Here is a 72089-nt window from a genome sequence, read left to right on the forward strand (position 1 = left end):
AATTAACACCAACTTTTCAATCCAATCACCAATAAATAATAGTAAACTTATATTGATAGGCCTGACTTCAGCAAGAAAGGTATAGCATGGAAAGGTGAGTAAGACCTGGACTACTATGTTTTGTTTACATTTTGGTGGCTACAAATTTTTAGCAGAAGAGACTTTTCTCCTTCCACCAAACTACCGTTTGCAACATAACATGGGAAATAGTTGTGTAGTTCTATATAAATAGGTTTAACGTATAAGCTGGAAGTGGTTGGGATCCCTGTGATGCATGAATGGTGCTTGCTTAATGCAAGGTCGGTGTGAATTTGAAGATAAAGATAGAGATGAATAACGTAGAAAGAGGTGAATTTGAAGGATAGGAATTACGAAAGACAAGGTCCCTGAATTTTAGGCTTTCCTTATTTTGATGCAATCACGCTCAATTGTGACCTACCAACGATGAGGACAAAATAGAGACGGAGGAAGAGGATTTGGTCCTCTCTTAAGGCTCCAAGACACTATAGAAAGAAATTAATGGTAGGTTCAGTAGAAAAGAAAGAATATGAATTCAGATGAAAATTTTAAATTAAAGTATAAAAATATAGGTCACACATCATTTTATTATTTCTTTTTTCTTTTTTCACTCAAACCAACATGCACTAAGGGAAAAAGAAGGAAATTAAACAACCACCCTTGACATGATGATTGGACGGTTCTAACTCTAATCCATCCTCGGAGGTCCACTACCACCAACTCCAACACCGTACGTAAATCCCCTCACTCACCTCTTCTTATTTTATCATATCAGCTATATGCCTATATTGTCAAAGTTCATGTCAAACCCATATGCAGATGATATCGTTCACTTTACGATCCAACGATGAGAAATGTAGATCAAACACCTTTTGAGGATAATGATGTTTGTACTCTGTGAGTATTAGCAATTATGGTTTGAAATTTGTCAAGCTGAGAAGCATTAAAACGGTAGAATAGAATCACAAACCAAAGAGATTAAAAATTTAAAGATTGAGCGAAGAAAATGGATGATAAATCATTCTTATGGTTTTTACTTTATTTTTGAACCATAACATGAAATGAGAAGATGACGAGTCAAGGAAAGGTTTAGTAAATGGAAAAAAATTCCAACTAGTAATATTTAATTTATGTAAAATGATTCATTTTCGTACGTTAGCTTCGCTCAAGTGAGAAAAGAAAAAACAAAGTAAAGGTCACTATATATATGATCCTTTCAAATATTTATATAAAACCGCTACCGGTGGTTTTATGCTTAGCATGTATGTTTTGTTCATTAATAGTTATACTATTTGTTTTTTCTTTTTATTAATGAAGATCATGACAGTGGTTACAGCTTAACAGTACAATGAGGATCATGGCTATCGTACTCTTTAATTAACAAGATAAATTAAACTAATCCTTTTCGTTTTTTTTTCAAAGCAAACGCTATCTCTAGTGCAAATTCACAAACAAAATTGTCCTCTTTTGGAATAATTTAAATTAAACATCTTTATTATAATTGCAAAGGTTAACATCAGTTTCGTCACTAGCATTCGGAAGCCAAAGATGTAATTAATTTAACCTTATAACACATTTAAATCCGAGTGGGTTCCACATGCTTTCATTTTTTTATCATAAGAAAAATGATACTCCAATTCAAGATAAAGAAAACTTTTAAAATTCATAAAGTGAGAATTTACATTTGTCTCATGCTCCTAAAAAAAATGAATACGAACTTAATTATGCAACTTATCAATAATGCAAAATTCTCTCATTTCAATCAACTACTTAAAGTTCCCCCATCTCTCTCACGTTCAAATTAACTTCTTCTTTTAATCAGGAAAAGTAACATGTTTTATTAATGTTAATCTACACCTTGATTATACAAGTCTTAAACAATATATTGCAATCAAGCAACGCGACTTAACCTGTAACTTCGTGAACTTGAAATTATATATATATATTTTAAGTGTATCGTAAAATATATAACTTCAATTGTCAGCTTATTAGCGTCCATGACTCGTCCAATAAGGTAAACTTTTTTAAAATAAATAAATATTTTTTCGCATTTCACCTTAATTAACTACCTTCGATATAAAAATATACTAATTATATTTTTTTATCTAAAAGTATTAGTATGCCATATACTCGTCCAATAATTCCTTCAGAGAAAACTTTCTATATAAGAAGACATAAAATAATAACCAGTTGCTTTTTTTATTATATGTCTTTCCGGTCTTGATCTTAAAAGATTGATGATAGAAATGCCATGCCTACCTAGGATATTTTCCTCTTTCGGATCAATCATTATCAAATGAGCATGTCTTGATCAAATTGCCCAACATAAGTATCCAATATTGTATTATAAAATAGAGAGAAAAAAAGAAAGCCGTGACCTGACTACTTGGATCTTTCTATTGCAATAGTACTAACATATAAAATCCATTTTGACTTCTGTAAAAAACTTTTATTTATCAATATAACCAGTAATTTGGTTAAGCAATTTAGTTGCTTGTAGATAAATTGCATTAACATAAATTAAATAATTGTTTTTAATTCTTTTTTCTGCTTTTAGCTGATGCAAAATAAGCGCTAAAATATATATATATATATTTTTTGTTTTTTTTAATATTTACAAATTATATTCGAATTTTAAATTAAAAACATTTTTCTTAAAAAAAACACAAATAGATAGCTCCTTAATAATTGTTCTGTTAGTCATATAAATTTCGTAAACCTGAGATTGTTTATATTTATGCCAGCCTTCGATTCATGCCAAAGAATTGCTTATGTTATTACTTTAGATAAAGTGTAACGACTCCATTCTCCAATTGATGATTAAACTTCAACCTTTGATTAAGAGTCAAGAGACACAAATATTGAACAATTTGTGTTTATGACTTTCTATATATATATAACAGACATAATACTTAATTGGTTAAAAGACAAGTGAGATATTCTTTTTTTTATTTATTTATTTTTATTTGGATTTCCCCACGATTCCGGAACGTATGTCCTTAATCCGCCTTTATGTTATAATTAAACCTTCAAATTTAATTTTGGTACTAATAACTATTTATTTATTTGATTAAAAAATACAAATAGTTACTAAATTTTGTAATTTTATGTTCAAATTTTGTTTTCTTTGTGTGAATTTCCTTTCCTAAAAGTGCTTCCACTATGAAGATGGTTGGTTTTCGGAGATAAAAATAGGCATGAATTTTGTTTTCCCTATATGACCTTCCAAAACCATCAGGATTACTACTTGGTAATTTAAATCCCTCTTTCTTTCAATCCTTGATTAAATTTCGTATTTCTTAATTCCAACGTTGATTATGGTGGAAAACATGTACGCACAAACATATGGGTAACCAAAGAATGATATTATAGTCGAAATTAAAACATGTAGATGCATGTCGGCATTAATGCAGACAAGATACTCATTATTTGTGGTTAATTTGCTTAATTCTTTGATATAGTCTATATTCTATAGAATTAACTTGCATAAGAGGGGTTAATCATCTTCAAACTCTGAAGAGGTGGCCTTTTGAAAATGTCAAAGAGATTCATACTTCATAGTTGAAACTTGAGAGCCAAAACAAGATTAATCCTAAAGCGAAAGGGCAATAATTCTGCAACATATGATTGTGAGGGCATGGAAAACCATTCCACATATATACATATAGCTGTGCGAACTTGAATAAAAAATCCAAATAACCACCTATTAAATTGTCAAACACAGCCCAGTCTAGGCCATCATTTCGAAGAAAAGCCTGTTTCATTGAAACACCTATTAATTAGTGGCCAACTTGTTAACAACATGAAATTAATAATATAATGTTCCTTGTTCTTTCCGAGAAAGGGGCCTTACTTAAAATTGATTTGTCTTAGTACCTTGGTCCGTTACAACTTATAAGCTAGCATAGGTTCCCCGTGGTTTACTAAAAAATTGTTTAGCCCTATTAAAAAAGGTTAAAGGAAAACCATGACTAAATTAATAGTGGACCAAGTGGTGATAATGACGCCACATTGTCGTTTTATTATCATAATTCATATAGGTAGCCTGGGTGGTTTTAATTTATCTTCTCAACTTGCTGGTTCTTTACTTTGTTTTTCTGTTGGCACGTGCAACATATTTTTAAATTTAATTAAATGGAAATACTTAATTAATTAGGCTCAAGAAATGAAGAAAACGAAGTCATTATGCGGTTTATGTTTTATGACAGAAACATAAGTATGTTAGGTACTTGGGTGAAAACACATAAAAATGAAATATCTTCCAACAAGCATCTTAAGAAATAAAAAGTTACTACTACTTAATAAAGTATGAATGAGTATATAATACGTGCACTAATATTCATTTTCAATTCATAATCTCTCCAGTATAATAAATTTGTTAATTTTGATTTCTAATTAGTTGTTGGTGTAAAAAAAAATTAAACTCATGTCTATTAAACTCAAAAAATATTATTATATCAAAGTTCAAACATATAAATGTTGATTTGTAAAAACAAAAAAAGCATATAAATGTTTATTAACATACGTTTAAACGTCATTTATTATGATTGAGGACAAGACGGATCCACTTGTTGCATTGTGGGGGCAATTGCGCCCACCAATTTTATTTTTTTACTTATATATATGTAATAAAAAATAAGTATTATTTCTATAAGAAAATATTTTTAAAATATATAAATAAAATATAAGAAATAAAAAAAGAGAGAAGAAATTGATGCTAATTTTACTATTTCATTCTTTTTAATTTTTAAATTTAATTATTATTTTGGTTCTCTAATTTATTTTTAAGTTCAATTTTATACTTTAGTTTTAAAAAGTTCATTTAGGTTATTTATTTTTTAAAATGAATACAATTTGATCTTATTTTTTTTTCATCATCTTTAAATATTTTCAAAAAATTAAACCAAATTGAATCCATTTTAAAAAATAAATATCTAATTATAAAATTTAAAAATAAAAGAACTAAATTGAATCTAATATATTTAAATTAAAGGATCAAATTGAGCCTTTTAACAATAAAAGGACTCAATTGAACTAAAAAATTAGAGGCCAAAATAATAACTTAATTTTTAATACTCCAATTTCTCTAATAATACATTCAATAGAGCAAACCGTTTTATTTAATGTCTTGTTAATACTACATGTTTTCATTTGAGTAATTTCATCCCAATTTACAAATAAAACAAAAAATGAATTAAGAGAATTTTTTTATTTAAAATATTTCTCTGTAATTAATTTTGGGAAGAATAGAATGTGTAATTATATGAAAGAAAATAAATGGTTGAATAATTATTTTGTTATATATATAAAGATTTTTTTTAAAAATATTAACAATGAAATAATCACGTAGGATTTTCAATGAAAATGCATATAAAAATAATTGTAATTTATAGAAATTAAAATATTTTGTAAAAATTTACGATATATTTTTTATAAAAATATTATAAAGTATTTCTTGTCAGAAATTTTTTTGGATGCGTAGCTGATCGAGGAGGTTGATATATTATTAATAAGTAGATTTCGGGTATGAGATGCAACCTGAATACTTATGCTTAGACTAGAGATTGTTTCTGAGGAACACAGTATATATCGAGTTGTAAGAGAAGGGAGGCCCTAACTAAGAGACACAGTAAATGAGGTGCAGTGCTTTTGGAATTTAGGAACCGTTTCTTTCTTCTTAGCCTTTACAGTTCTCATGGTCTTGGTTCTGGTAATTTCAAATTCATGTAGAAAATGTTAATGAGTAATGGATAGAACTTTGTGTGTCCAGTGACATAGTTGAATCCTTATTAACTCGTTCTCCAACCAAATTTGGTCGCGAATTGGATCTATAAGATTCAAATAACAGTGCTATGCAGAGTCTTTTTCAAGGTCTGCCTGTTTCTGCTAATAAGTAGTTTTGTTTTATTTTTATTTTTGGTTCCATGACGAGAAGAGTTTTGAAATGTTCATTCTTTGGTATTAATCATAGTCCTTTTGGGCCAAAAATTACTAGAATCAAGAGTTCCAAAGGCCCAAAAGTTTAATTTACCTCTGTCGGGTTTTGACACTTTTAAACGTTGGACGTTCAACAAATGAACGTGGGCCTGCCCAAATTACTTCTGTTCATTTAGCTCACACGTTCAGTTTCAAAATAGTGAAAATACCTTTGTAGCCAACATATATTTTTCTAAGCCTAACGTGTTTATATATACATATATGTGTTAGCAATAATAAAGTTTATACTTAATTTAATTACCTAAAATTTTCAACTCTAGACTAATCCTAATGAGTTTGCCTTAGAAGTTAAGTCAGACCTGACTAAAATTTAGGATGTAAATGAAAGTGAACTTTATAAAAGAGAGGGGTAATTTTTATACTTTATTAAAAAATATATAATAATTATAAAAATAAACAGAAGTTAAGATATTAATTAAATTTACGTAAAATATAGAAATATAAGTATTTAAATTAAACAATATTCATAATTATTTTTAAAAAAATGAAAATTATAAAAACAAGAATGACGAATTTCATTATTTAATACATTATACACCAAGATACTTAATCACTCTTAGGAGAATAAAATAAATTTGAAATGACAATGTTTGAAATGTACTTTTTAATATTCTTTTGACGACACAATTCTTTTTTATTGAATAAAATCCATGTGTGTCTTGTCAGGTATATGGGCCTCGTTCTCTATTTGATAGGTTTTATTTCTAAACTGGTGAGATGACTTACATAAGTTTTAATCAACAAAATAGAGTACGCTTAAAAAAATAGAATTTGTGTAATTTTATGAAACTTTAGAGATGGTTAGCGTAATTTAGTTTTTTCAAATAGTAACTTTTATTTATTTGTCTATTTAAGAATTCAAGATAATATTAATTATTTTATTTTCAATTATGTCCTTATGTCTACCTATTTTTAAAATATTTTTCATCTTCATCATAAATAATGAGTGAAAAATATTACATAATTGTAATTGAAAAGGAACAGAGGTATATAGGAACAACATAAAAGTATGGATTAAGATAAATTGGAGGAAAAAACAGTTTAAAGATGAAATCGTATGTTAACTGAATGTTTCAGAACATGAGTTGTTTAGTTTCAAAGTATTCTTTACGAAAGATTAGTTTAGTAAATTTGACAAAGACATATGCAAGATTTGTTGTCATGCAACTTTCGAAGAATTGTTCCCTTTTCTTCTCCTTTTGTCTTCTTTCTGAGGGACCTTTATCATTGTCTTTATTTGATCAAGCAATATGATATGACATATATAATCATCGAAGTGCAAAACAATCGAGAGCTGGGAATTAATGACACCAGTCACGAGGAATATACTTCGAAATAAGATTAATAAATCCGATAAAGACAGTGACATAGTTTAACTTGATAGATTTTATTGCCATTCAATTTCAAAATCCAAACCATTCGTTACTCACTAGACTTTGAGACAATGAAAGAAATTGAACCTTGGCTTGAAGTTAAATATTGGTGCATTATAAAAGTAGGGTTATACTTCTTCAATAAGTAGGATATATATGAAATTATTTATTTAATTAATGAACGTAACATATACTATAATTAAGAGGTGAATTTGATGTCTGGGCATTTGGTGGCATGGACTAGCTAGTGGGGCGACACAAGAACGTAAGGAGGGTGTTCGTAGGTGAAGAAAGCTATGTCTCCAGGAAATGTTTCTTCACGAGCTATCTTTCATTAATTAATCAATTGTCCTATATAACGCATTGAAGTGAGGCGAAGTTGTAATTTTATTATTTTTGAATCCTTAAACGCGCATAATTAAAGGTTTTTCTCCTGGGGGCGGTTGCGTGTTGACAAGAAGAAACCTACAAAAAGAGAGCATTATAGAGCTACCCGGTGTTTTTTCGGGATTCAACTCTGTTGCTCTTTATTTATTTTATTCCTACAATTAAATAATGACATGAAGACAATAAATAAATCACTGCCTTTTTTTAATATCAATATTTTTTTAATTGGCAGTTCTTTTTTTGTCTTAAATAAGAAAAGTGTACAGGTAATTTTTTATTCTTATCCTTAATTCTCCGATCATCATAATCATAATCATAATAATAAAATATTTCTAATGTACACTTGATAATTGTATTTTAAAGGCCGTCAAGTATGATTACTGCGTTTTAATTTTTGACTCACCCAACAGGCTTAGCGGCATATAGCATATAGTTTCTTGAGCAAAACTAGCTAAAACAGAATTCAAATTAATAGTAATAAAATCTACAGAAAAATTTATGCTAAAATTATTTTAATACTATTTTAAACTTCTGATTAGATTTGTTTCCAAACGTTGTGTTTATGAAAGAATTACTCTCGATCTTGAGCTAGCTAGCTTAATGGAATTAATTAGAATTTTCAAAATGCATTGTAATTATAGAACAAGAATTTTAAAATTTTATTTTAATTATGTGCCATTTTTTCAATACAGATTTTATATATAAACAAATTATTTGCTCACAAATTTAGGCAAATCGGGTGAAAAAATCAGCTATAAAGATCGTTACTTCGTTAGTGATGGTGAAGAGAGACTATAGCTTTTGGCATGATTCGCAGATTGTTGGAAATGTCTTTAACATTCAGACTTTAATCATAGATACTACTATCAATTAAGGGATGGTGATGGTTGTTGATTTGAGTGGAGGGACCGACTGTGACATTGGAAGTGGGAAAAGAGAAAGAATTTTCTTTTCATTGAAAATTGAATTTGCTACAACAATTTTATACGGTTTCTTACTTTGTTTCCATTGAGGGAAAATGGATTGAACAGGTAGTCGTGGAATACGGATCCTTCAGGCAAATACACAGTGATTGATATAAGCATATATATATATATATAGCAAAGAGGGCAATATCTCTCGGAGACAGTAAACAAGACAGAAGCAGCATCTTCAATTTGTTTTGGGAAAAGTTGATACCTTTGAAGGTTAACGTTTTCATTTGGAAGGTATTATTGGACCATATATCCCCTCAAATATATATGTCGACCTGGAAAGGAGAGAAGTGCATCAGCAAAATCTTATGCATATGTCACAGTTGCGGCATGGCTCGCGGAGAAAAAGTTCAATTCATATCTCTTTTGAATGCAGGATATATATTTTGTAAGATCTCCATGGAATGTCTTAGGTAGTCGGGATTTGATTCTGGGCCATCCAATAACAGCACAACTTTTAACAAGGAAAAGTGACTCTTGACAAATTATGTAATGCTCTGTGTTTGTAGTATTATTAATTTATTCTGTCTGGCTAGCTAGTAAAAAAAAAAACAAGTATGCTTAATTCTAACTCGTGGGATTTATTAGAAGTTTGGGATTTAATCAAATTAAGTTAATTCTTCCAAGTAATTGAAAGCAAAGTTACCAAGTTTTATTTATATTGTAAATGCGAGGTGAGAGTTTTATTAGTACAATGTGTTCTCGTGTGGCTAAGGGAAAAAGCTATTTGCATCACTTTGATGTTGGACGCGTTCTCGAAATTGTATATTGTTAACACCAATGTAAAGAATGTGACAGATCACGTATTATATAAAAGCGTCTTATAAAAAATGATTTTGAGTAACTATATGATGAATTAAAATTTAATTATTTAAATTAGTTTCCTATAATGTAATGAACTAATGTTCAAATTTGAATAAGTAATTATTCTTAGTCACCAACAATATCTTCAACAATATTACCTCTAAAGAAAGATATCTACATACGGAGAACAAAAAAAAATCGTGTGGTTCAGCTTACAAATTTATTTATTTTTATATAAATAAATAATGTAGTAATATATTTTTCATTTGGTTGGAATTTTTTTATTGAAATCTTTCACAATTTTAATGTCTTATTAAAGTAAATTTTGAATTGATGTGAAATTATACTAATTTACTATATAATCCTTTAAAGTATATTTATGGGTATAAAATTAATTTATATTTTTTTAATTGAAAACTCGTTTTTGCCCACTAAAATAAAATTCTAAAAATATTATATGATTGGATAACTATGTTAATTTTTGAAAGATGAAAGTAGCGGTTTTCAAACTGAAAAATAAAAATGTCGATCAATTTAATCATTTTTATATATTGAATTAATTAAATGGAAGTTTGAATTGACAAGTTTTTCGTTTTTCAAATATAAAAATGGAAATTTTTATATTTCAGGACTAATATGACAAATCTATGTTTAACAGTAAAATGGTTCCGTAAAAAAAATTACAATTGTCCCTTGGTAAAAAAACAAAACAGAGACAGAGAAATTTGCTTATATATTAATTAATAATGTATAAAAAAAGTTTTTACAATGTCATGTTATAAGAAATTGAGATGTATAATATATTCATTGAATTTTATAAAAATTATATATATCGTGACTTATTAATTGACATGATTAGTTGACCCCAAAAACACTTTACACTGTTAATTAGTACAAAGAATTAAATTAAACTAAAACGAAAACAGTCTGTTTTACTTCTATGCTGGTTTCCGTGGAGGTTTTAATTTATATATTTGTAATATTCTTTTCACTTCAGTATTTTAAGGATTTCAAGTTTTTGAAGCTAAGAAATTCATAAACAGTGGGAGGGAAGAGGGTTAAAGATTAAAAACAAAGTACATAGTACTGCCTGAGATATTTCGGTGGCGTAGAAGCCAAAGGAAAGAAATTGTCCATAGCAAACAAGGTAAACCAGTTGTGTGGACTAATAATTAACTAATCCCATCACTACTATAATGTGAATCTCACTATGTTCCAACTGCTTACTTCAAGCATTGGTGATACATTCGATTTGATGTTCTAAAGCTTGATTTTGTCCTTGCTTAATTAACCCCATCCCCTTATTAAACCAATTTAAATTTTTTAAATATTGCTTCAATTTCATCCCCATCCATCTCCCTATCCATCCATCTCTCTATCTATCTTAAATGTCAGTGACAGTACCATGGCTGCAGAGATTGGCCTAGTCTCCATGACCCAGATCCAAAACCTATCGCAACCCCAACACCCCAAAACCCAACAACAACAACAACCTCAACCAAAAAACCCTAACAGCACCACCACCACCTCCTCTTCTACTTGGATGTGGAACCCTAGGAAGCAACAACATCAGCAGCAGCAGGTAGAAGATGATGATGACTCTTGGGAGGTCAGAGCTTTTGCAGAAGACACAAGGAACATCATGGGCACCACATGGCCTCCTAGGTCCTACACCTGCACCTTCTGCAGAAGGGAGTTTCGCTCCGCCCAAGCCCTCGGCGGCCACATGAACGTCCACCGCCGCGACCGCGCTCGCCTCCACCAAGCTCCAGTACCCTCCTCCTCCTCCAACCCCATGACCTCTTCTCTTCCCACTTCACCCTTCATCAATATCCCTCCTCAAGACCTTGTTGCAAATGCTGGCTTGTGCCTCCTCTACCACTTGCCCAAAAGCCCTAGTAGTACTGCACCACCCTTCCCACCTTCCCCCACTACTCCTTCTCCTTCCACTCTTCTCTCTATCTCTTCTTATCCTACAACCAACTTTCTGATGCAAACTTCCTTTAATTTTCCCGGTGCACCCGCAACTGGGATCAATACTACTACTACTACTACTGTTTCCTCTTTGTGCTATAACTCTAGCAAAGTGGAACAATCCGCAACTTCCTCCTCTATTGATCATAATGGCCACCTCGAAGAGCTTGATCTAGAGCTCCGCCTAGGCCACAAACCAACACCAACCTCATAAAGCTTGCCTGAGAAGCTCATCAGAAATATATCAAATATATATTATATAGTGTGAACCATATATATATATATATATATATATATATATATAGTACTGCTGGTAGTAGCTTCTGAGAAAAATTAAAGTCCGACAATATTATTGTTTTGCTCTCTTTTTAACTGCAGCGATGTGTGGAAGACAGGAAGAGATATGGAGAGTGTTGTTATTTGTAGATGTTTGTTATACCATTACCATGTCCACCTTTTGGTATAGCTGATAGGCTTGTGGGTTTTGTTTTGGGTTTAATTTTGTTATTTTTCTTGGTGGATTGATTTTTATCTGTGTGAATGTTTTGTGACTGAAGGTGCACATGGAGATGGAGGGAGGAGCAAGCAGGGGGTGGGGATAGGAAAGAAGGAGAGAGGTACCACATGTAAATTTTTCAAACAAAAAGAAAAATCAATTGTAAGTTGGTATTAATTTTTGGAGAAATATATTATCAGTAATTATGGGGGGAGATTAGGGTTTGGATTTAGACACTGAAAAAGGTTGCAGTGAAGTGTCATTTTCTATTTTAGAGTTGTCTAAGTACATACATGTCTGTCTGGGCATACATTTCCGTGGGGATTATTTTCCTCCCTTCACTAAGTAAACCTAGTAATATATTATTATCTTCACCGTTCACACCTTTCTGTTCCCAGAAAACTGCAAATATGCCATTTTCATTTTATTCAATATTTCTTTTGGTTTATTATCATATATTTATTTGAGTCTGCAGCCTGTATATATTAATTTATGAAATACATGGGAAAAGTCATTAGATTTTAATCCTTGTAAAAACTCATATCATAGAGATAAACACGCTAGTACATAATCTTTAGTAACTAAACTGTATAATAATTAAGCTTGGTATGAATAGAAAAATTAAACTTCCAAATGCTTATATTTCTAAGAGATGAAATGCAGCAAACTAATTATTTATGATTATGGAATATGGAGGCTAAAGTTTAGCAAGAGGTACAAGTATACATGATTGCCTTGGACATATATATATATCGTGTTAGGGTTATTATTATCATGCAAACGTTTTTTTTCTTCCATCTCATTTTTATCCCCATTTTTTTATTTATCTCTTCAATTCTTATCGCATTCATGTCTCTTTTCTTCTTCTTTTTTTTATTATTTATATTTCTCTCATCCATCCACCCATACACATAAAAAACGATATAACTTCTCTATTTTCAGTTATATATAAGAGCATTGCTAATTTTACATTTTCTCACGAAAAATGTAACGTTCATGTACACACTAAAAAAAATAGTTTAATTTATATGCATTGTGAATGTAAAATAAATTATAACATCAACCAATTAAAAATCATAATTAGTATAATTTTCAAGATAATTATTATAAAAGTCAACAAATTTATTATATAATAGTTTATGATTAAATAATAATATTAAATATTTATAATATCAATGCACGCACTATTTACTCATTTAAAAATCAAAAGAAAAATCTTAATTACACCATTTCAGACATGATAACACTATTCTATGAAATAATTCGTAGTACACATTTTGTGTATATGAATAATTCTAATTTTTCTTACATGCTATTCTTATTAATCCTATGACTTATTAAGTGAACAAAATATTTTTTTTAATATGTTTTTAAGACTTCAAGTGCGTTTACTTTTGTATTTAATACTTTCTTCCTAAAATATTAAGGAAGATTAGTAAGAGTATATTATAAAAAGATATAACATTATTTTGTATTACAATAGAGTAAAGTTATATCTCCTTGAAAATCTAATAAACCTTTATATGTTTTTATCAAAAAATTAAATAAAAAATAAATTCATTTAGTACTTAAAAAAATTATAATTATTCAATAATTTTTATCTATCTTAAAAAAAATTGTAGGAAGTCTTAGAATTATTGTATATAATAGTAATAGCACAGGTTAATTAATTTATGATTATGATAGATGGATAGTAATTAAGACTCGATCTTCCACTCCAATTCCATCTTATTGTCGTTATATTACTACATTTATTTATTTTCACAGGATTACTACATTTATATATTCGTTCAACCATAAACTGATAAACAATAGTTTTTTTTAATCAGTGATTGAAGAATATAGTCTAAAGATTATAATTAAGAAGTACTAGTTAGCAACATATTAAAAATATTCTTTATTTTTAACTAAAATTTATTACAAATTATAAATTTTACTGAATTCTATTTCTACCTTACATTTAACGAGTTTTTCTTCTAATTATGTTGTTTTGATAACTTTTTATCAATAATATAGTGTTTGTTAGTGCTTCTTACTAAAATTATAAAATTACAATATAAAAGCTATAAAAGTACCAGCATATAATTTAAAATTTTCTAAAACGATAGTCCAATTTAGATCGAATCAGATAAGGTTTTGTGTACTCAAGTTCCATACCCAAATTAATATTATCTAGTTTACAGTTTCTTTTCTTACAAAATCATCAAGTTTACAGTTAAAATCTGAAACAAACTAATAATTCGAAGCAGTCAAATTTTCTCCTCGGTTCTTGTTCGCATTAATTAATTTTTGACAGAGTTTTGTTCGCGTTAATAGAATCTATGGGATCAGGCCCATTTCACATCCGCCCCTAGAATAAAGTATTTGATGGTATTAGTAAAAAATAAAGACCGACGTTTGTCGCAGGCATGCAGCAGTTGGAACTGTGTAGTTAGTTAACTTATGAAAGAGTTTGAGAAAAAAAAATTGAAATTTCTTTAACAGTAGTTTTGATTATTAAGTGAAATTCAATTATTCTTTTAATTAAGAAAAAAATGAAGTATGATTCAATTTATTGTGATTGCCTGGAGAATTTTGTTTTCGATTGCAGATAAAAGAAAAACCTTTAAAAATATCTAATATCTCTCCACAAAACAATAATTTTTAAACGTGTGACATGTTCGTGCGGCATCTCAATTGGCAAGTGAAAGAATATTTTAGCCAGTATCAACCCCGACAAATACTGTGAGGCGGTGAGGCACAATCAGTAAAACAATATATTTGTAGTTGTTGATATGGGTAAATTAATTAGTTTTAGTATTTTAAAATAAAATTATTTAAATTTTAAAATAATTTGTGTGAGTTTAATTATTGTACACTCGGTGGAAAGTTTAAAACTAATCTTTAAAATTAATTTTATGTAAGAGAGAAACAAGAAAAATAGAGACTTTAGATAAAAGTGATTTTCCATTTAGCAACATTCAAATCTCGTTCATAAAAAAAACACATCTTATTTATCACTATAATAAATCAACTATTAATTTTTTATTAAAAATAATTATGCTCAAGTCCGATTGATTATTATTAGCAATAAAAATTTTACTTTAAGATAAACATAATGCATGTTTAATTTTATAGTTGAAATTTTTAGAGTGTATGCTTCAATATAATTCACCTGATAAAAGAAAAATAAAATAAAAAAAGCAATAATTCTGATTCTTTTACAAAAATATTTTTGTCTTAAAATTATTTTTTCAGATGACTTTCAACCATACACAGTTACATATAAAAAATTCAAACTTAAAATAATTGGTTAAGTTGGAATAATATTGTACTAATTTATCTGCACACTCGCTGCTAAATCAATCATTAATAATGGTTACATGAACATTTTTTTCGATGAAAAAGGTTATATGAATTTTTTTTAGATAACAAAAGGTTATATGTACATTGATACAATACTATTTTTCCCTTTAATAAAATCTCATTTTAAAAGTTTTATCCTTAGGTAAGAATGTAAGATTACAGAATCCAAAATGCTGTGATCCCAACGGCTCTTGGAGGCCAAAAATTGAATGAACATATAAAAATGTGATCAAATTTAAAAGGGAGGAAAGCTGCAAAAGTGGAGGCAATGTACTTTCTGTCCCCGTCTGTGGAAAAATTAAGACAACAGTTGCGTAACTCATTAGTGATTGTAAAATGTCTAAGTGGCCTCTTTAGCTGCAGCTAGAAATGCTCTATTCTATAGATTTGCACCTATCTAGTATCTAGTAGCCCCTAAAATGCATGATATGATTTTCGTCGAAAAAGAAAAGAAAAGAAGCATAATATGGATAAAAAATATTAACCTCATTTCTTATTTCTCTTTCACATCATTTATTCTCATTATTTTCTTTTCTTTTTATTTCTATTTTTTAGGTAAAATTATAAAATTGGTTCCTCATTTTATCTTCAATTACGGATTTGGTCCCCTTATAATTTAATTTACAAATTTGGTCCTTCAATTTTATAAATTCTTGCAAAATTGGTCATGCAAGCCCGATTTGAGAGTTGATCGTTAATCTCAGACATTGACTGCCATGTGTCAAAGTCTGAGTGGTTCACTTTAAAGACTTCATTTTTTGTAGATAAAATTGCACTTTTGCTCCCCCAGTTTTACTCTAATTTTGATTTTGGTCTCCCTATAATTTAATTCACACATTTAGTTCCTCGATTTTATAAATTTCTTTATAAATTGTTCCTACAAAATTGATCTTTTGAATGATTTAACCATTGGTGCTAAAAACATGGTAGGTCTTGATAAATCTCGTACTTCTTTTTCATCGCAAGTTTTTCACTCACTTGAAACCCAGAGAAAAATCATTCTCCCCCTTCCGGGGTTGTTCAACTTGAGAAAGTGGCGCATGAATTTCAACCTGGGTCTGAAATTTTCAGATCTCTTACTTTAACAGGTTCAACCCCCTATTTTTTTTTCTTTTTTTGCTTCCCCATGCGGTATTATGTGTATATGAATGCTTAAGTGACCTATGTATGACAATGATATTTTTGTCTAAAATTTGAAATACAACTTCTCCAGTAATGAAATTCTGCTGAATTTATAAAGGGATTTATAAAACTAGGAGACCAAATATGCGAATTAAATTATAAAGGGACCAAAATCGAAATTGGAGTAAGATCGGGGGACCAAAAGTATAATTTTACTTACAAAAAATAAAGCATTTACAAGAAACCACTCAGACGTTGACACATGACATTGACACGTGGCATTGACATTTGGCAGTCACACGTGACAGTCAACGTCTTAGGTTAACGGTCAACGTTCAAATCGGACTTTCAGGATCAATTTTGTAGGGATTTATAAAATCGGGAGACCAAATTTGTGAATTAAATTATAGGGAGACCAAATCTAAAATTGGAGATAAATTGAGAGACTAAAAAAATAATTTTAACTTCTTCTTTTTTTTATCCATTCACATCAATCAACCTCAAGAAAAGAGGATCTCAACTCCACAATATGAGCTCCAACCCATGATTGACCCAGGACTCCACAATACTTGTGGTCAATTTACTAGAATGCTGTATGACACAAAGTTGCTGAGATTTAGCAAATATGATTAGCTTTCTAGCATCAAATATTACTATTGCCTCGAGGAAAAATATACTTGCACATCTCAAATGTTATTCAACATTTAATGTGAGAAAAAAAAACATTGGTATAATGAATAATAAAATATAATATTTATAGTATAATATATATTATAAATTGTTTCTATCTATCCAATTCACCCAATAAATATAACTCAATTAACAATACATATTAAAATATATTCTTAAAAAAAGATAATTTTTTAAAATATGATTGTTAAGAATAGTCCCACATCGGGTAATCTATGAACATGATAAGTGCTTATATAACTGGGTAGACCACCCCTTATGAACCGGTTTTTAAGGGGATTTTTCGAATGCCTTTGCTGCACTATAAAATTTAATATGGTATCGCGCAATCCATGAACATGATAAGTGCTTATATAGCTGGGTAGACCACCCCCTTATGAACCATAATTAATCCACACAATTAAAGCTTAGGAGTATATTCGGAGTCACCGGAAGCCCAAAGACTCTTATTACATTTGTTAAAAGAAACTGCTGCTACCCAAACCTGAGAATCTAATTCATTAGTTTAGAGTTGAAAGACAAAAACAAATTGTCCTAAACAGTACATTTAAACATTATAAAATCCAGATTCCAAAAAATGATTATAAAATGTAGACATCAAAAAGCATTATAATTATCAAATGTATAAACTGAGTCGAAACAAATTAACAATCATTCGGCGATCCTATAAAATGTGGGGAGCAGTGTCTGACGTGTTTCTCTGTTAAGCTTCATTTTCATTAAAATGGTGTGTTTAGTTCTATATTTGTAGCGTGTCAGCAACTAAACTCAGAAGAAGAATGCATAAAGTAAAGTAACAGATATTTCTTTTCTTTTCTGAGTTGAGTTGCTCAGTACAATAGAACTGTTGTAGTCTGTAATAGTCGGCAAATGGGTGTCCTTTTTCTTCGATTAAGTAGGCCTGCCCTGCTTCTAAAGATCCATGTCCTTCCTCAAAAGCTCAAATATTTTTCTCACTCTTATATTTGCCCAAAGAAAAATAGCTATACCCAATCACCATTTCCAAAACAATAGATAGATAAAACATGCACCTTCAAAAACAAGCTAATAAGAGAGTTAAGGGTCTCTGCCATTAATTAATTTGCTCATTACTACTTTGCACTGCTAGTGTGAAGTTTACAGAGATTGAATAGTCTGGTAGCGTGTTAAAAATAGATTGAGCCTGATTCCAAGATAAATTACCCATCCTCTTTCCTCTTTCTTCCTTACTGTTTCCCAGTAAAAAGACGAGAACAGATTATTAATTTAGAGACATAATTTTAAGTGAGAGAATTATTTAAGTCTTATAGTAATGACCAGTTTCTATTCAGAAAAAAAAAAACAATGAATAATTTCTTAAAAATATTCATGTGAGATCATATCTTACAAACATATAACTTTTAAGATTTATTGATATTTAATTCCATGGTTTATTTGTGAAATGAATAAAATAAAAATTTGCGGTTCTTTATAGTTCAAACACATAATATCATGTAATATAATTGATAAATAACTTTATTATTTAAATATATGTGATTATAGTTTAATCATTGATTTGTGTCCATGAAAAAACATATCTTAAAAGAGGCAAAACCTTTAAATAGATTTTACTAATCATTTCAGTACATATGGCAATTAGTTTTTGACTTTGTGTAAAAGTATATTCTGATTCAACAAAAAAATAATAGTACAAACATCCGAATGGTTGAAACCATTGAGAATGGATAATCTTTGAACTACCTAATGATTTATGGACGTAGACCCCCAATGCATATCTACCAAACATTTTCCTAAAACAAGCTTAATATAGGGACAATAAATGTGGGTTAGTGGGCTACAACTATACAGGGGACCTCGTGGTACATTTGCATGTGTTCTTGCTAGTTAATAAGCAGCAGCATTGGCGTGCAATCTTTGTTGAGAAAGGCTAGAGCAGGAAGCGTACATTTATATAGCTTTCCAGTTTTGTTGCATACTTAATATGTCTTCGTGCATGTGGTCCAAACCAACCCAAATATCCTAAACTTGAATGACTTTTATGTGAGTAAAATAATCATATGATCTTTGTTGGGTTGATGATGTCGTTTTGTCACAGTTATAATGACTACATATGGCCCAGCATGGCCATTCCAACTTCAATTCTTCCTCAATCACCACTAACTCCTTGTCATAATATCAAATACTCATCATCAGTGTATATAAGACTATCCATCATAAAGGCCTGGCCAATATCTCACACTTGGGTCATTTTGGACAACATTCTTATATATATCCACTCTCAAATTTACTGTAACCTCGACCATATCCTATTAATCATAAACATGCTATGTCCATTGTAACAACAGAGCTGATTCCGATCTTCAGTTTTTTTCTAAGAGCTTTCTGCATATTACATCACTTCATTCTCATCTTCAAATCATATATGGATCGCCTATTTTAGTTACATTTTTATACCAACGAGTAATGTCACAGATTTACGGCAGTCACAATTTCACTAGTGTATATGTGTCCTGACTGAACTTGATGATTAACGCCACACACGTATAATTAAATACCCGTTTGGGTATTTTATCCACATTATATCTTCTCACCAAGAATTATTGTGTATCGTATGAGCATGTGGAAAGGAAAGCAGTTTGGATAATGTTCTGAACCATTATGTCGGATCATAAATCTAGGATATAAAAGATGAAAATAACTTGAATTTTCTAGTGCCAAAAAGAAGTTATTAATCGTTGTTATTTTATCACATACTGTTGTGGAACGTATGTGGTATAGCCTATATGTAGAGGGGTTCTTTTCGTCTGATCGATGCTTTCTAGAGGCATTCTATTGGGTGGGTTTATATCAGTAACTGGGTAGCTTTTCTGCTATGTAGCAAGAAAAATTCCTTTATTTAAAAAAAAATTATAATTAAAAGTATTTAACAATCGAGTGATAAACCAATTCAATGTAAATTTAATTCAATATATATATATATATATATATATATTTTATATCTATAAAAACTAAGAAATTGCTGGAAATCAGATAAATAGACAGATAAATTTTGGCAGAATGATTTATAGGTGTCAAATGTATACCTGACACGCCTAATGACGATTATATTTATAAGTATATCCACAAGATAGTCTGAAATACATACGGCTCTGTATCGAAAAAAATAAATACATAAGGCCCAAGGCCCCTATTAGGAGTTTTACTTTTACCTATTTGGGATAAAAAAAACTATTACTCTATTAGTTTATTCGAGACTGAGACATACTCCCATGCACCAAGATGCACTAAAGTAATAAAGTTGCAAGGCACTCGGTCTATTCGATGGAATGCGATAACATTAATATGAATGATAAAAATTTTACTCTAAGTATTTAATGTTATTGTAATTTTTTGTATAAGAAACTATTAATAATGTTCTCCTTAAAAAAGGAAATATTAATAGTAGTTCAATGAATATTTTAAAAAATACTTATGATAAGAAAAATTTATTTATTGAATAAGTTTAAGCTTAATTGTAAATATTGAAAAAATTATAAAAATGTAGATGTCAGATATTTTGTGATTCACTATATTTTATAATACAAATTAATATTACATTTATAACTCCACCTTACAATTATAAATCACACTATTATGCTGGATTTGAATTTAAGTCAAATGTTTTATTTATTATATGTTAGCATTAAAATATGAATTCTTAAAAAAAACATTAAAATATGAAAATTTATAAATTTTTTAGTTCAGTTTGATGCTTCATTTTTTATTAATATGTTTATTTTTATTTGTTATAATTAGTTTTCCCTTATATTATAAATTTAAGTCTCTCCTTTAAATAAGAGTATATTTAAGAGTTATTTTAATTTTCTTTTTTCATTTGTCAAGTGACTTCTTCGACATTGAGTATTTTATTTTGCTTTTTATTTATTTGAATAGAAATATAAGTATAATGAGATAGGAGAGGAGGCTAAAGTTATTATTTTGGTGACTATAAATTAATATGGGAATTGGTCTTTAATTTTTTAACACACAATTGGTATAAAGATGAATACAATAGTACTACCTTATATATACAATTTTTATCCCCTTTGATTCCTACTCATTGACTTAAAAAATAAACAAATAAATTAAACTGCTTCACGTTAGGTCAGTGTTTAACCACACGAATCAGTTCAGTGATCTTACAAATAAAACAAAAATGTTCTGTACAATAAAGGAAGGCTGCTCTTCAGTATCCGGATCATGGATATGTAAGCAAATATTATTTTCTTTTATCGTTGGTGCCTTTTAAGATGCGGATACTGTATCTTTGTTATAAAGGATAACGGGATTTGCCTCAGTCTTCGATGATAATTCTTAATTTGGATTTTCAAGTGGTGATGAGTTGTAAACGGTTTTGAAAAAGAAAAAAAAAACTACTTAAGTCGTTCTAGAAATATTAGAAATCACTCCAAATAGTTCCTCAAAATTCAAATATTAAAAAAGTGCTTCAAATTATAATTAGTTCCTAAATAGTATTGAACATAATCTTAGGGACTAAAATTATAGATATTCAATCATTTAAGAATTATTTAAACAAATGATTTACTTTTAAAGACTATTCAAGCCTTGTAAAAAAAAAACTATTTAAGAAAGAAAGTAATAGTTTGAGGACATATATACATTACATGTTAATGTATAATAGATTTCTTTTTTCCTCAACTTAGTATTTCCTTGACGTACATAGTAAGAAACGTTTATACCAAGGTCATAGTAAGAAATAAATTTTTTTCTACTACGACTAATGACTTTTTCTTTTTTCTTTTTTTTTTACCACGACTAATTAATTTACTGTTGAATGTATCAAATAGATTTCAAATTTTTTAATTATTTTTTCTTATATTAAGTATCTTTAATTAGTAGGAGGGGAAACTCTTATTCAAAATGTAATCAGTATTAAATATAAGACAATCCTGAGAGTTGATCGAGTAAAATAAAACAGTAACTTGTATTTGACCGGTTTTAAGTTTCAATCCCCACTTATCTGGATTGGACATTATTCCCTATCCAGCTATACACTTCTCCTAAAGGTATTTTTTGATAATGTACTTCTTGAGAAAATTTCAAGATATTTCCTAGGACAAACTTTCATTAGGTCTAAGAGTTAATTAAACTCAAACTGTCCTTGAAAGGTGTGTTTTCTATATATTTGTCTTTCTATTAGATTGCAGTACTTATTATAATTATATTGTTTTCTTTTGTGTGTTTTAATATCTGGGTAAGAAATAGATTCGTGGTGTCCACAAATCATTTTTGTAAGCAGTAATGCTCTACATATATAGCGCCTGGTTGGTTTAGATTCATGATATAGTTGAGAAATATAGGACACATTTGTCTAATTAACGTTACCCTGTCGCGGTCCCCGCGAAAACCATAGGAGCGCAGGACAGCCAGCTAAGAGGAGCGCGTATATTTATGGGCTCTGCATGAATACTTCAACTTTCATTTGGCAGCACACTGATCATCTTCCTTGGTCCCCCTCCTCTCATCTCTTCTACCTATAATAATATATATTATAACCATTAATATTGCTTTATTACCGCAAACACCATTACATATTTACATGACCATCATCATATCGTCTCTCTTACTATATTATTTACCCTAGCTCTTTCTGAACACTGCTCTCTCTCCTGTCTCTGATATAGATGTTCAGATCTCTCACAACCATGAATTCAGTGTCTAGTACTTCTTTCATGTCCCTGTGCCGTGTGCCGTGTGCCGTGTGCGCCTTTGCATTCATATGTAGTAGGTAGCTAGGCAAAAGAATATTCAACCGACTAATTACTAAATTTAGATAGTTATAAATGGTTCTCATAAAAAAAAAAAATTAAAGGTTGGATTGCATTTATTCTCTGAATATAGTACTACTATGCTATGCATGCATAATTATATTAATTAATTATTTACGATCAGAGAGGGGACCAGTAATATGAATTCGGTTTATTATTCACCTGAAACAGAATCATTCTAGTTTTTTTTTTTTTTTTTTTTACATATTATGTTATAATTGTGAATAATTTGCCAAGTTCGTGAAGGACTAGTTTTCAATAATAAAGCTGTTTAGCTATTTTTAGTGAGATTTAATTTTCTCTTTTTATTATATTTTTTTTTATCACGGGACTCCCATCCAAAACTTCATTTTGAGAGAGTCAAATTTAATTTGATCTAAATTAATATAACATAATGTTAATAATCATTCTATTTTAAAATATAAAAGAAAAAAACATAAATGATAATTTCAACATATATTAAGAAATCAAAATTACATAAGTAACTAAATACTTAATGATAATTTGTAACAACCCCAAATATTATGACATGAAACATTAGTATTTTAACGCAAAAAAGATTCATTTCAAGTCCCTTTAAAGTTCTTGAATTAGTTTAATTAATAAAAATATATGTAATTTTTTTTCATGAATATAATTATGTCATATAAACTTAATCCCTAAAAGTCCTTGAGTCATAAAACATAAAGGTTAGGGTATTCCAAGGTACTATATTATCAAACATCATAAACAAATTTCCAAACAAAACTCAAGGGTTCAATTTAGGAAATAAATATAACATATATCCATTAAAATATATAAATTTTTAGTTGGTTCTCACCATGACAAAACATGAATAAATGAAAAAGGGTCAAATATTGCCCATAAGTTCACCACCAAGTCCACATCAATCACGAGTAACATGTTTCTCGAAATCTACATCATAAGTTGCTCCCTATCAAATGACATGATCATCATAGTTCAACAGAAAATACAAAGGTAAGCTCATTTTAAAAGAAAATAACATATAAAAGAAATATAAGATCAACGTATTGAAAGAGATATATAAATCTCCCATTTTTCCAAGAGACATGTATTCATATAATTCCTCAAGTAACACATCATTCTTAAGTCACAATTATCAATGCACATGTACGTTTAACTATCATATTATGTTATGGTGACTCCTTACTCTTTAAAGACTTTATCTTCTGAGCGATTAACTCAACTATATTCTTTAACACAGTCGTATTCTATGCTTTGACTAGTTGGGGAAACTTGCATTAACCTTGTGAAAGAAGTGTGGTTTTATCAAACATAGATGAGTGTGGATAGTGGCTTACCTCAGTACGACTTGTAAAGAACTTAACTTATCTAGGGATTCACCCACTCATCAATTCTATAGGTTTATTCGGCCTTAGTCACCAGGACATCCAACACTAAGTTGAGGGTCTTCCTAACACCTCCAACTTATACGTGTCTATTCACATGTAATGTCATTCATCAATACATGTATGTTATGATCATTCAAATCAATATCATATGTCATCATAAATTAATTCACTAATTCCAACATCATAAGAGATTGTAACATCATAAATTTATCATTTATATGTTCATCACACTCATGAACTTACAACACACAAAATACTAAAACTCACTAACAACATACACATGAAGAATCAAATCACCAAATTTATTAATTAATTTATTTAAGTACTTGAACTAAATTTAATTTCTCTTAAAATTTAATTAAATAATTTGAACAATCAATTAAAAAATACAATGTTAAATAATCACCAAATTTATTAATTAATTCATTTAAGTACTTAAATTAAAATTAATTTCTCTTAAAATTTAATTAAATAATTTGAACATTCAATTAAAAAATACAATGTTACATAATTAGGTGATTAGGTGGGAGGGTGAGTGGAGAGTGGGTAGTGGTGATGGGATGGGTTCCGGGCTGTCAAAAGTGAAGCGTGTGGGAAGTGGGATTGAGGTTTAGTCGTGGTCAGTGTGTGGGCTCAGTCATTCACAAATCAGTAATCATTGATTGCCTCTCTTTCTCTTATCCTTATCTGCATGGAACTTTTTCCCTTTCTTCTAAACAATTGACTGTTCTTAACAGTGACACTTCCCGCACAGATATAGACGTATACATACATTTGAGATTTTTGCTCCCATTCAGAATATGACAATTCCCACTTGGTCTTTTTCAATTTTCATATATATTGCTTCTTCTGCCTATTTATTTATATACAACTCATCTTCATCAATTCCAATTTAAAATTATTATATTCATTACTCACCAACACTGAAAATTTATTAGAATTATTAAATTTTATTAAAAAATTAATCATAGATTACAAGTTTTAAAATAGAATTATAAAGTAGTTATTATTTTTATTTTTTAAAATAATCATTTAAGACATTTTTGTGTTATATATATATTAAATATTTAAGTAATAGTATAACTAAAAGTTATATCCCGTGAAAATTTGATAGTTGTATCTGAATATTGGTGCATACTTAAGCTAAGAGGAATTTAGTTCATAGTTCATACAGACAATAATATATGGGCTGGAATCGATATTCTTATGCTGGCCCAATGTAATCTCAGTCTGGCTGGCCTGTTTCAAGATGAGCCACCAAGAAGCCCAAGAGAGAAACTGTGAATTGAAACAAAACCACTGGAAGTAACAGTAACAGTTAGGAACAAGAAAACTGTAGAAAGAGTAAGAAGGATTTGGAATTGAGAATTTCCATGGCGGCGGCGACGAACTTGTTAGCAACACTGGGGGATCTGGAGAGGGACTCCTTCGTGGCTCTTCTTTCGAAGCTGATCGCTGAATCGAAGTACGTCCAGAACAACCCGCCGGAGCTCATTCCCCAAGAGGACAGAGTGGTGAAGCACGTCTTGGACGTTCTGTTACCGTTCAGCACCACCACCGGCGGTGGACCCTTGCTCGTAAACCACGTCACCTACCACGCCGGCAGAGGGAACCTCATCGTGGAGTACCCCGGCACCGTTCCCGGCAAAATCCTCTCGTTCGTCGGATGCCACATGGACGTCGTGACCGCCAATCCCAACGATTGGGATTTCGATCCATTTTCGTTGAGCGTTGACGGTGATAAGCTTCGGGGTCGTGGAACTACTGACTGTTTGGGACACGTGGCGCTTGTCACGGAACTCATGAGGAAGCTCGGGGAGACCAAGCCCAATTTGAAGTCAAGTGTTGTTGCTGTTTTTATCGCCAATGAAGAGAATTCTGCGATAACTGGTGTTGGTGTGGATGCACTTGTCAAAGATGGCCTCCTCAATAAACTCAAGGATGGCCCTCTGTTAGTCTTTCTTTCTTATATATATCTCTTGCATTTGTAAATTAAGAGTTAAAGAAATGTGTCAGTAGCAATTGTAATGCTTCTGCTCAGGTATTGGATTGACACGGCGGATAAACAACCATGCGTTGGGACTGGTGGTATGATACCTTGGAAACTTCACGTCACCGGGAGGCTCTTTCATAGTGGATTAGCTCATAAAGTATGCTCTTACGTTATTCACTACAATTCATGTTCTTATTTTTTGAGCAATGGTGTTTTCTCTATGACAAAGACTTCAAAGTTAACATGTGATGTCAGTGAACCAGCGTAATTGCTTCTCTGGACTCTGCATTTATTTATGATTGTGTCCATCATAGTGTTTTGGGAATGGATGTATCTAGTGAAAGTTGTTCTTCTCAACCGCCTACCCTGAATAGGAACAAAAGTATGGGTTGGTTTGTAATTGGTGTCAGGACATCTAGGCTAGTTTATGATGTGATTTGTTTGGATTTAAAGGGTAGGGTGGTTCAAATGTGACATTGTTATAACAAAGGATTGATGAAGACTATTCTTTGGTTTTATCTGCTGAAATTTTGGATATGATTAATTGAGCTGAAAACAGGCAGATAGAGGGGAAAGTTGGGAGGTAAAATTAGCTATAATAATTTATACATGGTATAACAAAAATGTGGGACTATTGCAAGTGGATTGCAACTCTATGGTAGTCCACCCCAACAATGTTTGGTAGATACTACCTATTTTCTACTTTCTGTAAAAATTTAAATATTTCTGTTGTACTACAATTTCATCCATGGTTATACACCTTCAATTCCAAGCATATTTTTGACAAAATTAAGTAAGGAGAAGAAAATAGCTTAGGATGCATCCCGTGCTTGATTGTGTGTATATCAAAGATTATTATTGCTGGTTATTCATTCTTTCGTGTATAAACGAAATGCCAATTCTATATTTGTATTTTTCTTTGGCCATACCCCTGCTGCTTGAGTACTGGACCAAGTATCCAAATTCCAAACAGATAATTGTATTATAGAATGTTTTGTATCTCATTTGTGACACACACATGCCTATTTTTTCACGTCACCTTAAAGAAAGATGTAGAAGCTGCAAGGAGTAGTTTACCAATTAACATGAATTTTCACGTCCTTAATGAGTAACCCGACATGTACTTAATGCTGTCAGCAAAAACAATGTATCCTTAAGTTTATGTAGACGAGGAATAATAATGTGAGGCACAAGTTGAATCAAGGCATGTATGTTGTAAGTATCACAATTGTAAACTTATCTTCTATTTGGTTACTTGTAGGCTATAAATGCGCTAGAGCTAGCCATGGATGCTCTAAAGGAAATCCAGTTGCGATTTTACTCAGACTTCCCACCTCATCCTCAGGAACAGGTTTATGGGTTTGCAACCCCTTCAACCCTGAAGCCAACCCAATGGAGTTGTAAGTTTTGGGTAGCTGTTTCCATACTTCTTTTTTTTATTAACAAAACCTACAAAATTTCATAATTATTATATCTTCACCGCAGATCCAGGAGGTGGAATCAATCAAATTCCAGGGGAATGTACAATTTCAGGAGATGTCAGGTTTATTCTCCTCTTTAGTTAGAATTACTCAAGGCATTTTCTAGGAATGGCGTGGCATTACAGATATCTTTTCTCTTGTTTGTTTGTTGCAGATTAACTCCATTCTACAAGTAAGCTACATCCCACAGTACGGTCAAAATTTTAGTTGTTTGGAAGTTATGGGTTCATTTTTTGTTCGTTATTTTACTAGTAGCTTATTCCAATTGCGAATTTGTTATTTATAGAATGAGAGTTTTCAGTTATTTTGTGGATATTCATATCCAATGCCCTAATACTTTTATCAGTGTAAAGGATGTTATGAAAAAGCTGCAAGAATACGTGGACGATATTAATGAGAGTGCACAGAAGCTAGAATCTAGGGGTCCAGTTTCAAAATATGTCCTACCTGATGAAAACATAAGAGGAAGGTGAGACTCGTCTAATACTCCCTGAACTAGCAAATTCTGGTTTAGTGTTCAACTTCAAATTGTCAGCCTTTTTACTTGAGAATATTTAATTACTTATATTTTCTTTTGATCTCTTGATTGGGTTATTTTCTTCAACTATAGTTTATCTGTAACTAATTACCCTCACCCTTCTTTACAGACTTACTTTATCTTTTGATGAGGCACTGTCTGGAGTTGCTTGTGATCTTAATTCTAGAGGTTTTCATGTTTTATGCAAAGCAACTGAAGAAGTAGTTGGGTATGTAAAGCCTTACTCTATTACTGGGAGTTTGCCTCTCATTCGGGAACTACAGGTGAAAATATGTTCTCATTGTTTCATGAAAAACGTTTGTATTACTCACATTCCTTACTTAAGCCCCCCCTTTTTTTCTGTCACAGGAAGAAGGTTTTGATGTTCAAACTTCTGGCTACGGTATGACCTGCCTAACAACAATTTTATGCATATTGAATTTGAAAGTAATTAAAGTATACCTAAAACTGTATTTAATGTTTTGTTCAGGCCTAATGGCTACTTACCATGCCCAGAATGAGTACTGCCTCTTTACGGATATGTCCCAAGGATATCGGGTCTTCGCGAGAATCATCTCTCAATTGGAAGAGTGAGAATAGCAGAGGAACTAATAATTCTGGTGTCTCGTGGGCTATGAAGATGTTCGTGTTCAGATATATGAACATAATTTCTGTTATATTGTGTAGAGGGTTCGGTATTACTGACTTTTCTTCAGCATGATAGGCGAAACTAGTTTTTTCCACATAAATTTCTCCGGGGAAAAGTACGTTTTTGATACCATGAAAATTTAATGCTCCTTTCACTTTATTTTTCTTTTAGGCTAAAATATAGCCACTTATCTTCTTCTTTTTTATTCTAAATTGATTTCCTAATTTTTTGATGTTTTAAACAAATCTTAAATATTTAATTTATGACAAGTTAATCTTTTTCAAATATTGATATTTTTTATTTTTGAACACAATTCTGAACATTTTTTTATTGATTTAAGATGTAGAATTTATTTCATTAAATTTATTTACATGAAAGTTATGAAAATGAACATTAACTAATGTTCATATAAAAAAGAGATAAACAAAATGAAAAATACATAAAAAATGAGTCTCATGATTAATCAAACATTTACAAATTAATGTTATTTTTTTAATTATTCATGAGACTATTTTTTTATTATATTTATGGTCTTTTTTTTTCAAGTATTAGTTGATTATTATAATTTTTATGTAGATAAATTTAATAAATAAGTTTCACCTCTTGAATCTATCATAAAAAGTTTAAAATTGTGTTTAAAAATTAAAAATGATCAATTTTTCAAAAATGACTAACTTGTCATAAATTAAACAAGGGAATTATATTTTAAATCTTTTAAAAGTTTGGGACCAATTTAAAATTAAAAAATAAGGTTTAAATAAAGTGCACAATTAGTCTAGAGAAAAATTGCTCAAATAATTGAAAAACTGATAAACATAAATAAACAAAATGAGTTAAAAACCCGGGAAAAAAATACTGGTTCTCGGTAGGTTAATGAAATATGTTTTGTACAACATTTAGAATCACTGTCATTTTATATTTTATTCTACATGTAAACGTGTTGTTATTAATAAACATAGATGTGTATTATTGAAATTTGGCCTTTAATATTATGATATATTTGATTTGAACTTTTATGTATATTTTGAGTTATAAAAACCTAAAATTATATTTTATTTTTAATTTTATAAAATTACGATATTGTGTCTTTTAATATTATTTTGTATTATTTAATTATTATTATTATTTAACTGTAATTTGATTATGTCTGAATTATTAAATTTTGAATTCGTAGTTTGTTTAATGACTGGTTCAATTGTGGTCCAGAGTTAAATACATAAAGAAATCCTAAAATAGTATATAAACAAATCCTAAAATAGGGTCGAGAACGTAGTTGGAAACAACAGATATATGGTAGCAACCTCATTATTGACCAAATAATCCACTTTTGGATTATACCATTTTATTAAGGGAAAAAAGAGTTACAACTCTTATTTCGAAATTTCTGCAATCAAAACCTGCATATTCTGTATGTATGAGACCAAAACTAACATGAGTATACATATATTCTTTTTATACAACAACAACACTAATATACACTTTTTTTTTTAACCAAAATCAGTCGTGGAGGATATTTCAAAATCTAGTTGGAGTTTTTTTCTTCTGACTTAAGCTGTTGGATTCTTTGACGTAGTCTACGCCGGTGGTCATTTATCTTCCAAAGGCCATGTCCCAATATCACAGTGGAGTATATTCCGTGTGTGATAATGGGAGCAAGAATATTATCAGTCTGTCACGTAGTCATTCCAAACAAAAAAGACAAATTAGTTAAAATCCAAGACAAACAACCAAATAGTTTTGAAATAAATAACATGTGAAGTTAAGGATTTTTACTTGGATCCACTCGCAACCTAGGTATAGTGCCAGCAGTCCTTCCAGAAGTGGGGAATAGATTTTTTTCATTTGCCGTTTCTCATACCAGGCTGCAAACCAGAAATAGAATATTGAGATTAAGACATCATATGTAGAAAATGCACAAAGTTGCCCTTTTTTCTGAATCATTTTCCCTAAACACCAACACAACCTACTGAGTACTAATTAATGACAAATAGATATTGAAATGAAATCTTATTGGTTTTTCCATCTTTTTTTTAATCAAATGGTAATTTATGTTGTTGAAAGACATTTTCTTGATTAAATGTATCATCATTACTCACTCATTGGCAAATTAACAAGTCAAAACTTGCCCCAAATCTTCTGTTTAGAGAAAGATGAAAAATTATGATCGTGAAAAAAACATTAAACACCACAAATGTAAGCACTAGCAACTTCATTGTAAGAAAAATATAAATCTATAGATGAAGAATTATAACTCGTCTAGAATGACTGTAAACAAGAAAGATGTGAATTGATTCTAATATCCAAGTATGGGAGGGGAAAATAATCGAACCTTCAAATAGCTTTTTCAAATCTTGGCGACCAGAGCGAGATTGTAAAACAGGTGCAACAACATAAGTAGGATCTGAAAGAGAGAAAAAAAAAAGATAGAACCATTGGGAGATGCCATCATTTAATCAGACTGAGAACGAAGTAGGGAAAATACAAAAGGGCAATAAACAAAGTCACCTTTAGGAGAGGCAGCCATGTAATAGAGAGAACCAGTAAGGACAGCAGTAAGTACAGCTGCAAATGCCTGAGCAAATGGAACAAATGGAGGCAGCACACCGGTCTACATTTTACCATACAAATCACAAGTTAGTCACCAGAATGAAACTTCTGGCTTCCTATACTTGTAGCATAAAAAGGAAAAGGAATAATGGGTTATCAAGTGCATGAGGCTCCCACCATTACGGGGCTTCTTGTTCCGCAACTAGAACTCATTATTACCATGTTATAAGGAAGCACACTCACCATTGCACCAAGGCTCACCCTTATAACATAAGAAAGGAAAACTAAAAAGATGGTACAAATACATACCAATGATGCCATTCCCTGAACATCTGTTATAAGATTACTGCCTCGTAAAAATATATCAGCCAATGCCCCCTGTAGAATTGCAAGAATAAATTATTATGCACGGAAACAAGATTACAAAGCCTACCATTTTTATTTTATTTTTCACAATGAAGATGTTTTCATCATAAAATTCTAGTTATTCATCCACTGAACAAGTTTGAACTGAACCAAATACAGCATGAGTGATATTCTTTCATCGATCTCAAGATACAGATACTGGAAGGGGAAAAGAAAGGTTTTTCTCCATTCTGAATAATCATTAATTAGAAAAGGAAATCAATACAAGCAAAGAATTGCAATATTATGTTATTCAAAGGATTAGGGGAGTCATATGCTGTAAAATTTTATCAGTCAATATATCTAACTTTTCAAATAGAAAATTCTGAACCCAGTGAACTATGGAATGAATTTAATGATAGAAGATTTTATAGAAGTCAAAACTATTTACAGGGTATTATTATACTATAGTACTATTATAGATGGATCAAACCCAAAATACACATTTCATTATTCCCAATTTTAAGCTTATCCAAACATTATTTTTCAGACATCTCTTGGCATATACAATCAAAAACCAGAGGCAGAAGCTCCTAAACAAACCTGAACAGCAGCCCTGTAAAAGAGTTCCTCTCCAACTGAACTTGCAGCAACCATCAGTATAAACTGTAAAGTAAAATCAATTAGATCCTTCTTCATCATTGCACTAGATTCCAAACAACTCAGTATGTCAAATAAAGCAAGTCTTATCAAATTACCTGCCAAGGAGACATCCCATAGAAAAAGCTCCACAGTTCTTCATCCTCTACATCTCTGATAGCACGGGCATGGGGCGATAGCTTCACAACTTCATCCTATTAATTACCATGTCAGCTCATTAATTAGAAGCTTTCAATTGAACAAAGTAAAGTCACAAATTTCCCCCCTTTTCTATATATATTCCCAGCAATCACGGGGTTTCAAAAAGTTGAAACACAAATAAAACGAATAAACGAACTTACATCGAGTATAAACAAAAGGGCCATAATTGGAGGAGCTGCATATCCAAGCCCTTCCAAAATGGCATCTAACGATAGATGGAAACCCCCCAGAGAGTCAATTCCCGTGATTGAACATATAAAACTCCCCGCAACTGCCATGGCACCATAAATCCCTGAAACAAAGCAATTCATCGCAAACAACCCAAGCTAGAAAAAGCAAAGTTCAACTCACAATAAACAAAATCAAAAATCCCATTCTCCCAAGTGGAAAATTCATTGATTTGATTGAAAAGAGATTTTTTTCTCCAGACACTTTTACTTCATGTACTACACAAGAAAGCAATTCTGTACTTCAGTTAAAAGAAGCAAAAAAAAGGAAGCAGAAAAGTTTGAAAATTTAGATTCGAAAAAGTTAGTGCAATGCCATCTTAATAATAAGATAAAAGTAAAACTCACTCACCGAGGCCATAACTGAGTCTGACGACAGCACCAATCTTTTCCCAAACGGGAAAGTCAGCAGCATCGGTGAAAGTGGTTCGATTGAATGTGGTGACTTCCATGGCAGGTGTGGTGAACCCAGTCCGAGTCTCTCCATCGTCGATAGTATCACCGGTTCGCTGCGCCGAGGCTTTCACACACCGCACCGCAAGCCTAGGCGCGTCGAAACACACCTTCTTCTTCTTCCGCGGTTGAAACTCACATAGCTTGGAGCAGTGAGCAAGTGCTGCAGGAAGCGATGAAGTCGAAGCAGAAGGTGAAGGGGTGAGTCTCAGAGACAACAGCTCCATGTTCAGAACTAGTAGTACAAAAGAGAAACAAAAGAACAAGTTTAAGATTTGGCGTTGTTCACTGATTGCCACCGAGGTAATTGGAACATGTAACATATGACGACGACAACATCATCATCATCATCTCTTGTTATATTTGTGGGTGTGGTGAGGAAGAGAGAGAGCATAAGCATTATTCGAAGGTGGAGTAGTTAACTTGGAAATATTGATGAGAATATCCCAACGACCAATCACCGCCTGCCATGTGGAGATAACGTTGTTGTTGGCAACTACTACTACTATCCACTTCGTTAAATCCCATTTTTTTATGGTAAAGCCACGGATTAATTTCCATTTTTCATTTCTCCCAATCGTTCGGGACAAGATATTATATTTATTTTTAACTAGATGTATCTAATATTTTTTATTTGGTACTCAATTAACTTTTTTTTAGTAAATTGATATCTTTAGTTTCAATATCTTGTATTAATATTTTTTTATAAATAAGATATTATATAATTTATTCGTGTAATAAACATATTTTTCAAGAGGTCATATCTTTAGTTTTTTTCTCAATTACAGCACTCAAACTCAATCCTAGTAATTAAACTAAAATAAACTACTGACCGTTTTTATTGCAATAGTTGCATTTCACTTGTATTAAAAAATATAATGAAAATGAGATATACTATTAATACACATAGTTAATAAATTTTCATTTAATGGGGATAAAATCTACAAGAAAGAAATCTTTAGAAGCAAAGCAAAATAAATTCTTAATTATGTATCATTATTGGGTCTATATTACTTCAAATCTTCAGTCGTTTTCGCAGCAGGCTTTCCTCATCTTAAGTTACATTTTTAACAGTAACGGTGAGGTAATTCATATTTAATGGTTCATATTTTTAAGAGATATTTCATAGTAGTTGATAAAATATCCATCCATCCATCCATCTTGTCTTTTTCTTATTTGGGTTTACTACCACAAACCATGGAACTTGGAACATAACATGGCAAGTTGCGTAGTTCAGTTATTAACCAGGTACGTTTTAAATTTTTATTTTGTTAAATACGTTTTTAATTCTTGTAAATAGAATATTGATAATTTTTACTACTAGTTTCTAAAAAATAACTTTTCTTCTTTTTGATACTTGATTTATAAAAATGTATTGTATGTAGCTCTTGTTTTCATAAATGGGATATACCAAAAAGATACAATTTCTTTTGAAATACAAAAGGAACACTTGTAGCACATTTTTATAAATGAAAGATAAAAAATGATCATTTTTTTCAAACTAAAAACAAACATTTTCTTATATACATATATTAAAAATATATTTAACTCTTAATTTTTCTAAATTGCAAGGAATAGTCTCCTAATATTAGCATGCCAACATGTGATTTGGCCTGCATTGTCTACACCTTGAAAATAAATTGAAAAAAGAGAGAAGTAAAATACATAATAAATGTGATTATTATAAAAAAAGATTAAACTGTAATTTTGGTTCTCTATAATTCTCAATATATAATTTTGGTCCTTTAATTTTTAATTCAATAATTTTAATATCATAATTTTGTAAGTTTCTCAATTTTGATTCAATTATTAATATCAATTTATCATTAAAATTGTAACATTGACCATGACCTAACATTAAGTAGATGGCATAACATATAAGAAAAGAAAAATAAATAAATAATTGGTGTCAACTAGGTGTTTGTGAAATATGAGTATCAATATACAGACTCCAAGCAAAACATTTGCTAGTAAGAGAATACAAAAATAATTAATAATAATTATTGAATTAAGATTAAAAATAATAGACAATTTAAAATTATAACTCAACTGTAACATGTCTCACCATACTACTAATATTGTCATCACCATCACCATTATTATTATCATCATTATCGTCATTTTCACCATTATTCATTAAAAAAATTTAAAAGATCACGTAATAATAAATTTTAAATTTTATATCTTATTTTCACACAAAAAAATCTCACTAATTCTTGAATTTGTTGTTAAGAACATAACATGTGAACACATGATTTGTTAAGAGCCATGACCATTCACTAGGATAAAATTGTAACACCATTTTTTGTGTGTGTAATGATTGTATAATCCACCATTCTAATTCCTTAATGGCAAAAGTAAATACCTAATTATAGGTCAATGTAATCTATGACTACTTCCTCACTCTTTAAAATCCCCCTACTCAACTATTAACTAATATCAAATGTTTTTATATTATATACATACATGATTTTTAGGGATGGTTGTAACATCCTCAAATTTCAATAACTGAAAATAGATTTTTTTATATATTTCTTGTGTTATTTGATTAATTTGGATTAGTTGAAGTGTTGTGTGAATTATACGTGTGCAACTGCTTAGTATGGATATTAGGTTATGTGGAGTTTGATTAATTTGTGTTGGAACTCTATGATTTTGAGATTAACCCAAAACCTATTTTGGTAAAACCACGATCTTGAACTTGTTAACCGTTGGATCTCCTTCAAACTTGGACTGTAGGTTCGCAACCCAAGTCTACATATTTTAACCATTGGGATTTGTGAAATAACATCTTTGGACAACTATCTTAGTGAGACCAGCTCGCTAAGCACAATTCCAACTAGCAGAGAAAATTTGCTTAGAGCAAAAAATGTCACGCTAAACACCAAAAGTTCAATTTCGCTTAGCGAGATGAGCTCATTAAACGAGTCTTGTAAATTATAAATACGGTCATCAATGTGAAAAAATGCATTTTTCACTCTTATTCTTTCCCAAAACCCTCACCCTAACCCACTTCCTCCTCCACCCCACAACCACCACTAACCTCCACAAGCTACTGTCGCTTGCTGTCGGACCACCGCACGGAGAGAAACACTTTAATCAGAGCGGAATCTTCAAAACTCAACTTGAGGATTTGGTAGAGAATGGAGTCTCCAATCATTCCTTCGCAATTTATTTGAGGTAACCATGATTTATGTGTTTTCTCCTAGTTAGTTTGAGCTTCTCTTGGTATCTCGTGATTTAGTTACCGTTATTGGATATTTTTACGTCTCTTTTGAAAAACCTTTGAAAATGAGACGTTATAAAAGTTGCATTTTATAAATTTTGTTGAACCCTGGTCACATTGGCGTAATCAAAATTTTAAAATGATGTATCTTTGATGTGGATTCCAAAAACATCATTTTAGTCCCTTTTAAATTTAATTGGGTATTTGACCCCAAATGCTTGAATATGGAGTCTATGTGAAGTCAGGAAAAAACTTAAGTCTAGTGATCATTTTTCTTTATGTTGATGATCTATTAGTTACTAAGAATGGCTCAATTGAGATTGAAAGGTTTAAAGTGTTGATGAAATCTAAATTTGAGATGACAAACCTAGGGAAATTGACCTACTTCCTAAGGATAGAGTTCATAACTACAACAGAAGGGATCATGATGCAGTAGAGGAAGTACACTACTGATGTATTTAAATGGTTTAATATGGCAAACTGTAATCCAACTACTACATTTGTAGAGACCAATCCGAACTGAGAGAGCACTTATGAAGCTGAAGCAATGGATTCAGCACTATTCAAACAATTTGTTGTCTCCTTGAGATATCTCTGCAATAACAGACCTAGTATATGCTATGCAGTTTGTTTGATCAGTAGGTTTATGCATGAACCTAAGCAAGTTCATATGACAACTGCTAAGAGAGTACTAAGGTACTTAAAAGGAATTCAGAACTTTGGAGTAATGTCCCCTAATGAAGCAAAACAGGAAGAGGAAGAACTGATTGGCCATTCAAACTTTGATTGGTGTAGAGACAAAATTGATACTAGGAGTATTACTGCTTGTATCTTTGAGTTTTCTGGTGCACCAATCTCTTGGTGCTCAAAGAAACAACCAGTGGTAGCATTGTCCTCTTGTGAAGCAGAATATATAGCTAGAGCATTTGCTACATGCCAAGCAGAAACAACCCAGACTCACAAGGAAGAAGCAAACATATAGGGGCAAAGTTTCATTTTCTGAGAGAGAAGGTGAATATTGATTGAAGTGGTGCACTGTCCAACAGATTTACAAATTATTGATGTTTTTAGAGGGATTTACAAATTATTGATTGTAGTAGAGTGCTTAAATTGAGGGGGAATGTTGTGAACCAATTTAATTGTAATTGTTATTATTTACTTTTCTGTTATAAAGATTAGTTATATCTAACTAACTTTATTAGTTGTTACAAAATAGAAAGGTGCAAATAACAAAGATATAGTGTGTGCGTGCACATGTGTGCGTGCACCTTTTATGCAAAGCCTAAATTCCTACTATCAATAGCTCCACCAATATTGACATTGCTCCACCTTTAATCATTGCATTTTTAGTGTTTTTGATCTGCTCATATATATCCGAATAGGAGAACTTCCATACTTTTTCTTTCGGGTCTCATTAACCATTTAGTTTAATTAAATTTCCATTAAGTCTGGTTAAAATTAAATTTTTAGAGATATTATTCATTGTGAGATCTTTCTTAATATATTCTTTCAATGTCATTTTTGGTTCCTTACTCTCTTTGCACAAGGCTAAAAACTAATAACTTGCATATGTTTGCTTCCAAAAAAAATGTTTTTAGTTCTTTTTTATTTATACACAATTTTGAATAGGTGACATTAGGTGTCTCATTCCTTTCCCTTATAATATAACTGAAGTATACACTATCTTCTTCTCAACCATTGAGTTTCAACAATTTATGCATTTTGAATTATTAGTTGTTGTTAATATGATCTTGAACATGAATTCATTTATGAATTAGTGATATACACACAAAAGAACTATTTTAGATTCGAAGTGCTATTTTACTTTTGAAGTTTGATTTTTTTTATTGATATTACAAATAATTATGATATCAAAATTCCTATTGGCTATGTTACTAATATACTTTTTATTCCTATATAACACATTATGTTAAAACACCTAAATGAAGAAGTTTTTTAACCAGGGAGTGACTTTAAGGAAGAAAAGAATTCAGATGAGGTGGAGTAAATTGTAATCTTTAATTAGGTACCTAAATTTTTTTTTCAATTGGGTCCCTATACTTGTATTTATGTTTAAATTGGGTCCTTTCATCTAATTTTGTTAAAAAAAAATTAACAGTAAGGACCTAATTAAGGAAAATACAAGTTCAAGGATCCAATTGAAAAAATGTTTTGGGACCGAAATAATTTTTTGAATAGTTTAGGGACCTATAGAGTAATTAAAAGTAAAGTAAATTAAAATTCATACAAAAAATATCACTTAATTGAAGAGTGTATTCAGAAGAAACACATTAAGTATATCTAAACAAAACTGTAAGGGGAAATCATAAGTGCAATCAGGAGACTTATGTCTTTGGAGTTTAATACTAGTTGAAGAACCTACAGAGGTTAAGAATATTGAGTTTAGAACCTAGAAAAGTGATAATATTGGCTTGGAGAAGTGAGAATAGTCGGTGCAAACTTGCAAAAGCAACCTACAATGGCTTGATAAGAATTTGAGAGTTTTTAGTAGGTTGTTAGGGTATTTGAAATTTTTTAATTAGGTCCTTAAATATATTTTTTTCAATTGGGTCCTAGAATTTTTATTTATTTTTGTTAACTCATTGGCAAGTGCACCAAATTCTCACAAGTAGTAAAGTAAAATGCAAACCCAATTTTTAAGCAATAGAAGAGTAAAAGTAAAAGAGATCAAGAATTGTAAATGTAAAATTTGGAGAAAGTAAAAAATAAGAAAGGTAAGGAATTTAAAATAGAAGATAAAGAGCGACATAAGATCAGATAAAGAGTTAAAGTAAAAGATGATAAAGATAGAACATAAAGATGATATAATGTGTTTGAATGCTTAAAGGTAAATTCAAAATTTAAAATGTGGTGGGTCTAATATGTCAAAAGTACTTGTGATGTAATGTTAATAATTTTTCTCTATCTAATGTTATCTTAGTTTCCACCCACATTTACTATGCTATTTTATCTTTGGTTTCTCGCATTAAGAGTCTAATTTATCTATTTTTCTCTCCCAAATTTCTTTACGTAGATAAAAATAGTAAATTGCATTAAGATTAAAGTTGCATAAAATAAGTTAGACAAATCTCACTTTATTTCTAACAATGATTTCATTTAGATGTTTTTTTCCCATTTCTTAGAAAATAATCATTTTTCAATGCATTACTTCCTAAACAATACATGAGCATTGGTGACCAGACCATATAAACAAATAAGCATAGAAAAGAACAATATAAACTTAATTACATTAAATAGATAATAGGAAAGAATTACATTAAGAGTTGATATGTCAGGTTCCAAATAATGGGGTTTAGCCTTTCATTGTCATGAGAAGCTTTACACTTTAGGGACTAATGTGGATAAAAGAAGGAAAGGAATGGATAAAAGAAGAGAAAGGGATAATGGGCATAGAAAGAGAGTTTTCCCCAATTTGAGATACTCATACTTAAGATGTATTCATTAGAGAGCTTTGAGTCTCAATCTGTTTTTTTTTCTTTGCTTCCTACTCTTTTTATAGGCCTAAAGTAGCTTAAAATTCACGCGACCTTGTACTAAGCGGGCCTTCTGAGCTTAGTAAGTATGGTAGTGATCACGCGCTAAGCATGCCTTTGGACTTTCTCGTGGGCTTTCTTTGTACTAAGCGTGAGCTGACCGCTAAGCGAGGAGACGTGGTGAGTTTGTCTTGTGCGTTAAACAAACTGTCTCAATTTTCAACTTTTTTCTTCAAGTTTTTGCATCAATTTTCTTCCGAAGCACTTGAAATTTTCTTCTTTTGAATCCTACTGGTAAAAAATTACAATGATATTAAATTTCTCATTATTTCATTAAAAACAACAGTAAAGTGAAGGAATTCTAATCATTCTTAACCAAAATTGACAATCAATTAAACTCAAGTTTCGCAGTTATCAATTTTTTAATTAGGTCTCTGCCGTTAATTTTCCTTAACGGAGTTAGACAGAAAGACCTAATTTAAAATAATTAGAAATTGTTAAATAGTTCAGGCACCTGCAAATTAATTTAACCTATCTTTTTTCTTTGTATTGGTGTTCTTAAAATGATACGAAAATGAAACAAACTCAACCACGTGGCTAAGAAATAGATAACAAAATGTGCCAAAACAAAAAATGCGGTAAAAATGACATAGCATAAGAAATGACATAACTATCTCAGTAAACATTGAGTATACAATTTCATTGCTAGCTCTAACAAGGATTTTTTTTTGGTATTTTTATAATTTATATTATTTTATTTACTCAATTACGATTTTCCTTCTTTGCAGCCTTTTAATTGTGGAATGAAAGAAACATTGATTGCATGTAGTCTTTGCATCACATGTTGCTCAACAGACGTGCCTTTTCGCCGAGTGCCAGCAATATCGAGTGTAGGGATTGGACGCTTCACTAATAAAACAACTAAGGACAAAAGAGCATCTTGGTGCTCTATTAATGATGGCATGATCTCTCTTTCTCTGTGGGCAGCACACAAGTAGTGAGGTGCGTAATTTTTTTCTTTCGGCCAGAGACACATCCTCAGAAAATCCAGAAGTCAACCTATTTTTAGGGATTCACATCTAAACATCAAAAGGTCCAACGTGCCAAAGAATCTGGTAACATTCCAAAGGTTTGGTTGGCCAATTTTGATAATTAGAGATTCTCGAATCAGGTTAAGAAGTGGAAAAAATTAGAAATCTCAGATGATCACATCCATCAGAAGATCGGACAGCGGCACAGCGCAAACGTGGCACTAGGTAATCATAATGGTGGCCCTAACTCTAATAGGTAGAATTCGTCTTGCACTTTGCCTTCGGATATTTCTTCATTAATAGATTTTTTGCAATTCTAACACAGTAAAGGTGCATAATTTATAAATTCTTGAATTATAATAAATTTCCTTTTGTAATTTTCTAATATTTTGTTGTTGATCTCCCCTCTTTTCAGGGAGAACACTTTGAGTAAAGTCATTTACCCTAGAAGAATTATCTCCTGGAGTCTATTGTCGTGAAACCCGTTATTAGAACACCGCAATGCAAGAATATTCACAATTACAACTAGGAAACTATAGGGATGTCTCGGATTTGATGGAGGATGAGGTATCAAGTTTTTCTTTTGCAATTTATTGAGTTATGTGGCAGTGATTGTAAATTTAAGGATTAGGCTTTTCTATGTTGTCAATCTGCTAAAACTAAAAGTATTGTCCAAATTAAAATCACATAAAAAAGGTTTACGGATCATAAATTTTAACAAGAAGTTTGCTTGAACCATAAAACTTACCTTTCATAGTGCAATATTATTTACAAATTTCATACATTCAATGCCTAATTGAAAGTAAAAATATGGTCAATTGAAAGGAATCCTTGATGAAAAAGGGGTAAAATGTGTTATAGGTCCCTAAATTTTCAATCAAATTTATTCTTTAGTCCCTATTCTTTGAAAATGATGATTTTGGTCTTCTTATTTTTATAATTTGGGAATTTCATCCCTCTTTATAGAACTTAAAATACTAGGGTGTGACACACAATTCACCCTAATATGCCTATAATATCTCCTTGTTAATAGTTGTCCTATGATGATTTCCTAAAACCTACACTAATACTTGGGTCCCATATTGTGATTCGTTTCCAATTTCATGATAAATGTAAATCTTATTTTGTATGTGGATGCAATGTAATTTTGTAATTTATGTTAATTGAATGTTGAAAAAGAAACTAGGTTTATTATAACATTTCCAATCCATTGATGACTTCTTTATGTGGATTGTAAACTAAGGAAAAATATTGTAATTGCTCGATATTAGATTTTGAAGTTTTTAAAGTTAAAAGCACTATATCCAAAATGGGTGGATTGGGTGGTGCTTGAAGAAATAGATAGATTGATGCATTTGAAAGAAAAAAGGGAAGTAAAATGAGATATAGTGTAGAAAACAACTAATTGTGTTTTACTTGTGTACCAAAGCCATATTTTTGTTATGTTTGGTACTAGATAACCAAGCATTTCAATTATAGACATCAAAAATGGTTTTAAACCTATTCTTTTGTTCCCTCTGAAGAATCATAAGCATAAAAAGTTTGGAATAAACTTGCAATGTATTTTGAACTATTTTGCTATTTTGTTTTGTTGCTTAAATAGGTGTAAGATGGAATATATGGAAAAATAGATAGCGATGGAAAAATAGGTAGCACTAGTCACATGGTTAAGTATTTAGGGTCTATTATAGATAGTGATGGAAAAATAGGATTCAAGTGGGATGGATGAAACAGAGTATTGATTTGGGTGATATCTTGAACAATATGATACCACTCAATGTTGAAGAAAAAATTTAGAGCATGTCTATCAGACCTTTAATCATGTATGCAACTAAATGTTAAACATTGAAAAAGAAGGAAATTAAACTCATTGTAGCATAAATGAGAATGTTACTTTGGATGAATGTATACAATAGACAAGATAGGAATAATAATGAATGCATTAGAGAGAAAAAGTTAAGAGTGGTAATTATTGTAGAAAAGATGGTATAAACTCGCCTTAATTATTTTTGGTTTAGACCATAGGTATCATTCCCTAGAGGCAATCCTTTTTGAGCCGGATAGGACAACTATGAGAGACAAAGTTCTCTATGAGTATTTAATGCAACTACATATCAAATATTTGAACTTGAGACATCTAGGTAAGTTGGAACAACCTTACGCCAGATGATCCATGCACTCGATGGTATAAACTTGTCTTAGATGGTTTTAGCATGTGTAGGAAAGACTAGTAGAAACTCCCACAAAGAGAATAGATCAGATATATTCAGATGAAGGGTAGGCCAACCACTTGGATGGAGACCAAGAAAAAATATGAATGAAACAATTAGGAAGGTCAATACTTTGTTTATAAATATGGTTTAAGACTAAACATTATGGGGTCATTTAATACATTTAACCAACCCACCTAGTGAGTGGGTAAAGGCTGGATTATTTTTGTCTTCTGTTTTTAAAAACTAGGTTTCGTTGTTCTGTTACATTTTTTTCTTTTTAGAAACACACCTCCACACATAAAAAGAGATTTCAATGCAAGTTTGTTGTACTTACCAAAATATGGAGCCGGCCAACATCAGGGTGGACATGGTCAAGGTGGGCTCCATGATCTCACATGTAGGACTATGAGTATCCTTTGTTAGGAGGACAAGAAGGGGAACCAGTCATACAAAGGACTTTTCGATGCTTAAGTAAGTACGTGAATTAAGTGAGAATGAGAGATGAAAAAGGTGAGATAGAACCTGATACTTATAGAGTGGAGTAGGAGCTTTGAGTCCTTGTTTGTAGAGACTATTATAGTGATGTAACAACCCTTATAGAAAATTATCAACTTGTAGATAATTATAACTTATAGATAATGTGTATCTTACAGATAATTAACACTTGATAAGGAAGTTGCAACATTATCATCAATATTCAAGTAATGAAATGCATAGAGATAACCTGTTAGTCAGGGAGTCTAACTGCCAAGGGTGATACATCCGTGGTCCTTTGCCCGGGCTGACGTGTGTATTGGAGTATCACATAGCTTATCATGCCCACTTTGTGGGCCCTGGACACTTGCTTTGTTATTTTAAAAAAAAATGCTATCTAATGGGGCTTCTTTGGATCTTTAATTTTGGACTCATGATCTCTCTGCCTCTCTATATGTAAAATTCAGGACTCATATTGCATGTTCCCATATAATTCACTTTAATATTATCAATGGTTCTTTATTTTTCTTCTGCATCTCTCTACTTTTATTCCCCTCTCACCCTTCAAAAAGAAAAAAAAATCAGTTATGTCTAACACCTTGTTCCTGGATATTTTATTTCTCTCTTGGCTTCCATGTGATAACAGGTTCTACGTTGTGATACCTGTGGGGCATCAGGGTTTGACAATGAACTCGTTGTTTGTCACAAGTGCAATGAAGGCGCAGAGCACACGTATGTACTTGAAACTATTTCATATTCTTATCTTTTTTTTTTCCAATTACCTGCACATCTATGTAGTCTTTTTTTCTTGCTTTCCGAGGTAGTAAAATTTGTGGTGTTTGTTTTTCATCAACCAGTTATTGTATGGATCCTGATGAGCAGTCAAAATTAGAAGCAAAACCGGAACTTCGTAAAGATTGGACATGTCAAGAGTGCATGCCGAGGGAAGGTACTAACAAATTAGTGCAAGATGAAGTTGAAGTGGCTGAAAGAAAAAGGAAGGGGCATCTATTTGAAAGTTCAACAGACTCTGAATCTCGTAAAGGCTCAAAATTAAAATCTAGATCTTCATGTACTGGTAAAAGTGGGGAAAATGGTGCTGAGTTATTATCTAGAAGACCACTAGTCCCTGTTAAAAAGTTTAAATTGAAATCGGTAAACAAAATACTTTATTCTGGGCCGGAAAGATCTAGTGGTGAAACTTCATTTCCTGGACATAGAATACTGGTAAGTAATCACGACACTCACAAAGACCCAAACTCTCCAAATGCAAAGAAGAAAAATGAAAGCCAGCATGGTGAACAGCCCACAAAAGCTGGTACATCAATGAGCTTGTCTGAATTATGGACGAATCCTGATTTTGATGGAAATACCTACTTGAGAAACCTGGCAAGCAATCACAACACTCACAAAGACCCAAACTTTCTAAATGGAAAGGAGAAAAATGAGAGTCAGCAAGGTGAACAGCCCACAAAAGCTGGTACATCAATGAGCTTGTCTGAATTATGGACGAATCCTGATTTTGATGGAAATACCTACTTGAGAAACCTGGCAAGCAATCACAACACTCACAAAGACCCAAACTTTCTAAATGGAAAGGAGAAAAATGAGAGTCAGCAAGGTGAACAGCCCACAAAAGCTGCTACATCCATGACCATGTATGAACTAAGGACTGATCCTGCTTTTGATGAAAAGACCTACTTGAGAAACTTGGTGCATGTTGAGGCAGCATATCTTTCACATCGTGTTGTCCCAAAGGCTGATTACAAATGGCTGTATGACCCATTTTCTTTGTCTTTAGTTTAACTATTCAGCTTGTTTTGCTTCAAGGGTGAACAAATTTGAATTTTCTTGTGTATTTGTGATTATTCATGCAGAGGCAAGTTTCAGATACACAACAGTGAGGGGATTGCAAGGACTTGGGATGGGATTCAAGCTCACTTATCAAATTGTGCATCAGTTGAAGTTCTTGAAGTGGCGAATAGGCTTTCTGAGATTATTATTATATTGGAGGAACTACCTCGACTGAGGACTTGGCCATCTCAATTTATGAGAAGTCAAGTCACTGAAAATGATATCGCTCTCTACTTTTTTGCACATGATTCTGATAGGTTTGTTAGGTCTTTCTTTTGTAACTAACAAGCTTGGTTTTATACTGTCTACTCATATGTATGTCTTTCTGCAGCTATATATATTATGAACAATTGGTGAATTACATGATGAATAATGATTTGGCTCTGAAAGGAAATTTGGATGGGGTTGAGCTTTTAATTTTTCCATCTAACATTCTGCCTGGTTATTCCCAGTGTAAGAAAGTCTTTTGGTCGTATATATCTTGGTTTTAACTACATTAACATTTTCTGTTTACGTTTGTCTCCCTATAACTATCACTATAACTACATTAGCAGTTATTTTTTAGATTTTAACTATATAAGTAATTATTTTTTAATTCATTTTTCTAATATTTTTTCCTTTCCTACTTGTTTGTGCTTGCCAGGTTGGAATGGCATGTTCTTCCTTTGGGGTGTATTCAGAGGACAAAAGGCGAATAACTCAGCCAGCACACCAGTGTCAAATTCTCTCAAGGTATTGACATGAGTGAAATTTCGTTACCTGCTGTCTTCGACCAACAAAGATATCTCTCTTTTCCATCACTTAAATATTGATTGACAAGCTTGAAAATACTAGACGATCATAATTTGCTATTTTTTTTAATATTATATTTATGTGTTGATTGTTTATGACATTTGTCTCTTATAACCTTTCCACCAAGTATACTCCTCGTCTGTATTTTTTCTGGAAAACCAAATGTCTACTATACTCATAAAAAAAAAAAAAAAATCGTTGGAATACACAACTGGTATGTTGCATCATAAAATTGCATATTCAGTCAATTATCATAGTCAAGTGGGAAAAAAGTCCTACTTTAAGAGTGGCATAATAAACTGATAATAATTTGGATATACATATATATATGTGGGTGGGTGCATTTAGGACATCGGATAACCTATGCAGATGTAAGCAGAGCTAATGCATACTTACTGTCTTGCAGCTAAAAGATGGAGATGCTGCAACAATTTTGCCATCTGATCTCAATGTTTATCCTCAAGATGGAGATGCCGTGGCAATAATTGATGAAATTCCTGAATCTGAACCTTCAGGAGACACAGTTTTGCTGGTTGGAGAGAATTCCGATGGTAAAGGAGGAGTGGCAGATGCAGAGCATGATGCAGTTATAGAAGATATTAATGTTTCACTTTGGCCTGAAAGTGAAACACAAGAAAATGGTTCTGTTGGGATTGAGGACTCTCTTGTACCACTTTCAACTCCAGATTCAGACGAGTTGCAAGCTGCGAGTGCTTTGTTGTTGCTCGCTGAGGGTTTCATAAAGTTTTGAGTGCTGCATTTGAAGAACACCTCTTGTTTATAGTTGTCCTTTTATGTTGCGTGTCACTGGGTCACTGATATTCATAATTCATAACCTGCGGGTACTTCCATTCTTCTCTCTAGGGATAAGTCTTCAATGCCTCATGTGAAGAACGCTTTTTTTTTTTTTTTTAGCTACCCTTAATCCTTTCGTATAATTTAGAATCTAGAATGGAATTGTTTGTTTTTGCTTTCCAGAATTTTTGTCGTTGCAAATTTATGGCACTTGACTTGATTTACTTTGGAAGTTATTGTCCTTTTCTTGGTTCTTATTATTTTCTGGCCTATAGGTGTTCGTACATCTGGATTGCCATGGGAAATCTTTTGATCTGGGCCTAAAAATGTTAAAACTTATGATCTGGGTTATTTGTTCTTTAAAACATGTGGGCCTGGCCCAATTCAAAAACGTGATTGGTCTAGGCTATTGCTATATTCACGGTTTTCTTTTGCTAAGTACACTCACCTCCTTTTTTTTTAACTCAAATTGTTTTAAAAGAATGATGATATTTTGACACCCTTTTATTTTAAACATCTCACCAAAATTTCTTATTCCTCTCCATCTCTCTTTCTCACATCATATCACCTATCATACTTATTTTTTCTTTCTCTCTCGCTAGGTGTATACTAACATTTGAGTGTCGATATATTTTTATTGTTTAAATAACCTTTTTTTTTTCTAATCAACTTCTCTTTGTCACAAACTTCCTCTTTCATGGCAACAACACATCAAATTTTAAAAATCATTGTTTAAATTGTGTTATGAAAAGTAGTTTATGAAATTTTAAAAACAAAACACTGTTCTGGAAAGTACATATAAAAAAAATGATTTTGAGCCTAAATGAATCCCGGTGGACCAGTTTTTTAGTGGTTACTGTAGCTGACAAAAATAAATGTTAATTGACAAGTATGATCCTCATTAAAGTTTAGTTTATAATATGCTATTTTATTTGAAAATAGAAATAAAAATATGATATTTGAAGAAACAAGAATGTAGTGTTGTTTGTGGATGAAGAAGACTTTTGAGTGTGTTTGTTGAGCTTTGCACTTTCAGTGGGTGGTGGATAATTAGGTGGTTTTTGGAGTGTTAAGGGTGGGTAGTCAGGTGTTGTGTTGCATATCTTTAAATACTTCTTGGCGCATGTGCAACCTGCCGCCAGGTTTCCACTAAATTTCTCATTCATTTTTTCCTACTCTGCCGCGCCCTCAATACACCTCTTGCTCGACAGTATCACAAACGAATCCCAAACCAAACACCCCTAAAATTTAGGAAATATTTTCTACCTTCATAGAAAAACTTAAAGAATTCAAAAATGATTATATACAACAAACCACAAAGTTTGATTTTTTTAATTTGATTTTTTAAAGACATTAGTTTTAAAAACATATATATATATACAACACCCCTAATTTTTTTTATAGACAACACCCTAGTTTTAAAGACATTATATACAACACCCCTAATTTTTTTTAATTTGATTTTTTAATTTTTAAAATTAATTTATTTTTAAAAAATATATATATTTTGTGATGGTTTAAAATCAGTTAATGAAAGTTTTAAACTCTCATTTGTTATATTTTAGATAGAAAGATCAAATTATATCGATTTAAGAAATTAGAGGATTAAATTGAAAAAAAAATAGAAAATTAAATTGAATGAATAAAATAAAATAAAAATCTAGTTTAACCTAAAAAAAACCGCCTGGCTTCGTCCATGTGCGGGAAACATAATGGCAGAGCATGAGATCCAAAAAATTGAAAAAGATGCTGAAGACAATAATAAAGGCAGGTTAAGACTTAACATAGTCCTATATTGTCATCGTTCACAAAGTATGATAGCAATGATAGCATAGCTTGTACAAATTGAGATAAAGCCTTCTATTTTGTGGGCAACGACGATCAGTACTTAAATCAATCACGATGAATAACTTGCTAACTATAATTTGTTAATATTTTGTGTGCTTGCTAGGTAGTATTAGGTATAGCCTTATTCCTCTTGTTTTCATGTGTTACACATGTTTTAAGATGCCCCAATCAAGACGGCGTATTTTTGAAGAAATTAGTACTATGGTAAGTCAGAAAAAGGCAAAATATTTGTCCATAGCTTGCTAAGTATAATTTGTCACGTTGCATTTTTTGGTGGCACAACTGCACAACGTGTTGAATTTTTTCTGGTGCAGCGGTAAAGTTGTGCCTTGGTGACTTGTTAGTCATGGGTTCGAATCCAGAAACAGCCTCTTTGCATATGTAAGGGTAACAAAGTTTTTATTCTGACACATTATTTGTCTTAACAAAAATGAGGAACGAAAATAATTAAGAACGAGAGCAAAAAAATATCTTATTTTAATATACTATTAGTGTATTTTTTATATTATTAAATAATTTTTTTAAATAATTATTATATAAGTTAATAGTTTTAAATTATATAATATTTTATATTTTTATTGAATATTCATATAAAATTTCCTATTATCAATATATTCTAACTAAACTTAAATTAAAAAAAAATAAGAATAAAACAAAAAACAAAATATGTTTATAGTTTTTTAAACACGGGGTCTTTTGGCTGCTAAATCAAATTATATTTTAGAGTGTTTGATATTTGGTTACTTACAAATTATAAATATTTCATCAACACTTTTTATTATTTTTTATTATTATGTCATATCATTAATTATTTATCTCTCTTATCTTTATATTTCTGAATATAAACACGGAAGGAATATTCCAAAATTATTTTTCTACAAAGTAAAATTTTATTTTAGTTCTTAAATTTTTTAGATGTTGCTATAATAATTCATGAAATTACAAAAAAAAAATCTAATAACTTCCTAAAATTGAAATCAATGTCATTTTAATTCTTGAATTGTATCATTATAGTTTCTAAATATAGTCCCTAACAAAACTAACGAAAGAAACTAATGTGATTAAGATATTTTTATTTCAAAAATTTATTTGATATTTTTTAATTTAAATACTAGTTTTAGCAATGCTTAAAAAATTCAGATCTGTCAAAAAAAAAATCGAGAATAAAATAAGAGTTTACTCTTTTTTCTGTATTTTGACGTTTGTGTTGTGCTTCTTCCCTAAACTGGTGGTGTAGTAATGCTCAATCGTTCTGACTCTTGCTAGTCGTATCTGTTCATTGTGATCATACTTTTTTCGAGATTCTGTTGGAACCGGTGAGATTGAACAATGAACACCATGGAATTGGTGATTGGATTTGCATAAAATATAAAAGTTCTTGAACATGGACAACAACAATCACCCATTAATATTTGTTTATCTTTATTCATATTATTTTATATATTTTTTCATTTTCATGCTGAAATTTTTCTTTTGAACAATGATATATGGACATCTTAAAATTTTCACTAATATATTTCATTTTTTTTATTTCTTTTCATATCACAACACAATCAAGGTAGGACTAAAGATAAATTAACTAAAACTTAAATTTTAAGTTTATCGGTATTTGATATTTTTTTAAATAAAAAAACACATATATTGAATCAAAGATTTCACATATATATCACTCTTTTATTAAAAATAGAGACTCAATTTCTACTTACGGTTTCATTTTCTTTAGACCAACCATGATCATAAGCTTTTGAGTAATGATATATGATTCTATGAGCACCTTCTAATTTTAAAAATCTCACTAATATATTTCATTTCATTTCTTTTTATTTCTCTTCATATCACAGCATAATCAAGGTAAACTTTAAACTTAAGGGTAAATTAATTAAAAGTTGAATTTTAGGTCTACCAATATTTATTATTATTTTTAAAAAATAAAAGAATCACACATATTAACTATTTTATTAAAAATAGAGACTCAATTTTCACTTTAGGTTTCATTTTTTGTTGGGTAAATTCTGATCATAATATATATAGTTTTTTTTTCTTTATCTCAATAAGTGTTAGATAACTTTGTGGGTGTTTATTAAACATTTTTGTTTTTTTGTGAATATCATTATATCAAGTGCTAACCAAAGAACCTTATACAAAATTAGGATAAATAGTCACTTTTGTCTCTTAATATGTAACTCACTGACAAATGCGTCCCTAAAAGATGAATATACAAAATTTAGTCCCTGAAAGTGTAAAAAGTGTTACAAATATGTCATGTCGTTAACTTCTGTCTGTCACCGTTAATAAAATAGCCTACGTGACACATAGGAACAAATTTGTCACTCAAATGATTGTCAACATGGATTGCCAGCATAAGAGCATATTTGTCATAATATTTTTTTTTTAATTTTTTCGTCTTCTCACTTTGCTGATAAATGCGTCCCTGAAAGATGAAAATGTAAAATTTAGTCCCTAAAAGTATAAAAAGTACGATAAATATATTCGGACGTTGATAATACATTGTGACTAATTATTATTATTATTATTATTATGATCATGGGTTTATAATTTACTGCTCCTATTCATTTTGTACTTATGCAATATATCTTTTAAATTTCCTTTTAATATATATATATATATATATATATATATATATTATTTTGTTTTCTTATCAAACCTTAATTTTTGCTGTTAAAAAAACTTTATCTTATATCTTATAATTTTATCAAATTTTTACTAAATTTCTCACTTTTAATATTTAAAATTATTCCATATCACAATTTCAACTTAAGTGCTTTCATATTTAGATTGAAAATAATATGTCGAGAGTTTTGAGTAGAAAAAATATAATCGGCCGTGGGACCAAATTTATTTATTTATTTTAAAAATAGAATTTAATCAACTATTTTTTTTATAAAAAAATCTCACAAAATTTAAATTAGATAAAACTAAAGTGGAATTATAAGTTTTTTCCTTAATCAATAATATATATATATATATATATATATATATATATATATATATATATATATATATACCTCAAATATGATAGAATCTCTTGGATAAACCTTATGTGTTTCCATTATTAAACATAATATGAATGAAATAAAAATAATTATTAGCAAATAAAGAACCTAAATAAATTTAAATAAAAATGTAATAATGTTCAAATTAATACATAGGTTAACTTTAAAAAAACTAATATAGAGATTTATTCTTTGTCTTTGGGACGTAGAGTTGTATCTTTCGTTGATTTAGGGGTTAAGCGACCTTACATTTCATTTGACATACTGTGACAAAGTACGTAATAAAGATTAATAATTAATTGAAGAAACAAAAAATTTAAGGAAATAAAAGACTTTCATTTTTTTAAATGGTAACTCAATTTTTTTTTATATCATAAAACTAAAGAATTTTATTGTATTTTGGAAAATAAGTAGTTATATTGATTAATTAAAAACTAATTAACAATTTAATAAATGGATAGATAATCAAAATATAAGAGTTCAAATCTTGAGCTGTATTTTACTTTTTTTAATCCCTTTTTTCATAATTTCTCTCTTATACAATTCATTATTAACATCTGAATATATTTGTCACACTTCTTATATTTTCGGGGACTAAATTTGCATTTTTATCTTTTAGGAACGCATTTGTTAACGGAGTGGAAAAACGAAAAATAAAAAAAAATATTATGAAAAATATGTTTCTATGCTGACAATTCACGTTGACAATCATTCAGTTACAAATTTGTCTTTCCGTGCCACATAGACTAATTAACGATGACGGATGAAAATTAACGGCATGACAACATATTTATTGCATTTTTACACTTTTTATTACTAAATTTTGTATTTTCATATTTCAAAAACGCTTTATCAATAAATTATACATTCAGCAACAAAATTGGTTATTTACCGTACAAAATTACAAAGCCTTGTTTCTCCACGTGCATTTGTTTTGAATATTTTATATTACACCTCTTTTATGGGTTATGGCCACGGGGGACGCAGGTAGGTGCATTGCGGCCCAAGAAATAACTACACCGCTACAAAGAGGGCACGAAGCCAAGTCTAGTCTAGTCCTGTGCTGCGCCCAATTGGAAACAAAAGGTGATAATCATAGTATCCTACATCGATGGACGACGCATCAGAAGCCAGCTGGTTATCTGATTTGGTAAAAAATTCGCTTCTTGATCATTATTTTTCTGTGAATGCTTTTTACCATTTTTATCATTTGATTTCAGATGTTGAAGGAAACGGAGGATTGCAACTTGTTCCGACACAGTCACCTTGAGACGTTGCTCGACGATGATGACGAGTTACTTTCGCATGAGATAGCAAGTGCCTTTGAGAACTTGCACCAACCTTTGTATTCGGAGACTTTTGAAAGGTCCACCAAGCAGCCCAAAACGAATGCCTCTTCCTCCCCTTCTTCTCCAACCTCCAAGATTCTTCTGTCTTTCGACAACTCCTCCGATTCTGCTGCCTTAAGCCCAAATCAGATCAAGAACAAAGGTGTTTCAGTTTCAGTTTCACTACCACAAACCCGAAAACGTTCATCAGAAAACCACAACTTTCAAACTGAAAGCCCCAAAGGCCCAAGAAGCTACAAGTCCCCATCTTACGCTCGGGATCACATCATCGCCGAGAGAAAACGAAGAGAGAAGCTCAGCCAGAGCTTAATCGCTCTAGCTGCTCTTATTCCCGGCTTAAAGAAGGTGCTCTTCAGTTCGCTATATACAAAGCACTGATTAAATTGATTTCCAAGTACAAGGAGTTATTTATTAGTAACAAGAATTTAATATAATTTTTTTGAAGTCATTTTGTAGCACTCAAGAGTGTCTGTATAATTATTACGATTATTTGTTTATCATAATTTTGAAATTGATTTTACATAGATTTAAATAATTTACATAAAATTTACTGTAATATTATGTTGGGATCCCTCCTTAATTGGAGAGGTTCTAGAAAATTCTGGAGCTTTCTGGAAAAGTGTAGAATTTTTTAGAACGTCCTGAAGAACTCTAGAGTAGCGTAGAACTATCTAGAAGCTTGTGGAAGAATGTGGAAACCTCTGGAATATTCTAGAGATGTGTGAAACCTTCTAGAATCTTATGGAAGAGTATGGAAGAGAGTAAAAGAGTGTAAAGACTCCTAGAATGTGTGGAGCATTCTAGAGAATTAATCTCCACCCTAAGATACAAGTAATCTCCACCATTCATTGTGGAGGTGGAGTATTATAAATAAGGGTAGTAGCCTTCATTCTTATCCATCCCAAGACAAGAGTGAATCCACTTCTTAGAGTGAGGAAAAGTCTCTTTGAGAGAGAAGATAAATAGCTTGAGAAGTCTCTATCCTCAAGTTTGAGTGAGCCACCGTAGAGTGAGTCAATCCAAGTAGAGAGCCTATCTGAGAGAGAAGATAAATAGCTTGGGAAATCTCTATTCTCAAGCTTGAGTAAACCTCTATGAGAGATAAGATAAATAGCTTGGGAAGTCTTTATCCTCAAGCTTGAGTAAATCTCTCTGAGAGAGAAGATAAATAGCTTGGAAAGTCTCTATCCTCAAGCTGTAAGCCTCTCTGAGAGAGAAGATAAATAGCTTGGAAACCCTACTATCACTTTGTATAATGGAAGAATCTTCATATTGAAGAATTATAATCGTGTGCTCCCATTACTACTTTTAATTACTAAGTGCCTATCTTAACTTCACGAAGCGAGAAAGTCCGAGTTTTCCCAACATATTAATATTTTTAAATTTAATTTTGTGAATTTTATAATGATTAAACAATATTTTATTTACCGTATAAATTTGTTGAACAACATGTGATTTATTACAGTAAAAAAAAATAAATAATATTACTTAAAATTAAGTATATTAGAAAATAGATTAATTCAACAATTTTAAGAATAATGAACAGTAATACATAAACACTGTTTCATTTTAAACACTCCATTAATATATGATGTTATCTATGTCCATCTCTGTCTTTCCATTGTATCTTAAACTCTATAACACCCGAATATTTCTCTCTCTCTTCATGTGTCTAATTGCATTTGGGGGGGTGTTCATTTATTTTTTCCTTTTCCTAAACATGTACTACAGGTTTAGAAAATAATCATTGTGAATTGGTACAAAACATTTTAGCTAGTTAATTAACTAGTAGGGTGAATGAACAGATGGACAGGGCATCGGTGCTGGGAAATGCTATAAAGTACGTGAAAGAGCTGCAAGAGCGTCTGAGAATGCTTGAAGAAGAGAACAAGGTGATGGTGAACAAAGCAAAGCTCAGCTGCGAAGACGATATCGATGGTTCAGCTTCACGTGAAGATGAAGAAGGCAGTGAAAGACTCCCCCGTGTGGAAGCGAGAGTGTCAGAGAAGGACGTGCTCCTTCGGATCCACTGCCAAAAGCAGAAGGGGCTTTTGCTCAAAATACTTGTCGAGATTCAAAAATTCCATCTCTTTGTTGTCAGTAGCAGTGTCCTTCCTTTCGGGGATTCCATACTTGACATAACCATTGTTGCTCAGGTAATTAAAACAAAAAACTAGTTTTTAATTTTTAGAGATTCGTGATCTTATAAATTTAACTTACACGAATAAGTGGTCACGATTTTGCAGATGGAAAAGGGGTACAATTTGACCATTAATGATATTGTAAAAAACCTACGCGTGGCTACTTTGAAATCCATGTCATAACACCAACGTCAACATGTTCTGGTCTGGTCTGGTCTGGTCCCAGCAGGATGGTCTGGTGGTGGTTGCTAATATCAATAATGATATTTTAATGTTAGTGTGAACTGTGGGGCACAGACGCCCAAAACTGATTGAAACTCGGATGTTCATTCAAATGCTCCTCCCCTTATCAATTTCAATGCACAAAATTTATATGCTATCGAACTTTCGTTTTAAAATCTTATGTGAATTAATTAAATGAAACTTTAATTTTAATGTAAATATTAATTTTTTATTGATAAATATTAATTATTAATTTTTTGTTAGTAAATGGAGTTAAATTCTTGATTTTTTTTTCTTTCATCGCTAAATCAATCTTAAAACTTGTCAAATCTTAAAACTTGTCTTGTGTATTGTATTGATGTTCTTGTGTATTCTTGTATCTCATATTTGTCATCTTGGCTTGTGTATGAATGCAAAGCTAGTATATTTTTGTCTCTTTAATTATACTATCTTTTTTCTTTTTCCCAAAATGTTTTAAAATTTTAAATTATAGTATAATATTTTTTCAACTTTAATCTTATAAATTATTTTAATTTTAAATAAGAGTAAAATTTTAAATATATTTTTACTTCCTAAAATTGAAGTAAGTTTGTTTTTGAATTCCTAAATTTAAAATTGATTTTTTAGTTCTTGTAATCATTGGGTCTCCTATGCCTGATTTGACCCGCGCATTTGGGTTTTGTTGCATCGCTGGAAAAGGAGTTTTCTAGCTTTCCTTTTTTTTTTTTTCTTCTACATTTCTTTTATTTTTTTAATCACTTTTTTCTTTTCAATGCTTACACGCCACAATATATAAATTAATTTTGACAAAGGATTGCATGGTTTTGTTAATCAATAATTAATAATTTGTATCTTCTGGGATGAAGTTCTACGAGGCCGATGCTCCTACACAACCATGTCCAGCCTAGATAATCCAACGCCTCCGCAGTTCCCAATTATCTAGGCTGATCGTAGTTTTTTTTTTTTTTTTTAATTTATATTTGTAGCAACAATGATATACTGATAGTGAGGACTAAAAATGGTAGTAACAATATTAAGGATAACATTTGCAATATAATGGTAGTACTAATGATCACAATGATTATAAAAAGAATGATAAGAATGATAATATTAATAGTGATGATATCATATTGATAGTGATAAAAATAATTATAATAATCAAGAGAATCAAAACTTTATCATACATGAACTTAAAAAATATGTTTAATTTAAAATTTCACACATATAATATATGTAAAAAATTAATATATAATAATAATTTTATATAAAAAATACATAAACTTATGTGTACAAAAAAAATGAGAAAACAAATAGAATAAATAAATAAATAAAAATTATATATTGTTACGACTGTATAGAGTTATTTTACTGTAATTTAAAGAATCTTAGAAAATTGGAGTTGACCATGGCCCGACCATGTCCCCCTTCTCTCTGCTCTTGATAATAGTGATGGAATTGAAAGTGGAAACTAATGTTAATGAATAATGATGCAGTGATGCAAATAATGATAATATTGGTGGTAGTAAGTGATGATAGCAATGTGGTAGAAGAGGAGGTGTTCGTAGCTATATCCTTAAGCAGACAAGCACAGATTGAATATTGCTATAGTAGGTGCATTCTAATTGTAAGTACGATCCATCCCAATTTTCAAATATATTTTTCTTCTTGTTTTCCATATTTAAGAATCACCTGAAATCTTGATGAAGATGTTTCTAAACTTCTCATCAAATAACTATATGATCTGGAAGGATTCTTCAACTGCACACATTTATTAATTTTCAACGCGCACGTATTTCATTATAGCTCGAAATTGTTAAAATCTAGTCCTAGTTGCGTTCGTGTGGGTTCTCTAATTGAAACAAAATCTGATGAAAGATTTGCAGTTAAGTACAGACAAACGGAGACTAAATATAAAATTTTGATTGCACGATATTTGAAACTATCATTAGTTTACCCAAAAGAAAAATGATACATATAGACTAAAGAGAAAGGTTCATTTAGATGCGAGAGAGAAGTTTCCGCACCGAAGCTTAAATAGATTTATAATTCAATATCTAATGTTGCCAGTCTGAAAACAGTTGGGTTGAAGCAATTCATTTATATGAAAAGTGTTCTTTATAATCTTTTATAGATATGGATCGGATTGTAAAATAAAGTACTAGTATAATTTTTTTTGTATGTTTAATTATAAATTTAAGACCCATGCTAACAAGTGTCTTAATCATATTCGTTAGAAATTTGATAAATAATTTGTTATTAAAGATTATGATTAAATTGTTTTGGAGAAGTTTTTTTATGGAAAAAAATCACTTTTAATTCATTAGTTAGGATAATGATTATAACATTTCTCCTAAATTATTGAATAAAATATTCGTACTATATTGTTCAAAGGCATCAATAATGAGGCAAGTTCGCTTGCATCTTCTGTAATTCCAAAACATCGCAATGAGCATTTGAAGATGGTCAAATTCTTAAGTAATATAGAACTAAAATGTAAACAACCTCAATTTCTAAGAATCTTTAGTTCAAAATTTGAATTTCCAGTTATATTAAATATTTGAAAAAAAATTATTGTAAATAATTTTATTCAATTCAAATAAGATTACCTTATAATTAAATTGATTGTATTAAGAATTAATATAAAAAGTATTTTCCATATCAATTTATCAACTCATTTAGCTTGTGGATATCATATCCGTTGCAACTTTTGATACTCTTGGCAAAAAAATTTAAACCAGTTGTAGTAAGAACATGATATAAAGAATACTTTCTTGATCAATTCTTGATATAATTGATTTAGAAAACCATTTTAGGTTATATATATATATATATATATATATATTGTGATTTTAGTAACCTAAAAGCTCATATTTTTGTTCTCTCTTTTTGGTTTGACGAATCAAATACACTTCAAAAAAAGTACTTTTAGGTTTACATTGAAGACGTATATATATCTTGATGGTATCCCTCTAATTCCTCTTGTATAAATATGACTTTAGTCTTTATTTTCTCTTTGTATATTTTTCATTTTTATTTTTCTATAAAGTCTTTATTCTCAATATGTATATCTTTCAAACCTTAGTCTCATAAGGTATTATTAGACATGAGTTAATATTCTTTATCTGATTATGACTTAGATATTCAAACCATGATCTCTTTTATTTTAAACCTCAATCTTGTTATTTTTGTCATAAATAACATGTGTGTTTTATCCAAAGGTTTCAAATATTGTCGTTAACTCGCTAAAGATATTATTGTCTTCTACAACAATAAAGATATTATGAATCTTATTTATAATTAACTTAGTGTAATCGATGCATAAAGTATTGTATAAAAATTCATAAGTTAAAAAGAATATGATCTTTTCTAATGCTTTTAATTTGCTTTAGTTCTTTTAATTTTTCCTAACTTATTTTAGATATGTTTTTTTAATTTTATTCCTGCCTTATAATAACTTTTTAATTTCAGATGTGATAAAATTATGAGTTGGCTTTTTGTTAATCGTGAGAATAAAAATGAGAATGAAAAATTATAATTTTTAAAGCATGCAAGACCTCTATAATATATATAGGTAGGTTAATTATTTTCATGGTTAATTCACTTTGATCAGTGCCAGAGCCAAATCTTGAAATGGAACAAAGCAGTGCCATCAAGGTTGACGTCAAAGCAATTACGGACCTCACTCGCTTATCACGTGAATTTATTCATTCAATTTCTGTCCACCCGCAAATTAATAAAGCAACGTGTAATTAGTAATAATCAATCATCCAAACGGATATAACGCGTACAGTGTGTCAGTTTCTCGGCTGGTACCTTGCAGATTATTTAATTATCGGTAGCAAGACAATTGGCACTCCTATTGGCCTTTTGACTGTAAACCGTGTTACTGATATTTTTTATTAGTTATAATTATTGAAAACTATAAAGTTATGAATTATTATTTTTAAATAAAAATAAAATTTATAAAATATATTATTTTAATAAATTTTAACTAATAACGTGTATTCAATAAAATATTAGAAGGTGTGCTACATTTCTCAACCTTGAATAAAAATGTTGAGAAATATTACTCCCACAAATATGTTTATAATTCTTATAATTTAAAAGATGGATATAATAAGATAAGAGGAGTAATATAATAAGACAAATAAAAAATAAATAGAAATACTAAGATGAGTAATTTAATAAAGAGCGGTACAAAAATGATGTCATAAAAATTTATTGTTAAAATATTACTAAAAAAATTAAGCCCTAAATTTATTTACAAAGCTAGAGATTTTTAAAATAATATTTTACTTGTAAAGCTTCAACCTTGATAATTATTATACATACTTAGTTTGTGTATTTAAATTATATAGTAATTATCTAATTTTTTCTTTTGATGTTTCTTTTGACTTAGAAAGATATGAATTTAGTTTATTCAGAGTTTTTATCCTGATAATATTAAAGTTAGTAAATTTACAATGCTTTGATTCTATTTTTGTAGAGTTTTGACATGAAAAATTAGAGTAGCACGCTCATACTCGCGTCAATGCGTGAAACCAAGCTTGAAGTCAGTTGTATCAAGCATGTGTGCAAAGTGTATGCTTGAGGGGGGTAGCATGTGGTTACTTAAAATAGTTGTATTTTTCATGTGTGATCAGCGAGCACATGCAGACTTACCACATACAATTATATTAAAAAAAACATGACTATATAGTGTTTTAAAGATTATAAAAAGGTGACACTTTGCTTTTGGAGAATTATATTCAGAAAATATGACTGTAGTGTTTTGAAGATTATAAAAAGGTAACACTGCTTTTGGAGGGAATTAGTAAGTAAGGGAATTGAATAGAACAAAAGGCTCAATTGAGAGCTTTTCTTCTTCCATTTTTCTTTCATTTTCTTTCTTTCATCTTTTATTTTTTAGGCCGCTCATAACTATTAGGGGCTAAATTACCTTTTGTTGGGGGCTTGGATACCAAATACTCTTTGATGTATTGATCTTTATTATTCATTTAATGTTATTTCAATATTATTGCTTTTTATCTAAGTTTATTATCTTTTTTATGATTTGATTATCCATTCACATGTATGTTATAGGGATTTAATTATTGGAAAATTTTTACCCTAAGAACTTAAAGAAACTTTTAGGTAATTCATGTCTAGTGATAGAATGGTGTTATTTAATCTTATTTATGCATCTTTATTCTTAAAACAAATTACTTAGTTTAACTCTTAAGGAATTAGAAGTGAAATTATATGATTTATGCTCTTTCACATGAAGAATCATGTATAAAGTAGTTTAAATGGTAAAAAATCTTTAACATTACATCAAGAATATTTTCACCAAATATCATTTTTTACCTCCAAGTGTTTATTTTCTTATCTCCTGCATCTTGCTATACTTTCCTACCTTTTGTTATGGTTGAAGTCTATATGTTTGCATTATCACTATGAAAATATTTAGTTTTAATTATTTATTCGATTAAAACTTGATATATACAAATCCTGAGCATAATTAAAGGTAATATTGATTTGACACTCAGTTCTATTATTTTAATATTATTTTAACAAATTAATACACTTATCAAGGAGTTAACAAACCTTAAATTTTAGGATCCATTTAAAAAATTAAAAAGCTCAAATTTTAGGTAATAAAAAATGACGTAATGTGGTGGAGAATCAAAATTTAAAATTTTAAATCTTATTGAATTTATTATTTATTTATTGAGTTTAATAATTTTTAAAAAATTAATTATTTTTTACTTAGCTAGTTTTTATTTATATCACTATCACCTCATGAATCCCACAATCATTAAGATATGTTAAAAATCCATTAATAAAAGGTACTATTGATAACAAAAATCAAGGTTTTTCGGTTAATTAATTTATCACAAACCTTTCGTGTGACACCATGCATATTACCTAAGATATGCTAGAAATTATATAAATGATCGATGATGTATATTTGCTCACGACAAGAGACTAAAAAGTTGGTCTAATATAATGCAGGTTCAACTTGGTCACAAACTCTCAATATTTATTTGGATTAATGATTTTTCACAAATTTTATACAATTTCATGACAACTATATTAATTATTTATTTACGTTTTGTCTATTCTCTATGTTTTTTTATTTCTATTGCAAACAACGCAAATTCTGATTTTAAAAAAATTCCGTGCTAGCATATTTCATCGGTCTTGCTTACTTTTTATTTTATTTTTCATATAACAATAGTATATACATAATTCGTTGCTCAATTAATTAAAAAAGTTTGATGCACCAAAAAATCATCGTTATCCTGTTGTGTATATTTCCCGAACAAAAAATAAGGACAAGGATCAAGGATGCATTACTTGTACTTATTTTTATTACTAATTGTAGTTGTTGTTGTTGTTTTTTTTTTTTTTTTTTTTTTGCAAACTGTTGTAATTGGTGATCTATACCAAATGTCACATTGTCGTCATCCAACCTTTTTTATTATTAATAGTCGACGTACTACAATATCTAGTAATTTTCGTTGAAACGAAGCCAACTAGGAAAAGTTAGAAATTTAGACAAGGGAAATGAAATGAAATGAAGATAGAATAAAAAATAAAAGGAAAGGAAATAAGAAGAGAAAAAAAATAGAAAATGAATGATTGTTAATTGATTAAGTGAAAAAGAAAAGACAAAGAAAATGAAAGAATGAAAGAAAGAAAGAAGTATATTTATAAAATATCATAAATAATTTTATGTAAAAGAGATATGTTAAATTTAATAAAAATATAAAAAAAAATTCCTACAAAATTTAAGATAAATTTAAAAATTTTATTTAATCTATTAAATAAAACAAAAGTAAAGTATATATGTGAAAAAAATCTCTAAAAAAAAGTATAGTGAGTCACTCCAATGTATAATTAATAAAAAGAAAAAAAATAACAGGAAACATATTCAATAAAAATCAAGATAAATTTAAAAATGTTAATAAATTTTAAAATTATCAATCTATTTTTTCTTTGAAATTAATTTTGTAATTTTATAAAATAATAATTTGAGGGAGGCTAACAATATACTGTTTAACATATTATTTCGAATAGATATTTTATCATTGGTTAAAATTTATTGGATATTATAAAATCATGAAAAAGTTATTAAATAAAATGTAAAATTCAATTTCTTATATTTTTTAATAAATTTTAACCAATAAGAGATAATGTTTTCAATAGAGTATGTCAAAAAATGTATTGCTAATATTTTTCTAATATTTTTTTTTTGTATTTATTGTAATTATAAATAGTAATACTATAATAAGAGAAGTGCTAGAATAAAATACTGAAGAATACACTCCTTCAAACACATTCAAATGTATGTCCGGATAATTTCCTCAACATCAACAAGTTTAGCTGCTAAATTGCTGATTAATAACAGAAGTGTATAAGAAAATACGCATTTGAGATTCGTCAATAGGCTTACGCGATCCTGCAATTCTTCTTTGAAAGTGATATACGTACACTGAAAAACAACGTGTAAGCATACAATCGAAACTTTTGAAAGAGGACGAGTTAATAAAAATATATAGGTTACTATTTTTTATTGGATGAAATATAAATAAATACGTTAATCAATAATCATATTAGAAAACAGAAGTATTGGTCGATCGATGTTTAATAAATAATAGACATAATTGACGAAAGGCACGATGATATTATATTTGTTGATTTGAGAATGGGACGCTGCATTTTCCAGTTTGATGGGAGTGGGAACGAGCTAAGGATTATAGGATATGCGACAATTATCACTGTCAGCATCAGGAACAACGGGTCAACGGCCATCTGCACCTTCAACTTGTTTTGTATTAATATTGTTTATGCTTATGATTAGCGTTTTTGTCGGAGTTTTACAGTAAATACAATAGTTGAAAATGAAGCGTTGTCTCCTATCACTCTTTCAAAGGAAAACCTGTACAAATTATTTGGTTGGGTGAGAAGAAAATGTAGATCAAAGAAAATATAAATTACATTTTCTATTTAATTAAACAGAAAAAGACACGAAAGGGGGAAAAATTGAAGAAAAGAAGAATAAACATCATTACATGAACTTTTACGACAAATTAGTCCATTAAGAATATATATAACAAGATTTGAGCTGAAACGTATCTGTATTCATATATGATTGTTTGAGAAAGATACAGTTAGGTTCTTTCATCTTCTGAATCTTTAATTTATACACAATTCCTCAACATGGTTTTTAACCTGAAATATTTGAAAAGAAAAAGAGAAAAAAAATTTTGCATCTTTAAAAAATTCCTTAATTTTTTAGTTGATATTACACTGAGACATCTTTCTCCTAAACACCGCTCAATAATTTAATCGAAAGTATGTACATATTGATCACATGACTTTTAATGAAAATTTATATTTAAAATATCCTCATATTCTTTCTCAAAACTCCATAAAAGACATCACATTATTTTCAATTTGAAAATATTTTAATTTATTTTTTCTAATTGAAGGTGAACCCAATTTTCTTTTGGACGTGAACTCACGTATTATACGCATGTGTTAATATCTTTCATTTCTTTTTCTTCTTAGTTCAATTTTTTTTGTGCGTGCTAGGTCATTTTGTTGTTGCATTTTTGTTAGACGTGTTTCCAATCATGTCTATGTTTTGTTCTCGCATTTGTGTTTTTAACTCTTTTTTTGAATTATTTATTTTTTATGACTAGATGTTTGGTATAATGTCTTAATTAAGAGCTCAATCTTTTTGAAGTATTAATAACAATAAAGTAAGAGTCAAATATTGAAGAAAAAATGTTATTACCTTAAGAAAGTTCCCTTCATAGGGTCAATTATTAATTTGTTATTGAGTATTTAACAAAGATGTTAGGACAATTCCATCTACTTGCATATTTCAATTTACGTTTGTTGATGATGTTAATAAAATGGGGTAAAAGTAATGTAAAAAAAAAAGAAATATCTAATGCAATTTGAGTAAAAACATAGGGATGCGAGTATAATAAAGATGTTAAGACAATTTATCTGCTCACATAATATTAGTTAAAACCGTTAATAAAAGAGGGGTAAAAGTAACCTAAAAAAAAAAAAAGGAATGTTAGCTACAATTTGAGGAAAATACGACACACACATTAATAATAAATTTTTAAAAAATATTCATTTAACAATAATAAATAATATTAAAATTTTACCTTTAATTTAAAGCATTGAGAGTGAAACTTTGAAGTCCGGCATCACGGGCGGATCCTGATTATAGGGTGCAGGGCAATTGTCTCATAAGATTTTTTTTATTTGTATATGTGTTATAAGAAAAATGGTACGTTCCCTGGAAAAATAGATATTATTTCGATAAGATGAATTTTTTAAAAATAAATGCAAAAAAATATAAGAAATAAAAATGAGAGAATAAATTAATATTAATTTTATTTCTTTTATCTCTTTAATTTTTTTTATAATATTAACAATAAAAAGATCATAATTTTTTTTAAAGTATTAAAATACATCAAAGATAATTGTAATTTGTAAAGACATAACTATTTTGGATTTTTTTTAGCATGATACGTATTTTGTGATAATTAATGATAATATTATAAGTTATTTCTTGTCTCCATTAACAAAAATTTCGGGATCTGCCATTCGCATCTTGTGTTGACATTGGTTTTGGAATTTTTTAAAATTTTTTGTGTGTTATGCAGAAAAATAAAACTTTAATGAAAATGAAATTAATCTGTGTGCTAAAACAAAAATTACAAAATGAGACTTTTGTACAACCCTACAGGCATCAATGGGTGAAACTGTATTACGTTACTCATTTTACTTTCTGTGAAGGATATGTAAAATTAAGAAATGTGTGTATATCATTGATATTTACAAATTAACTCAACTCATGCTTTCTTAGTTTCATTTTCATTTATTTTTTCTGGACTAATTATCGGTTTGCGTGCTATATATTTATTGACGTGACAGTCATAACAATGACTATGTGACAACCTGCATATCTTATCATGGATCTCAACTCACTGATCCAACAAATTTTGAGCCTTGATTAGCAGAAAGTAAAAGTAAACCTTAAATTCTCAAAATGATAGACGTGCTAAAATGTTCCAAAAAGAGGCGTATGATCTAAACGAAGAATACCCAAGAACCCATAGTTTGACCAGAAGTTTGTGAGTGAAGACAGGGATCAGCCGCATTCAAAAGTCACCAACTGACTCGGAAAGAAAGAAAATGGGACATTTTCACACGTGCTCCTATTGACCCGGGTATGAAGCGTGTATGGTGCCCCTATATATCTAAAATTTTGCCAACATTGCTCTTCTCATCTTCAAACTTTATAAAATTAATCTCTCTCTTCAATCTTCATCGTCTCCATCAGTCTTCTAATTTTCCAGTCAAGGTAGCCGATGCTCTCAATCTCCTTTCCATCCTCTAATACCTGTGTTTGTGTTTTCTTCAATTATCATGTCCCAGTCTCTTCATTAATCATGATCTCCTCAACCCAAAGTTAACAAATACTTGAAGCTTTCAAATAACTGAAATAAGTAGTACTAATAATTTCAGTGCTCTAGTTTATTTTTTTGGCCATTTTATCGATTAAAGTTCAATTTACTAGTCCTCTCATGCATATGCACATCGTTTTTAGTTCCCCATTTAACAATTTGGAAATCTCGTTTCTCAATCCCTCAATTAACTGATGTCTTGCTTGACTCTCTTTCAGTGCCCTACACTACATCACATCAAATTAGTAGTAATATTCAAGAAAGATGATGGAAATTGCGAACCACTACTACTTGCCTGAACTTGTAAGCATGCATACTGATCAGAAGATTTGAAGCAAAAAACTAGATATATAAACCGAGAAATTAACATTAATCTGATTTTTTTAACAGGGAATTGAGGATCCAACCTTGTTTGATCAATACCCGATGGATTCATTTGCATGTCCACTCGATGACTTTGACTTCGAGTCTTTCTCCGGGTCCCCAGAGAGCAACTCCTCTTATCAGTTCAACTCCGAAAGCACACCAAATTGTTTCCCTGCTGAAAGTCCTGATCAGTCTTTTGTCCCTGCAAGACCAACCAAGAGGCTCAAGACATTCAATACCTCCAACACTTGTGCCAGTGACATAATTTCCCACAAGGTTTCTGCCTCTTCATCCTCCCAAGTTATTTCCTTTGACCACTTCAATGCCCCATCAGATGCTTCTTCCCTGCAATTTCATCGAAACCTGGACTTCGATGTGAAGCCGAAAATCGAGAAAGCGTCTAGTGGGAACATGGATTTTGCAGCTTTCGTTTCTCACGGTTCGTATGTGGACAAAACATTCCTAAGTTCTGATACGAATCAGGTTGGAATAACCTCTAGGAACCCAATCCAAGCTCAAGAGCACGTAATAGCTGAAAGAAAACGGAGGGAAAAGCTCAGCCAGAGGTTCATTGCTCTTTCCGCCATCCTCCCTGGCCTCAAGAAGGTACTGATCTCACGTTAATAATTTCTCTGTTAATCTCAATTCTCATGCATGATGCACCTCAGTTACAATTTATTTATTTATATATATGATCAGCACTCACGATTGAAAACTTAACCTATGTTCAATAAACTATAACTAAATGTGTAACTAAGTTATATATATGGTTGCATGCACAGATGGATAAGGCTTCTGTTTTGGGAGATGCTATAAAGTATGTGAAACAACTACAAGAACGTGTGCAAACTCTGGAGGAGCAAGCAGCGAAGAGAACAGCAGGGTCGAGAGTGCTGGTGAAAAGATCTATTCTCTTTGCTGATGATGAAAATTCTGACAGCCACTGCGAGCATTCACTCCCAGAAATCGAAGTCAGAGTTTCTGGGAAAGACGTACTCATCAGAACTCAATGCGACAAACACAGTGGACATGCTGCAATGATACTCAGCGAGTTAGAAAAGCTTCACTTCATTGTCCAGAGTAGCAGCTTTTTGCCCTTCGGCAATAACAATACTGATGTAACTATTATTGCTCAGGTAAACGATTATTAACAATTCTCATGCATGTATGTAGTTATTAGTTAATTATATTTAATTTGATTGCCGAATTTCTTTTCTCTGCTACTTAATTTCTCACCAACATAGTATTTGCTTTTTGTTACAGATGAACAAGGAAAACTGCATGACAGCAAAGGATCTCCTAGGAAGGCTACGACAGGCGTTGAAGCAGTTCATTTGATCACATAATAACTAGTTCAAGGAATTTAAGCCAGTGATGGTTGTGATTAGATTAGAGGAATAAGTTTGGTCAATAATGATTTTTATCGCAGTGCTTTATTTTTCCTTTTTCGTCCATGATGTGGATTCTGGAGTTACATATCAAGGGCCTGCGAGTATCTGTTTGCATAGGACTTACATGGATTTGTTCATTCTGCTGTGAGGTGTGGGGAGTTTCAACAGAAACAACACATGATGCCAAAGTGTTTTATTTTTTCTGTTGCTTTTTTGCGTAGTTGATTGGTCGGCTACGTTACCCTACACCAGAATAGCATTTTCAAATCTCAGTAGTTCTTTTTCCCCTCATCAAAGAGGGCTTTTTGAGAGGCTTTGACTTAAAGATCACCTCTTTCTTCTCTGTTTCCATGTTGTGAAAAAGGTTCCGGTTTGATAGATGCTAAATAGTGGGCATTCATTTAAATTTGTTTCTCATGTCGTTTTATGTTCTGTTACTTCTGTATACAATCATTCTGGTTATAATAGCGACAAGTTGATGTCTTTTTTTTCTTTTTTAAAATATATTTTGTACGGTTTGGTTGCATATCTTTTTGTTTGGGTCAAGGTATATATATATCTTGCTTCGAATATTCATTCATGTAAAATGATGGGTGTGTACCCAAATGCACATTTTAGAAAGATTAAAAAAGAGAAGCATGTACATGTCGGTCTAGCGGTAAAAGGTTTAAATAGTCTGTATAAAGTATAAATTTTTAATTTTATTATTGTTAGTGTACATGAAAAAGATAAGTATAAACATAATAGATAATATAATGTAATAAAAAGAAATAATAATAATAATAATAATAAATGTTAATTATGTGTATGAATTGGAGAAATATTTAGATATTATTATTAATAGTGTAAATTATACAATAGTCTTTTCTTTTTTATTTCTACACTTATTCTTATATATTATACTATTTTTCTTAATTGTTTAAAAAATATTACATCTAAGATTACTTCATATTGTTGTAAATGCTAGAAAAAATAAATATGCAATCTAAAAATACTTCAGAAATCTCAGTTTAATTTAGACTTACTAATATATTTTTTCTACAAACTCTTACTAATATTATTTGAGTAATGATTTTTTAACATTTAATTTTTTTAACACTGATAATAGCTTTTAAAGTAGTTTTTAACTAATTAAATAGTTAAGTTTGGTGCATGCTGTCGTAGGCAAATTGGCGGATCATGGGTCCATCTGAGATAAATATGACAATTGCAATTTAATACAAGAAACGACTTGGTCCCATCAGAGATTATGCAATCTCCTTGCTAATCTGGTAATCATTTAAATATACACGTACCTTTCTTCCTTCTAGAGCAACGCTTAACTATTTTATATTATTGTTAGTTCGATCATAATACTTCACATTATTATATTATTACAGTTTATTCAAATCAATTTACAAATTCTTTGCCTTTTGAAACCATGACCAATTAAAAAAATAGACAAGAATGCAAATTTTATGTCCACCTGGTTACTGATTGATTTTAATGATTACAGGATGTTGATATATATATATATATATATATATATATATATATATATATATATATATATATATATATATATATATATATATATATATATATATATGTGTGTGTGTGCGCGCGCATTAAAGTTGAACAGTTTGGCGGTTCGCTGTTCTAGTCATACCAAACAACAAACTGTAGTAGCTGGGCTGGGTCTCATTTAGTGGGGCGGGCTCGCAAAAAGGAGGGGTGAATCAACCCCAGTATCTGGCTCTTAAAATATTCAAGCCCTTTCCACTCCAACCAACACATTATTATTTGTCATTTTTGAACTTAATTATCAAATGAGAAATGTGTTATGTACAGTGAGGACGTGCAAAATAAAATGGTATGAAAATTAAACCACTTGTCATTGATCTTTAAATTATGCTATTGTCAATATTCGAAAGATCCCAAAAAAGGAAGGATATTCCGATTTCACCATCTCTAAATTCGTCGAGTTTGAGTAAGTCAAAACTGACCTAAACATGGATGGCATCTGAATTCTAAACGTGATAAGGATCATTGATCTCTTGTTCCCTTTTCACATACAACTGGGCTTCGTTAGGCCTGGTCTCTACCGTTCAAAATAAGGGTCGGTGAGGTTATGTTCCAAAAATTTGTAAAACGCTTCTCATTTTTATTCCAATTCGTCCTTTTATGAAAAATATTTGCATTTTGCAGCCTAACTAAGATTACCAAGACATAAAATTGCTCGACACAAATTTGACAAGTGTACCGTTGGAAAGAAATACAGAAGAAAGTACTAATATCGTTTCCAACGAAAGTAATATAATAGCAATTTTGGTAGTATATTGCCTTGATGTCTTATATGTTTTATCATTAAAATTTAAATATTTTTTAATTTTTATAGAACAATTTTTCCAAATCGAAAATCTTATAAATAATTAAAAAAAAAATTGTGCCACTTCATAGTAGTATTAACAAAGTTTGATTTATGGGTGTTGCTAGGTGCACCAACCATATTGCTCATGCACCCAACAATTAATGGCTATTCCGAAAAATACTCCTTAATGCATTCATTCGTTCATTGTGTTGGTTTGTTCTCATTTTTTCATTTATGTAAGAGGATAGGTGCATTGTGGCCGCTTTGGCCGAGGCGATAGTGTTACAGAGTTACGTTGGCAAGTGGTGATTTTGGCGGTGATTGGTGTGATTGTTATCGGCGGTATGTTACGTATTTTCTTTATTTATTTTATGTGTATAAGTCTTACGGATTAATCAATCCGTAAGTATTATATGATTTATGAATTATCAATTCATATAAATTATACGGATTAAATAATCCGTATAATTCATACAGATTGGTTAATCCGAATGTGTTATATGATTTATAATGTTTTTTTCTTCAATTTGAAATTAAAAGAAATATTTATTGTTTTTTTATTTTTTAAATTATAAATATATTAATATGATTATTATAAAAATTAATGAGTAAAAAATAATTATTTATTAATTTGAAATGTAATTAGTATTATTATTTTAAATATTTTTAAATATGTGTAGTTTCATGATTAATGTGTTAGTATGAATTACTATTTAATAATTCACAAATAAAAAATATTATTTTTATATATTTTTAAAAAATATTTTTAATTAATTTTATGGAATCAAAATCACTTATTTATTAAAAAATAACTTAAAAAACACTATAATTAATTAATTAAATAAAATAATAAAAATATGTCTCCTTTGCCTATTCTTTTTTTACAAAAAACTAATATATAATAATTATATTAATATTTTTATAATTTTAAATACACAATAAATATTTTAAAAAAATAAAAATAATATATTTTTAATTAAAAAAATAATAAATATTTATAAAAAATCAAAATAATATATTTATAATTAGAAAAAATTAACTATTTAAAACATAATTCAAAATAATGTATTTACAATTAAAAAAAATAACTATTTTAAAAAAATCAAAATAATATATTTATAATTAAAAAGACAATAGATATTTAAAAACAAAAATAAAATTAATATATTTATAATTAAAAAAATAACCATTTAAAAAGATAATTCAAAATAATCTATTTTTAATTAAAAAACAATGAATATTTCAAAACAAAATTAAAAATAATATATTTATCATCAAAAAATAAAAACTATTTCAAAACAAAAATCATAATAATATATTTATAATTAAAAAATAACTATTTAAAAACAAAAATAAAATAAATATATTTAAAATTTTAAAAAATAACTAACTAAAAACATAATTCAAAATAATCTATTTTTATTTAAAAAATAAACAATAACTATTTAAAAACAAAATTAAAAATAATATATTTATAATTAATAAAAAACGAGAACTATTTAAAAACAAAAATAAATTTAATATATTTATAATTAAAAAAACATTAACTATTTAAATACAAAAATAAATTTAATATGTTTATAACTAAAAAAAATTAACTATTTAAATGAAAAAATTA

At 30.1% G+C, this 72089-nt stretch overlaps 6 protein-coding genes and 1 long non-coding RNA gene across 8 annotated transcripts; 5 read left to right on the top strand and 2 right to left on the bottom strand.

Annotated features, from left to right (window-relative positions):
* The first annotated feature begins 10631 nt into the window (after positions 1 to 10631).
* On the top strand, positions 10632 to 12406 carry LOC114375710 (transcriptional regulator SUPERMAN-like). Its single transcript, XM_028333560.1, has one exon. The coding sequence runs from the start codon at positions 10959 to 10961 to the stop codon at positions 11739 to 11741; it is 783 nt and encodes a 260-aa protein (XP_028189361.1). The 5' UTR covers positions 10632 to 10958; the 3' UTR covers positions 11742 to 12406.
* Positions 12407 to 25665: 13259 nt separating this feature from the next.
* On the top strand, positions 25666 to 29165 carry LOC114377095 (acetylornithine deacetylase). The gene is made up of 9 exons (XM_028335490.1): positions 25666 to 26311; positions 26402 to 26510; positions 27615 to 27753; positions 27839 to 27896; positions 27989 to 28006; positions 28181 to 28303; positions 28482 to 28635; positions 28721 to 28754; positions 28842 to 29165. Exons 1-9 carry the CDS (start codon positions 25734 to 25736, stop codon positions 28943 to 28945), a joined length of 1317 nt encoding a protein of 438 aa, XP_028191291.1. The 5' UTR covers positions 25666 to 25733; the 3' UTR covers positions 28946 to 29165.
* A 1140-nt stretch (positions 29166 to 30305) lies between these two features.
* LOC114377006 lies at positions 30306 to 33820 on the bottom strand. The gene is made up of 9 exons (XM_028335369.1): positions 33333 to 33820; positions 32894 to 33045; positions 32651 to 32746; positions 32496 to 32558; positions 31857 to 31925; positions 31506 to 31608; positions 31330 to 31401; positions 30774 to 30862; positions 30306 to 30669 (listed from the first exon to the last, which is right to left on the bottom strand). The coding sequence occupies exons 1-9, from the start codon at positions 33754 to 33756 to the stop codon at positions 30523 to 30525; spliced, it is 1215 nt and encodes a 404-aa protein (XP_028191170.1). The 5' UTR covers positions 33757 to 33820; the 3' UTR covers positions 30306 to 30522.
* A 6136-nt stretch (positions 33821 to 39956) lies between these two features.
* LOC114374912 lies at positions 39957 to 44310 on the bottom strand. Its single transcript, XR_003658652.1, has 2 exons — positions 43732 to 44310; positions 39957 to 40444 (listed from the first exon to the last, which is right to left on the bottom strand). It is a non-coding gene; the product is annotated as an uncharacterized LOC114374912 (long non-coding RNA).
* Positions 44311 to 44366: 56 nt separating this feature from the next.
* On the top strand, positions 44367 to 47494 carry LOC114374911. Of its 2 annotated transcripts, XM_028332636.1 has the most exons (6): positions 44367 to 44603; positions 44729 to 45646; positions 45749 to 45982; positions 46057 to 46178; positions 46369 to 46457; positions 46924 to 47494. In XM_028332636.1, exons 2-6 carry the CDS (start codon positions 44736 to 44738, stop codon positions 47266 to 47268), a joined length of 1701 nt encoding a protein of 566 aa, XP_028188437.1. In that variant the 5' UTR covers positions 44367 to 44603; positions 44729 to 44735; the 3' UTR covers positions 47269 to 47494. The 2 variants fall into 2 exon arrangements, with proteins under 2 accessions (XP_028188437.1, XP_028188438.1); XM_028332637.1 differs by lacking the exon at positions 44367 to 44603 and having other exon boundaries at positions 44650 to 45646.
* Positions 47495 to 53166: 5672 nt separating this feature from the next.
* On the top strand, positions 53167 to 56048 carry LOC114375475 (transcription factor bHLH25-like). Its single transcript, XM_028333260.1, has 4 exons — positions 53167 to 53324; positions 53395 to 53868; positions 55329 to 55679; positions 55770 to 56048. The coding sequence occupies exons 1-4, from the start codon at positions 53286 to 53288 to the stop codon at positions 55845 to 55847; spliced, it is 942 nt and encodes a 313-aa protein (XP_028189061.1). The 5' UTR covers positions 53167 to 53285; the 3' UTR covers positions 55848 to 56048.
* A 10086-nt stretch (positions 56049 to 66134) lies between these two features.
* On the top strand, positions 66135 to 68604 carry LOC114374797 (transcription factor bHLH25-like). Its single transcript, XM_028332489.1, has 5 exons — positions 66135 to 66261; positions 66583 to 66667; positions 66755 to 67336; positions 67513 to 67866; positions 67994 to 68604. The coding sequence occupies exons 2-5, from the start codon at positions 66629 to 66631 to the stop codon at positions 68066 to 68068; spliced, it is 1050 nt and encodes a 349-aa protein (XP_028188290.1). The 5' UTR covers positions 66135 to 66261; positions 66583 to 66628; the 3' UTR covers positions 68069 to 68604.
* The last annotated feature ends 3485 nt before the right edge of the window (positions 68605 to 72089 follow it).

The sequence above is a fragment of the Glycine soja genome, chromosome 11 (genome assembly GCF_004193775.1).
Source record: "Glycine soja cultivar W05 chromosome 11, ASM419377v2, whole genome shotgun sequence".
NCBI lineage: Eukaryota > Viridiplantae > Streptophyta > Magnoliopsida > Fabales > Fabaceae > Glycine > Glycine soja.

Excerpts from the sequence above, each read along its gene's own strand:
- LOC114375710 (XM_028333560.1), top strand. The coding sequence starts at position 10,959 with ATGGCTGCAGAGATTGGCCTAGTCTCCATGACCCAGATCCAAAACCTA.
- LOC114377095 (XM_028335490.1), top strand. The coding sequence starts at position 25,734 with ATGGCGGCGGCGACGAACTTGTTAGCAACACTGGGGGATCTGGAGAGG. Across the intron at positions 27,754-27,838 it reads GAAGCCAACCCAATGGAGTT|ATCCAGGAGGTGGAATCAAT; the intron begins GTAAGTTTTGGG and ends TCTTCACCGCAG. Across the intron at positions 28,755-28,841 it reads TGTTCAAACTTCTGGCTACG|GCCTAATGGCTACTTACCAT; the intron begins GTATGACCTGCC and ends TGTTTTGTTCAG.
- LOC114377006 (XM_028335369.1), bottom strand. The coding sequence starts at position 33,756 with ATGTTACATGTTCCAATTACCTCGGTGGCAATCAGTGAACAACGCCAA. Across the intron at positions 31,609-31,856 it reads TTCAGGGAATGGCATCATTG|ACCGGTGTGCTGCCTCCATT; the intron begins GTATGTATTTGT and ends GGTAAAATGTAG. Across the intron at positions 30,863-31,329 it reads TTTGAAAAAGCTATTTGAAG|CCTGGTATGAGAAACGGCAA; the intron begins GTTCGATTATTT and ends TCTGGTTTGCAG.
- LOC114374911 (XM_028332636.1), top strand. The coding sequence starts at position 44,736 with ATGGATCCTGATGAGCAGTCAAAATTAGAAGCAAAACCGGAACTTCGT. Across the intron at positions 45,647-45,748 it reads AAGGCTGATTACAAATGGCT|AGGCAAGTTTCAGATACACA; the intron begins GTATGACCCATT and ends TTATTCATGCAG. Across the intron at positions 46,179-46,368 it reads TCTGCCTGGTTATTCCCAGT|GTTGGAATGGCATGTTCTTC; the intron begins GTAAGAAAGTCT and ends TGTGCTTGCCAG.
- LOC114375475 (XM_028333260.1), top strand. The coding sequence starts at position 53,286 with ATGGACGACGCATCAGAAGCCAGCTGGTTATCTGATTTG. Across the intron at positions 53,869-55,328 it reads TTATTCCCGGCTTAAAGAAG|ATGGACAGGGCATCGGTGCT; the intron begins GTGCTCTTCAGT and ends GTGAATGAACAG. Across the intron at positions 55,680-55,769 it reads ACATAACCATTGTTGCTCAG|ATGGAAAAGGGGTACAATTT; the intron begins GTAATTAAAACA and ends ACGATTTTGCAG.
- LOC114374797 (XM_028332489.1), top strand. The coding sequence starts at position 66,629 with ATGATGGAAATTGCGAACCACTACTACTTGCCTGAACTT. Across the intron at positions 67,337-67,512 it reads TCCTCCCTGGCCTCAAGAAG|ATGGATAAGGCTTCTGTTTT; the intron begins GTACTGATCTCA and ends TTGCATGCACAG. Across the intron at positions 67,867-67,993 it reads ATGTAACTATTATTGCTCAG|ATGAACAAGGAAAACTGCAT; the intron begins GTAAACGATTAT and ends TTTTTGTTACAG.